This window comes from Hordeum vulgare, chromosome 7H (genome assembly GCF_904849725.1).
Source record: "Hordeum vulgare subsp. vulgare chromosome 7H, MorexV3_pseudomolecules_assembly, whole genome shotgun sequence".
Taxonomy (NCBI): domain Eukaryota; kingdom Viridiplantae; phylum Streptophyta; class Magnoliopsida; order Poales; family Poaceae; genus Hordeum; species Hordeum vulgare.
Window position 1 is genome coordinate 45,511,814 of NC_058524.1, and position 72,089 is coordinate 45,583,902.

Sequence of the window (72,089 nt, forward strand, 5' to 3'; positions counted from 1 at the left end):
CAAGTAATCCTTTATGCTCTCCAAAAACTCTACGTTGTTTCCAATCAACAATATGTCATCCACATATAATATTAGAAACGCCACAGAGCTCCCACTCACTTTCTTGTAAATACAAGATTCTCCAACCACTTGTATAAACCCAAATGCTGTGATCACCTCATCAAAGCGTTTGTTCCAACTCCGAGATGCTTGCACCAGTCCATAAATGGATCGCTGGAGCTTGCACACCTTGTTAGCATTCTTAGGATCGACAAAACCTTCGGGTTGCATAATATACAATTCTTCCTTTAGGAAACCGTTAAGCAACGCCGTTTTGACATCCATCTGCCAGATTTCATAATCGAAAAATGCAGCTATTGCTAACATGATTCTGACGGACTTAAGCATCGCCACGGGTGAGAATGTCTCATCGTAGTCAACTCCTTGAACTTGTGAAAAACCCTTTGCCACAAGTCGAGCTTTATAAACGGTCACATTGCCGTCAGCGTCCATCTTCCTCTTAAAGATCCATTTGTTCTGAATAGCCTTGCGGCCCTCAGGCAGTACCTCCAAAGTCCACACTTTGTTCTCATACATGGATCCTATCTCGGACTTCATGGCTTCTAGCCATTTCTTGGAATCTGGGCCCACCATTGCTTCTTCATAATTTGCAGGTTCATTGTTGTCCAACAACATGATTGACATGACGGGATTACCGTACCACTATGGAGCAGCACGTGGTCTCGTCGACCTGCGTGGTTCGACAGGAACTTGAACCGGAGTTTCATGATCGTCATCATTAACTTCCTCCTCAACCGGCGTCGCAATGACAGAGGTCTCCCCTTGCCCTGCGCCACCATCCAGAGGGATGAGAGGTTCGACAACCTCGTCAAGTTCTATCTTCCTCCCACTCAATTCTCTCGAGAGAAACTCCTTCTCAAGAAAAGCTCCGTTTTTAGCAACAAACACTTTCCCTCGGATTTGAGATAGAAGGTGTACCCAACTGTCTCTTTTGGGTAACCTATGAAGACGCACTTTTCCGCTTTGGGTTCCAGCTTTTCAGGCTGAAGCTTTTTGACATAAGCATCACATCCCCAAACTTTAAGAAACGATAACTTTGGCCTTTTGCCATACCACAGTTCGTATGGTGTCGTCTCAACGGATTTTGATGGTGCCCTATTTAAAGTGAATGCAACTGTTTCTAATGCATAACCCCACAACGATAACGGCAAATTAGTAAGAGACATCATAGATCGCACCATCTCTAATAAAGTACGATTACGACGTTCGGACACACCATTACGCTGTGGTGTTCCAGGCGGTGTCAACTGTGAAACAATTCCACATTTTCTTAAGTGAGCACCAAACTCGAAACTCAGATATTCACCCCCACGATCAGACCGTAGGAACTTGACCTATTGTTACGATGATTTTCAACTTCACTCTGAAATTGCTTGAACTTTTCAAATGTCTCAGACTTGTGCTTCATTAAGTAGACATAACCATATCTACTCAAATCGTCAGTGAAGATGAGAAAATAACGATATCCGCCGCGTGCCTCTATGCTCATCGGACCACACACATCGGTATGTATGATTTCCAACAAGTCACTTGCACGCTCCATTGTTCCGGAGAACGGAGTTTTAGTCATCTTTCCCATGAGGCATGGTTCGCACGTGTCAAGTGAATCAAAGTCAAGTGACTCCAAAAGTCCATCGGCATGGAGTTTCTTCATGCGCTTTACACCAATATGACCTAAGCGGCAGTGCCACAAAAATATGGCGCTATCATTGTTAACTCTAACCTTTTTGGTCTCAATGTTATGTATGTGTGTATCGCTATCAAGATTCAATATGAACAGTCCTCTCACATTGGGTGCATGACCATAAAAGATGTTACTCATAGAAATAGAACAACCATTATTCTCTGACTTAAAAGAGTAACCGTCTCGCAATAAACAAGATCCAGATATAATGTTCATGCTCAACGCAGGCACTAAATAACAATGATTCAAGTTCATAACTAATCCTGATGGTAACTGAAGTGAAACTGTGCCAACGGCGATTGCATCAACCTTGGAACCATTTCCTACGCGCATCGTCACTTCATCTTTTGCCAGCCTTCGTCTATTCCGTAGTTCCTGTTTCGAGTTGCAAATATGAGCAACAAAACCGGTATCGAATACCCAGGCACTACTACGAGAGCCGGTTAAGTACACATCAATAACATGTATATCAAATATACCTGATTTTTCTTTGTCCGCCTTCTTATCTGCCAGATACTTGGGGCAATTGCGCTTCGAGTGACCCATACCCTTGCAATAGTAACACTCTGTTTCAGGCTAAGGTCCAGCTTTGGGTTTCTTCGTCGGATTGGCAACAGGCTTGCCTCTCTTCTTTGAATTACCCTTCTTGCCTTTGCCGTTTCTCTTGAAACTAGTGGTCTTATTCACCATCAACACTTGATGCTCTTTACGGAGTTCAGACTCTGCGACTTTCAGCATCGCAAACAACTCGCCAGGAGACTTGTTCATCCCTTGCATGTTGTAGTTCAACACAAAGCCTTTATAGCTTGGCGGCAGTGATTGAAGGATTCTGTCAGTGATAGCCTCTTGCGGGAGTTCAATCCCCAGCTCAGCTAGACGGTTTGAGTACCCAGACATTTTGAGCACATGTTCACTGACAGACGAGTTCTCCTCCATCTTGCAAGCATAGAATTTATCGGAGGTCTCATACCTTTCGATCCGGGCATTCTTCTGAAAGATAAACTTCAACTCCTGGAACATCTCAAATGCTCCATGACGCTCAAAGCGACGTTGAAGTCCCGGTTCTAAGCCATACAAGACTGCACATTGAACTACTGAGTAGTCCTCCTTACGTGCTAACCAAGCGTTCTTAACATCCTGATCAGCCGTAGCAGGTGGTTCATCTCCTAGCGCAGCATTAAGGACATAATCCTTCTTCCCAGCTTGTAAGATTAGCTTAAGATTACGAGCCTAGTCTACAAAGTTGCTTCCATCATCTTTCAACTTAGCTTTCTCTAGGAACGTATTAAAATTCAGGGTGACTGTCGCGTGAGCCATGATCTACAACACAAATATATTCAAAGTGGACTTAGACTATGTTCAAGATAATTAGAGTTTAACTTAATCAAATTATTTGCTAAACTCCCACTCAAAAAGTACATCTCTCTAGTCATTTGAGTGGTTCATGATCCACTTACACTAGCTCAAGTCCGATCATCACGTGAGTTGAGTATAGTTTCAGTGGTAAGCATCCCTATGCTAATCATATCATCTATACGATTCATGATCGACCTTTCGGTCTCATGTGTTCCGAGGCCATGTCTGCACATGCTAGGCTCGTCAAGCTTAACCCGAGTGTTCCGCGTGCGCAACTATTTTGTACCCGTTGTATGTGAACATTGAGTCTATCACACCCGATCATCACGTGGTGTCTCGAAACGACGAACTGTAGCAACGGTGCACAGTCGGGGAGAACACAATTTCGTCTTGAAATTTTAGTGAGAGATCACCTCATAATGCTACCGTCGTTCTAAGCAAAATAAGGTGCATAAAAGGATTAACATCACATGCAATTCATAAGTGACATGATATGGCCATCATCACGTGCTCCTTGATCTCCATCACCAAAGCACCGGCACGATCTTCTTGTCACCGGCGCCGCACCATGATCTCCATCAACGTGTCGCCATCGGGGTTGTCGTGCTACTCATGCTATTACTACTAAAGCTACATCCTAGCAAAATAGTAAACGCATCTGCAAGCACAAACATCAGTACAAAGACAACCCTATGGCTCCTGCCGGTTGCCGTACCATCGACGTGCAAGTCGATATTATCTATTACAACATGATCATCTCATACATCCAATATATCACATCACATCGTTGGCCATATCACAGCACAAGCATACCCTGCAAAAACAAGTTAGACGTCCTCTAATTTTGTTGTTGCATGTTTTACGTGGTGACCATGGGTATCTAGTAGGATCGCATCTTACTTACGCAAACACCACAACGGAGATATATGAGTTGCTATTTAACCTCATCCAAGGACCTCCTCGGTCAAATACGATTCAACTAAAGTTGGAGAAACTGACACTTGCGAGTCATCTTTGAGCAACGGGGTTACTCGTAGCGATGAAACCAGTCTCTCGTAAGCGTACGAGTAATGTCGGTCCAAGCCGCTTCAATCCAACAATACCGCGGAATCAAGAAAAGACTAAGGAGGGCAGCAAAACGCACATCACCACCCACAAAAACTTTTGTGTTCTACTCAAGAAGACATCTACGCATGAACCTAGCTCATGATGCCACTGTTGGGGAACGTCGCATGGGAAACAAAAAATTTCCTACGCGCACGAAGACCTATCATGGTGATGTCCATCTACGAGAGGGGATGTGTGATCTACGTACCCTTGTAGACCGTACAGCAGAAGCGTTAGTGAACGCGGTTGATGTAGTGGAACGTCCTCACGTCCCTTGATCCGCCCCGCGAACCGTCCCGCGATCAGTCCCACGATCTAGTGCCGAACGGACGGCACCTCCGCGTTCAGCACACGTACAGCTCGACGATGATCTCGGCCTTCTTGATCCAGCAAGAGAGACGGAGAGGTAGAAGAGTTCTCCGGCAGCGTGACGGCGCTTCGGAGGTTAGTGATGATCTTGTCTCAGCAGGGCTCCGCCCGAGCTCCGCAGAAACGCGATCTAGAGGAAAAACCGTGGAGGTATATGGTCGGGCTGCCGTGGAAAAGTCGTCTCAAATCAGCCCTAAAACCTCCGTATATATAGGTGGGAGAGGGGGGCTTTGCCTTGGGGCTCAAGGAGCCCCAAGGGGGTCGGCCGAGCCAAGGGGGGAAGGTCTCCCCCCCCCAAACCGAGTCCAACTTGGTTTGGTGGGTGGAGTCCTTCTTTCCTTTCCCACATCCTCCTTTTTTTTCTCTTCTCTTTGATTTTCTTCCTATGGCACATAGGGCCTTCTTGGGCTGTCCTAGCAGCCCACTAAGGGCTGGTGTGCCACCCCCAAGGCCTATGGGCTTCCCTGGGGTGGGTTGCCCCCCCCCCCCGGTGAACTCCCGGAACCCATTCGTCATTCCCGGTACATTCCCGGTAACTCCGAAAACCTTCCGGTAATCAAATGAGGTCATCCTATATATCAATCTTCGTTTCCGGACCATTCCGGAAACCCTCGTGACGTCCGTGATCTCATCAGAGACTCCGAACAACATTCGGAAACCAACCATATAACTCAAATACGCATAAAACAACGTCGAACCTTAAGTGTGTAGACCCTGCGGGTTCGAGAACTATGTAGACATGACCCGAGAGACTCCTCGGTCAATATCCAATAGCGGGACCTGGATGCCCATATTGGATCCTACATATTCTATGAAGATCTTATCGTTTGAACCTCAGTGCCAAGGATTCATATAATCCCGTATGTCATTCCCTTTGTCCTTCGGTATGTTACTTGCCCGAGATTCGATCGTGAGTATCCGCATACCTATTTCAATCTCGTTTACCGGCAAGTTTCTTTACTCGTTCCGTAATACAAGATCCCGCAACTTACACTAAGTCACATTGCTTGCAAGGCTTGTGTGTGATGTTGTATTACCGAGTGGGCCCCGAGATACCTCTCCGTCACACGGAGTGACAAATCCCAGTCTTGATCCATACTAACTCAACGAACACCTTCGGAGATACCTGTAGAGCAACTTTATAGTCATCCAGTTATGTTGCGACGTTTGATGCACACAAAGTATTCCTCCGGTGTTAGTGAGTTATATGATCTCATGGTCATAGGAACAAATACTTGACACGCAGAAAACAGTAGCAATAAAATGACACGATCAACATGCTACGTCTATTAGTTTGGGTCTAGTCCATCACGTGATTCTCCTAATGACGTGATCCAGTTATCAAGCAACAACACCTTGTTCATAATCAGAAGACACTGACTATCTTTGATCAACTGGCTAGCCAACTAGAGGCTTGCTAGGGACAGTGTTTTGTCTTTGTATCCACACATGTAAATGAGTCTTCATTCAATACAATTATAGCATGGATAATAAACGATTATCTTGATACAGGAATTATAATAATAACTATATTTATTATTGCCTCTAGGGCATAATTCCAACAGAACCCCGGGGGAAGCCTATCATCCATGCTGGTGCTGAAGTATTTGATATGGTCAAAGATTTAAAAGTAATCTTTGGAAAGGGTCCTGGCAGCCAACTTGTTCCTAACAGCCCTGATAAGCGCGTACCCATGTGGAAGAAGAAATCTATATTTTGGGAGCTACCCTACTGGGAAGTCCATGAGGTCCGCTCGGCAATCGACGTGATGCACCTGACGAAGAATCTCTGCGTGAATATTCTAGGCTTCCTGGGCTTGTATGGGAAGTCAAAAGATGCACCAGAAGCACGGGAGGACCAGGAACGTCATAAAGGAAGAGATGGCATGCATCCAGGGCAGTTTCAAGGGCGTGCCAACTACGCTCTTACTAAGGAAGAGAAGGAAATCTTCTTTGAAGTCCTTTTCAGTATCAAGGTCCCGACTGGCTTCCCGTCGAATATAAAGGGAATCGTAAATATGAAAGACAAAAAATTCCAAAACCTAAAGTCTCATGACTGCCACGTGCTTATGACGCAATTGCTTCCGGTTGCATTGAGGGGAATTCTACCGGAAAATGTTCGCCTGGCAATTGTGAAGGTATGTGCATTCCTCAATGCAATTTCTCAGAAGGTAATTGATCGAGAAAGTCTATCAGGGTTACAGATTGATGTGGTCCAATGTCTGGTCAGCTTTGAGTTGTTGTTCCCGCCATCCTTCTTCAATATAATGACACACCTCCTAGTTCACCTAGTCGAAGAGAGTAGAATTCTCGGTCGTGTGTTTCTACACAATATGTTCCCCTTCGAGACGTTCGTGGGAGTCTTAAAGAAATATGTTCGTAACCGTGCTAGGCCAGAAGGAAGCATCTCCAAGGGCTATGGAACAGAGGAGGTCATTGAGTTTTGTGTGGACTTTCTTCCTGACCTTAAGCCGATTGGTGTTCCTGAATCTCGGTATGAGGGTAGGATGACAGGAAAAGGCACACTAGGAAGGAAAGCAAAAGTATGTATGGACGGGCATTCTTTCTCTCAAGCACACTACACAGTTCTACACAATTCCACCGTGGTGGCTCCGTATATCGTGAGACACAAGAATATTCTATGCTCCGAAAACCCGGGGAAGGCTGACTCTTGGATTAAAGGGGAACACGAGAAGACTTTCGGCAGTTGGTTGCACACACATCTCATGAATGACGACACCGTTGGAGATCAGTTGTACTGTTTGGCCAGGCCACCATCTTCGACTATATGTACTTTCCAAGGGTATGAGATAAATGGGAATACATTTTACACGGTTGCCCAAGATAAAAAGAGCACCAACCAAAATAGTGGTGTCCGCTTTGATGCAACAGACGAGAATGGGCACTGTTTGGAAACATATTACGGGTACATAGAGGAGATATGGGAACTTGACTATGGACCTACTTTTAAGATCCCTTTGTTTCGGTGTAAATGGGTGAAGCTGACAGGAGGCGGGGTAGTTGTAGACCAAAAGTACGACATGACAACAGTGGATCTCAACAATGTTGCGTATATGGACGAACCATTTGTCCTAGCCAATGATGTCGCTCAGGTTTTCTATTTGAAGGACATGTCTACAAAAACGAGAAAAAGAAATCAGCAAAAGAAGATATCGTCCGATGAGCCAAAACGCCACATAGTTCTTTCAGGGAAAAGAAACATCGTGGGAGTAGATGACAAGACAGACATGTCAGAAGATTATAATAAGTTTCATGAAATTCCGCCCTTCAAAGTGAAAACTGACCCAAGCATCCTACTGAATGATGAAGATTCTCCATGGCTACGACCGAGAAGAAAACAGAAATAATAGATAGGAATATTGGTGCAATAATGTAATAATGTATTAAACCTTTTATGTAATGCATGTATGGAATGTACTAAATTTCAAACACTTTTCATTTTCATAGTTTTGTCAAATTCTCAAATACGCAAAAAGACATTTAATAAACCTTTGTAAGAGATGAGTTCTCGTTCGAAACGCCGATACTTAGAGAGAGATTGTCCGTTTTGTACACGAAATGCATCCAGTTTTTGTCGTAGCCCTCTCAACTTTTTAACACATGCTATGTGGGTGAAATGATGATAGCATGCCAACTTTCAACATTTTCAGAGTTCATTTGTAGTGCTTTTCAATTTCAGGGTTAACTAGCTCAAAAAAAATAAGTAAATGCACGAAGAATACCAAATGAAGTCAAAAATTGTTGAAATTTTGTGATGTGCCTTTGAATGGTGCATTTTGAACACACAAAAAGTATGGAGTTCAAATAAGTTCAAAAAAATGAAATCCATTTGTAAGAGATGAGTTCTCGTTCGAAACCCTGATACTTCGAGCGAGATTGTCCGTTTTGTACACGAAGTGCATCCAGTTTTTGTCGTAGCCCTCTCAACTTTTTAACACATGCTATGTGGGTGAAATGATGATAGCATGCCAACTTTCAACATTTTCAGAGTTCATTTGTAGTGCTTTTCAATTTCAGGTTCAACTAGCTCAAAAAAAAATATATGCTTAAGTGTTAATAGTGTTTCTTAGATTATTGCTTAATTTTTCTATTGTATATGCTTAAGTGTTAATAGTTTAATTTTGCTATTGTATATGCTTAAGTGTTAATAGTTTATTTTTAGCAAGAAAATTAATAGAACTAGTTTATTTTTTAGTTTATTTTACGATGCCTATCCCGCATACTCGTCGTCGACTCGGCGGAGGACACCTGCTTGATCAGAGGGGCCCTGTCCGGGACTGGGCTCCGCCCGGCTGGTATTGGGAGGTGCTACCTTCCGGGGGGCGTTGGTGAGGAGCCAGCCCGTCGTTGACTCGATCCTTGTTTGGTGGCGGTCGCGTGGGCCAGTGAGGGTGTCGAGGCTTCCGGACACCGCGGAGGTGGTACGTCACCGTGTCGGCGAGGAGGATGAGCACGTTCGTCGCTACATGGTTGTGTTTGAGGGCAGGTTCGAGCATACCTGGCAGGTCCTTCGGGGATCTCACTGGAGCTATGATCCTGTGATGGTTCCTTCTCTTTGGGTATCCACCGCCCGCGCCGATACCCGTCGGGCTCTACGGTTCTAGATGTATCAGTGATGCTATATGTATGATAGTATTCGAGGAGTATTAGTGATAATATTCGATGATGTGCGGACAAAAGAGATGATGTATTTGCTTATAATTGCATGCATGCTAATTTGAATACTACTTTATTTTACGATTTGGTTTTGCTTATTGAATGCTCAAATTGGAAAAGTACTCCTACTTTGAATACTATGCAGAAATCTAGGAGTCCCGGGTGGAGCCACGACCCGGGACTAAAGTTGTTTTGGAACGGAGTTCCTGATAGAATAATTCTTTTTTGGTACAAAGGTTAAGAGAATCTGTTAGACATATTTTAGAGTTTAGGTTCTAGCCAAGACCCGGGACTAAAGGTCCTCCTATATAAAACGACACTTTGAAGTTTCCAACCCCTCTTATATAGTTTGTTAGTTTATTAGTTAATCAAATGTCCGTTGTTTGCAGAACTATGGATCCACATATCAGGAACCTCAAAGAGGAAGAACTTCTCGAAGATATAATCAAAGACAGCCCTGACGTTGAACCAGCTGAATCTCCGTCGTCATATCTAAACCCCTTCGGATATGGAATGGAGGTCGACCGACACGAATATGAAGCCGATGGGGCAGGAGATAGGTCCAATGACGGAGAAGGTGATAGCTCCACTGATGGAGAAGCCGGTGAAGAAATAATAAAGTCCGGCGAGGTATACATATGAAGTTCGACAATCACTTGTAATATGTGAAAAATATTGGAGATAGCTCTATATTGTATACATATACATTCATTTGACGAATGTTTCTCCCTCTTAGGCCTCCACATCGAGCAAAGCTACGAAACAAGGCCTGACTAGAAAGTTGGATGCACGGACGCATTACACCTTTGAGGTGATATTGCCTACGGGCGAACCCAAGCTTCCTAAGAATGTTGCTGACACATTTAAGAAGCAATGTGGAGTTCTCGTTAGGGATCACGTCCCGATCAGCGTTCGGGAGTGGAACAAGCGCAAAGGGGCAGCCGATGGTGACTATGTCGCCGAAAGGTACAAAGATAATCTTTGGAATGATCTCATGTCACATTTCAACCTGCCAGAATGTGAGAATGAAGACGTCGCAGACAAACTGAGGGCCAAAGTCAAGCAGTGGACTCTAAAGAAGATGGCCGAACTGTTCCGTAGCTGGAAGAAGAAGCTATGGAAAAACTATCTGAAGACAAAGAAAGTGCCAGTATTCGAGGGGTATCTAGCCAAGCAGGCGAATCACTGGAAGGCATTTCAAGAGTACAAGGAGTCAGAAGATGCCCAGGCATTATCAGAAAAGAACAAGATAAATGCCGACAAGAAGAAATATCACCACAAGCTAGGGCCAGGGGGCTATGAGACTGCCATCCCAAAGAAGGACAAGAAAGAGCAAGATCTGCTAGCTAAAGGCATCGTACCTGAACCACTCTGTGGTGAGTGGGAATTGAGAGCAAGAAATTGGTTCCTTGCACATGGTGGTTCGTACGACGAAGAAACAGGGGACCTCATCTGCAGTGACGGTCTTAGGATAGCCAGGGAGAATTGGAAAAGGATAGTGAAAGAAATTAAGGAGGGAAAAAGGAAGTTCACTGCAGATAGAGAGAAAGATTTGCTCACACTGGTCCTCGGCAATGACGAACATGGAGGACGAACGCGAGGCTTCGGTCCTTCTTACCCGTGGTGGCTTGGGTTTGCCAGAGACCAAGACACTTACAGAAGCCGAGAGAGAGCAAAGAAGCGGCAGCAGGATGAGGAGAATGACAAGTTCAACCAGTTGCTTGCCAGGATTAACGAGCAATAGAAGCAGATTGATGAGCTTAGAGGAGTAGCGCGCCAGGAAGATCCTGCATTTGATATTACCGGCGCCCCATCTAAGCGGAAAAGCAGCGTGGCTGAATCTGAGGCCCCGCCCGATGATGCACGAAGAATGATAGAGGGCGGTCCCGGCTACCCCGTGGATGGAATCAAGGAGTCAACATCATGTGAACTCCGTCAGAAATTCAAGAACATATCCATGAAGGTGGCCGTCGGACAAGCTTTACCTTCTGGCCCTGATGCACGCTGGCATGGCCGTGAGATTCCAGCTGGCTTTGCTAAAGTCGGGGTGGATGAAATCATGGCGGGGTTTCATGATATGGAGCTCGACATAGCTGGACCCGAAGATGAGAGGACACTCGGAGAAGTACTGGGTGGAGTTATCCTATGGGACAAGAACTACATCAAGCTTCCAGGCTCGGCCCTAAGGACAACACCGCCTCCGAGTCGTCGCAGGTCACCTACACCTCCATTACCTCCAAGCCCTCCACATGACGTCGGCCAGCACAACACGAGTCCATCTCGATCACCGCCGCCGGACTTGGGTCGTCTGTCTCCGCCGCCGCCCGCTCCGGATACTAAGCGGAAGCGTGCCAGCAAGAACGCTCCGCCGACGATTTCTAAGCGACGGAGCCCCCCAAAGCGCAAACGGTCGCCCCTCCCAAAGGTACCTCATGTTAATCTTCCTATCAGACCTTATGATCGTACCCCCGAGGAAAACGCCAGGATAGCAAAGGAACATCATGATGCGCAGATGAAAAAGAAGGTACCCTAGCCCCGCCTGGAATACACCGAGAACCAAATAGCATTTGCAAAATACTTCACGACCCTTCCATCACAGTATGACTTACAGCATAAGCCTGATGACTATACACGCACATTGCAGAAGGAAGTGAAAAAGAGCAGATCACGTGCAAGTGCAAGTGGGAGCAAATCAAGTTCAACTACAAGCAAGAAAAAATCAGACGTTCCTCAGCTTGGACAATAGGCCAAACAGTCGATCCCACCCCTCAGGGTGTTAACCGAGAATGTCCCCCCTCCGATGCAGGGGAAAGATTTGGAATTAGCAAAGAAGTGGGCGGCTGAATGGGGTATCCCGGTTGAAGATATTCTGGCTTCCCAAGACGACAGGTTACCCAAGGTTGTGGTAGCCCCTAAGCCACAGTTTATCATGGGAGCGCCTTTGGTCAGCAAAGATAAGTTTGATGATCTCCCAACAAATATGCGTTACTTGCATACATGGTACTTAAGTGAATCAAAGAATGGGAGAATGATGATCGTGGTGAGTGTCCCACGGGAGTACTACGGCCGCCCCGAAGAAATCCATATCGACTTTGATGAACTCTTCCAGATGTACAATGGCGACGCCCTCGACAAATCACTTATGAGTTGCTATTGTCTGTAAGTTTTTCAATTCGTTGTCTACATATAACTTGTTTAGTTATTTCAATTCATTGTCTATATATAACTTGTACTCTATTATGCAGAATGAAGATTCTGGATTGTAAAAGTAGGAACATCCTAAATATTGGGTTTATTGACACAGATAAAATACATATAGCGACGCTAACTGATAAACCCAAGGAGACGGAGGAAAACCTTCTAAGGTTTCTAACAGATCAAAATTTCTGTGACCACATACTATTTCCATACAACTTCAGGTGAGGGTCTTTACTCTGTTGTGTCCATTCACTTATAAGTGTAATTGATAAGTTACTGACACACACACACACACACACACACACACACACATATATATATATATATATATATATATATATATATGTGTGTGTGTATGTATATATATATATACATGTGCAGCTTCCATTGGATTCTGTTGGACATTCAAATTGATAAGGGAAGAGTTGATGCCTTGGACCCATTATCGAGACCCTTGGAACAGTTCCAAAGCCTGCAGGACATGCTCCAAGGGTAATTTCAATCATTCGTGTGCTCTATCGGTCTCTTTCGATGATTTTCTGATATTCAATTAATGAAAAACTTAGCAAATCATTATCCTTGTCGGGCAGGGCTTGGAAGCGGTTCAAGTGCGTGACTCCCGGTATCGAGCCTGAGAAGCTGACCTTTAGAGCGGCTCAGGTAAGTAGTAGTATGATATACTTTCATTTTCAATACATTTATGATGCTAGATTATTATTTTGATTATATATATTCTATTCTCGTAAAGTGCGACCAGCAGCCACGGGGGACGCATCTATGCGGATACTATGTTTGCGAGACCATTCGCACGTTTACCTCTGAGCACAAGGATCACAGATTCGACGTAAGTAATGAACATTCACACCTCTATTTTTACCCGTCATTCTTTGTTATCATGATTGATATTCATATTCATCTCCTCTTCTTTTATAGTACACGGCCATGAGGACGAAGGTCCTACCAGAGCAACGCGCGATTGCTGTTGTAGAGGAGCTTGCGACCTTTCTGAGGACGGAAGCTATAGATGACAAAGGACGATTTAGTGTAGCTAGGGGTCATTACTGATGTTCGTCCATGTAATCGAATAGACGGGCTCTAGTCCCGATAATTCAGATCTCCATATAATTGTATATATATGCTCGCTTGTAAGATAAGTTAATCTTATATATATATATGCATAATTATTTATATTTAAATTATATGAAAACTAATTCCCGAACACCAAACGAGGCATCACGTTAATCTCCCGAACACCTAAACCCTAAAACCCTAAAACCCAAAAATAAACAAAATCTGAAACTCTTCAGTCCCGGTCCGTGTAACGAACCGGGGCTAAAGGGCCTGCCCCTGAGGGCGCTACGAGGCGCCCACGTGGAGCACCTTTAGTCCCGGCTTGGAACAGGGCCGGGACTAAAGGTTAGGCCTTTAGTCCCGCCCCTTTAGTCCCCGTTGGTGAACCGGGACTAAAGCCCCTTACGGGCCGGGGCTAAAGGCCCCGTCCCCACTAGTGCATGTACATCATGTGCAACCCATCGGTGTCGGTGTGGACGAAATGGGTGTTACAACGCGATCTTGCAACTCACCTTCATGAAAAAAAATTCATTTTTTCCACGCTTCCTAATAAACGTAACAAGGCGGCACGTCGAATTTTAGAATTTTCTGACAATCCGTGTTTTTTTTTGAATTTCCATTCAAAAACAGACAAAAACATAGCCGGACTTGACGCAACGTGCGTTTGGTCTCCGATTTCGTCGAAATTTTGCGTGTCATCATTGCATGTGCATTCTCAGGTGCAGGAAAAAGTTGGGTAAATTTCATGAATGCATCCATGTACATCATTTACAACCCATCGGTGTCGGTATGGACGGAAGGGGTGTTACAACGCGATCTTGCAACTCCCCTTCATGAAAAATTTTCATTTTTTTCCACGCTTTCTAATAAACTTCACAAGGCGGCACGTCAAATTTTAGAATTTTCTGACAATCCGTGCTTTTTTTTAATTTTTCATTCGAAAACAGGCAAAAACATATGCCGGACGTGACACAACGTGCGTTTGGTTCCGATTTCGTCGAACTTTTGCATGGCATCATTGCATATGCATTCTCAGGTGCAGGCAAAAGTTGGGTAAATTTCATGAATGCATCCATGTACATCATGTGCAATCCATCGGTGTCGGTATGGACGGAAGGGGTGTTACAACACGATCTTGCAACTCACCTTTATGAAAAAAATTCATTTTTTTCCACGCTTTCTAATGAACGTAACAAGGCGGCACGTCAAATTTTAGAATTTTCTGACAATCCATGCGATTTTTTTTGAATTTCCATTCGAAAATAGATGACGGACGTGACGCAAGTGCATTTGCATTCTCAGGTGTCGGCAAAAGTGGGATAATTTCATGAACGCAATATAAATTTTTTGTGTTTTTATAGAATGTTCATATCTTTTAAAAAATATATAAATTATTTTTTTTAGTTTTTTTCCATTTTCGTAAAAAAAAATTAACTTATGTAAAAATTTTAAATATTTCGAATAAATAATAATAATAACACTTAATTTAGATTCATAATAAACTTAGATAAAATTTCATAGTTCATTTCTGATTACATTCGAACATAATTAAAAAACTAAAAATAAAATTTAATTAAACATTACTAAAATGTAAATCTAATCTAATCGGAATCGTCCAGGTAGACGATGCTCGACGTGTACTGCGCCGTCGCCGTCCGCGCCGTCGTCGTCATCGGAGCTGTTGGCGAGGCCATCCCAGTCGTCGTCGTCGTCCTAGCCGACGGGTGCCGGGTTTCCCGCCAACGCCGACGCCGCCTGGATTGCCGCCGCGATCTCCGCCTCTTCCTTTGCCGCCGCAACCGACTCTAACGCGGCCGTCGTCGCCTGAGACGCCCGCAGGGCGACGAGTAGCCCCGGCAAGTCATCGGGGTCGCCGTCCTCGCGGAGAACGAACTGCTCCGGCAGCAGTTCGTACTCCGGCGGGGCCACCGCCAGGGCCACCGGCGGTGGGTGGGGGATTGTCGCCCATCGGCGGCGCTGGATGTCGCCGGCGTTGCCCGCCGCCACCGCCGCCTGCCGGTGCCGATTGATGACGTCGTAGTAACTTTTCCCGTCCAAAAAGCGTGGCGGCCGCGGATGTTGTGTCGGCCGCCGGGATGGGTCCGGAGCTGCTCCGGCATCGCGGGGTCGTCTAGCGTCGGGTAGCCGCCCTTGCTAACCCTCCACGGCTTTGCGAGGCGGCACCCCGGCGGGACGAGGAGGCCGTAGATGTGGAGCTCCTCCGTCAGCGGTTTGTCGAGGCTGAGGGGCCAGTTGCTCTCCGGCGCGCCACCAGCGCCGGAACTGCTGCCGCCGGCGAAGTGAGCCATCGTCGGGACGACGGAGGGCAGGGGAGAGGAGAAGAGAACGTCGAAAGGAGCGGCGGGACGACGGAGGGCATGGGAGAGGAGAAGAGAACGTCGAAAGGAGCGGCGGGACGACGGAGGGCAGGGGAGAGGAGAAGAGAGCGACGGGTGTGTCGACGTGCCGCGGGACGCTGACTATATATAGCACAACGATGGAAGGGGAGGCGACGGGGTAGTTGGCCGGCGTTACTCCCCTGGAGTGAATGCGCGGCCTCGGGGGTGCGGCGGACCGACGGTCCATTGGGCGTGTCGCCTCGGGAGCCGTCGAACCAGTGGGCCAGTGGCGACGGCATCAGAAACCGATGCGACGGGGCTCTGACGACTCGGTCGCCATTAATGGCGTCGCCTCGGGAGTCGTCGAACCAACGGGCCATCAGCGGCATGCGGCGGGTTTCGAGGCGACGGGGCGCTGACACGGTGATTAATGGCGGCGGCTTCGGGAACCGACGCGACGAACTGGTGACGCAGCGCGCGATTAATGGCGCGGCCTCGGAAACCGGCGGATTGACTGATCCGAATCCGGCCGCGGTTGAAGACGCCACGTCACGCCGGGTGGACGCGGATACGACACATATTCCAGAGTTCCTGTACGTCGCTAGTCCGTTCGCTAGCGCACGTCGGGCTGACGCGCGTACGTCGGAACGGAGAAAAGATCATCCTGCCCTTTGTTACGAAGGTGTATCGTTTAATCTGCCCTTTGTTACGAAGGTGTATCGTTTAATCTCAGTCGTCGTTGTGTTTGGGGTTGTACCGAAGAAGAAGTGAACATGTACTACTTCTTCTCCGTTCGTGTTTTCTCTGGCTATCATTTACAGTTCTCAAGATTTAAATCATCTTTTCAATTAACATGTCCATGTCAAACTCAAAAGTCTCAGGCCCGGTGGCTATTCCAGACGGCCACCGCCCTACCGCAACAACTGCACCATTCAGTGATGCCTGGGTGTCCAAAACCAAGAAAACAACGGCAAGCATTTCTACAGATAAGAACACCACTGCCTAACCCTTCTGCTGCAATGTGTGCAAGCTTCACGCCTCCTGATCTGCACCTGTAATAAGTGCAGTACTGATCCCCTGCATAATCTTAACACATCTACATTAATGTTTTCCTACATACTACTCTAATCATTGAGCTACTCCAAGTAATCAGTAGCGTCACAACACGCATCAGTGATGACTCTTCATAAATATCATGGCACATGCATGGATTGAAATGTTGATCCAAATGTTCGATGTTGATCCAAATGTTAAGAAACATGACTCCATAGCATGCTGGAAGGTTTGCTTGGTCTAATTTAACAGTAGTATTACAAGAATATAAACCACTCCAGTGATCACTAGTTCAGGTATGGCATAGCTAGCTCGTTCTTCTAGCAGAGATATTCATAGACATCGCTGAGGGTTTAAGGTTTAGGGAACATGCATCGACACGCATGGTGGTAATCGTTGCGATAATGACAAAAGCTTGCAGCCAGAAAGATTATTCCAGAAGCATGCTGTGCTGTTGGAGCCACTCCTGAATGGCAGAACGGAGATTGTGATTGGGGATGAGCTCCAGGTGTTTAAGTGGCTTGTTGCTCAACATCGATCTCTTATTCTCTTTAAGCCATCTCCGGTTTTCATGATTTCCTTCGTAGGTGAATCCATCTGCATCAAAGTGAGGATCCTTCATGATTTCCTGAAATGATGACAACAGATGATTGGTCACAAGATAAAAGAGCTACAAGTAGAGTTCCTAGAAATACACGAAACAAAAGACACACTCAAGTCATTCACTGTTGTCATCTATTTATGTGCTCCTGAGTAGGGAAAAAGCATAGAGATCCTTTCTACTGACATGAGTTATAGGACAGATGAAATGTGACGGTATGATGCTTTCAGCCCGCACCGAACTCGAAGATGAAGGTGAAGGTAACATTGCGACATCCCTCATGGTCTCAACTGCTGTCCAGAGCTGGCCTGAAAGAATAGGACGATGCCTGTTGTTTGGCTCAGTGCAACTGAGAGCAATTTCTGCTAACTGCAGGACGTGCAAAAAAGGCCACTCTCCGGCTGAGGCATCAACTACAGAATTCAGGTCATCTTGCTTCTTAGCATCATCCACAATCTTCCTTAGACCAACAGGAGGCTTTCCAGTTAAAAGGCGCAGGACTACAATTCCAAAAGAATAGACATCACAGTGAGGTATCATCTTCCCAGTGACAAGATATTCTGGGTCCATATATGTACGGTCCTCAGCAGGTTGCTCAGTGTTTTTGCCCTTGGACTGGATTAGTAGATGAGAAATGCCAAAGTCACTAAGCTTAGAGACTAAGTTAGCATCAAGGAGAATGTTGGCTGGCTGAAGATCACCATGAAAAACTGGCTCATGTTTGTTCTCATGCAGAAAGATCAAAGCTGAACATATCTCAGTGATAATACGAATGCGAATCTTCCATGTTAGTGTTCGCCTCTTATCCTCACATGAAAGAAAATCTTCAAGACTACCATTTGGCAAGAACTCATAGACAAGCGTCGATGACTCTGTGCATGCTCCTAGCAGATTTACCAGGTTGGGGTGTCTCACTCTATTATAGATACCAACCTGCAATATAAATCCAAAACAAATTATTTATAACTAGTCTAATTTATTCAAGTTTCAGTTTTGACAGAAAATAAGCAAGGCATCACCAACTTTTTCAAGCATGACATAGGCAAAATAAACTTCAGAGGGAGTTCAGTAAAACTACCTCTTGTTCAAACTGAGAGCGTCCTTGAGCATCATGTCTCAGCACCTTTATTGCAACTTCCATGTTCCGGAGGACACCTCGGTACACAGAGGCAAACCCACATTCTCTGAACTTCATTGAAGTACTGAAATTTTCTGTTGCGTGCTTTAGTTCAGCTAATGAGAACTGGCAGCACATCGCCGTACCTCTCTGGCGTAAATTTTTTACCTCTTTGAGTGCAGTATCTCGTTCCTTTAGCAAGACATCATGCTTGGACTGAAGCTGGTTATATCGCTCCTTGGATTCAGTGAGCTGATGTTGCAAATTCAAACTATGCTCATTGACCTTCTGAAGTTCCTCACTATGAAACTTTTTTGACTCCAAAAGCTGATGTTCAACATGCTCAATATGCTTATTAGCTTTCTGTAGCTCATTAGCAACTTCATCTTGTCCTGCTATAACTTGTTGCATATCTTGTATCATTTTGGAAAGATGTTCCTCTATTTCTTTCTTATGTTGAACATGGTTTGCCTCTGATGTCCTGGCCTGCAGAAATCACACACTTACATTCATATTTAACTGTGATAGATGGCTTGAGTAATATGGTTTCATTTAACATAAACAGCATCCAGTCCAGATAAGATGTAGTAAGAATCTCTTAATCTAGAGAGTATGCACATATCCAATAGGGCTAATGTGCGACCTTCAATCTAAATAAGCTAGTTTTTTCAAAAATAATGCTTATCACGCTTTAGAACATCATGATATAGACTTACTGTTTGTTCAGATTCAATCCGCCTCAAGCGCTCATCAGAAGCTTCTTTCCTGACTACTGCAACTTCTTCCATGCACTTTTTAAGTTCATTAGACAAATGAATGTCCGAATGCCAATCTCTCTGTTCGGATTATTGAGAGCAAATAATTAGTCACTACGCGTAATAAAACTCAACCAGATAGTTTTGAAGTGGTAAAGTTTAACTAGTAATTAGAAGGTTTTCATTGAGCTGTGCTTCTTGTACACCATACATACTGTTTAAGATTTCTAAGTGGTACTTTTAAAGTTTATCTACTAATTAGAAGGGTTTCATTGCCAGTCAAGATACAATTTCAGAGTCACAGTGAACCATGCATGCAAGAAATGTACTCCCTCCGTTCCTAAATATAAGACCTTTTAGAGATTGTACTATAAACTACATACGGATGTATATAGACATATTTTAGAGTATAGATTCACTCATTTTGCTCCGTATGTAGTCTTTTAGTGAAATACCTAAAAGGTCTCATATTTTTGAACAGAGGGCGTATGTGGAAAAATTAAACAGAAACAAATGATGATGAAAGACTTGTCGCAAGGAAATAAACTAGACTAACCAAAATGTCTTCTAAATCCTCAGGCCCAACACCACCGCCTTTAGACTTCTCAATGCATATCACACATCTAGTCCAACAAAAACAAATGTCAGTACATGTTATAGTGTCAAGAAGGCAAACAGAGGACTGGAATGCTACCTCTTAAAGCCATCAATAACAATAGTACTGTTGGGATCACACTTCAAACCCTCTATGTATGTTGCCATAGCACTTTCATAATTCTGCATCAGGGCTTGAACCTTCGCTTTACACACATAACCCATCAAATAGCTAGGATCCAGCTCGATACATTTTTCTGCATCTTCCAAACCTTCGGGCAGAGCTCCCAGAAAAATGTGACATTGAGCTCTGTTTCTGAAAACCTGGATGGCCAATCATAAAAGTAGCATTATCATCATAGTAAAATATTACAGTGATCAGGTGCTAAGATAAAACGGTGACCCCCGTAGCATGCCATACAGCTAACGATATAAACATATAAGACAGGTCATAGATGACATATGCTATGTTACAGAATTTTTTGTAATCAAAGAAACAAATCGGTGTTGGGCCTGATTGGATAAACAAATTTAAGCAATGTATTATGTACAGTATGACAGCTCATAAAAGTGCTGTGACAGAATAATAACAGATATAAAACAGCTCATAGAAGTTGCCTTCAGATGTTATATAAGGCATAACCGCTGTAAACCAAAATCCTTACTGCGGGTTCATTTGGATTCTTTTTCAGGGCGTCGGTATAGTGACCTGTTGCTTCCTGATATTTTTTGTTGTAGAAGAGTTCATTGCCTGCAACATGCATAGCAGTGTACATTCAGATTCCAGAGGCAGTAGTTCTACATCACAATAACATGTCATAGTACTAAATGGAGGTGAATGTTTCATGCTTGAAGAAAGAACATAGATTGCTAGCAGGCTGTCCACCTGTGGTATTATCGATCCACAACACAATTCTTCAAACCAAACATGGTTAGTAAGTTAGTATTCCAGTCTAGCCATTGCACTGACACATTTTTGCAAAGTTATAAGCCCTAGTCCACTCATGGCATTTCTTATACATACACAAGAAGTATATATCTGCAACACAAAATGCCCACATAATATATTCTTAACTTACTACTTGCTCCCATCTAAGTTCTTTTTCTTTTGAATTTGATTCCAAATTTAGGCCTTTCTACACTCTGACTGCAAATTTTCTGATGTTGTTCCAGTTCAGCCCCTAATTCGTTTCGTCGACAATTGGGACCGTAACTCTACTATTTATTGACTTGTTGTAGTTGGGAGGAAACAGAAAAGGTGTTTGAAATAGGTGAATGGTGATATTGGCATTTTACAAACAACCCTAACACCTTGCGCCAGACTCTAAATGGACCTACATTTTGGATGGGAGGAAGTATCTATTTCTTGCAAGTTAATTAAAATACTAAAATTCCCAAGAACGTCCACGCTCAGTGCACAGTTCATGACTCTCCTTTTAGAGAAATTTCCTAACACCTCCTTTGGCTCCATAGAACCGAATAGATAGATTGGGTCAGTTGCATTCAAACCCTGGTAATTTGGTAGGATTTGTACTCGGTTCTATATGATTTCATTCTCAAGAAAATTCAAACACACATACAGATGAAGAGAGAGAGAGAGAGAGAGAGAGAGAGAGAGAGAGAGAGAAGTGGTGTACGAGGGGGAACAACGAGCGAACCTTGCTCCCATGAACGGGGGTAGTCAGCCTCTTCCGCGTCGAGCCGCTCCTCCTCCTCCCTCTTCCTCTTGGCACTCTACGTCTCGCGCCGCTTGGAACTGGCCTTGGCGCGCGCCCGCATGGCCACCTTCTTCTCGCGCCGGAGCTCCCTGTCGCCATCTGCGGCCTGGTCGGTGCCGCCGGGACCCATCAGCGGGCGAGGGGGCTGCACACTGAACATGATCACGAGACAGGCGGCGGCGAGGATGGCCCAAGGATCCGCTTCGGTACCCGGGGGAAGAGTTTGGTTGCCGCCGACCCTCTTCCTCCGTTATATATATATATATATATATATATGTGTGTGTGTGTGGTAGGCTGGTAGGACTGCTAGTGTGCGTGCGCGACTGGGCCTGCAGGGCGGTGCCACTGCTCACTGGTGCACCGGCGGCTTTTGAATTTGGAATGGCTCTGGTGACTGGGGCTCGGGAGTCGGGACATGTGCATTGCGCTGGCTATTCTTGACTTCGCGTCGCCACCTCTGTGCACCGCACGAGTAGTCCAGCAGTCCAGTAATTATAGCATTGTGCGTTCCCCAGGCGCGCGCGCGCCCTTCCAACTGCAACGAGTGATTCGAGCCAGGCAGGCACGCCAGCACACATTACCACTCAAATCTGGTACTCCCTCCATCACAGTTTATAAGGCATGCACGTGTATCTAGGTCATCTATTTGATTTATATAAAATATATTGTTTAACACAAAAATTATATCATTAAAAAATAGAACATCTAAAGTTTTTAATGATATATTTTTTGTAATATATGTTTTTTATTAAGTTGATCAAATTGACGACCTAGATACACGTGCAAGTCTTATAAACTGAAACGGAGGGAGTAGAGTAAAACGAGATTGAATGAAAGTGAATGGACGATTAGTCCTGATTTCTATTGATTCTCAAGTTTATATACATCTGGAAGAGGTGCGAAGAAGAGGTGTCTGTTCGGAGGCATCCCTCCAGAACAGGTGTCTGTTGGCAATGGAGAGAGAGAGGAGACACGACTATTCGGGTTGGACACATCCCTTGAATTAATATACTAATTAATTTCTAACACTCCCCCTTGTACAACACCGCTCCTTGAATGTTTCATCGTTGAAAGCTTCTTGCATATAGATCTTCCATCTTGAGAAATCTTCCAGATAATCTTGAAAGTCTCCCCAAAAAACCCTGTGGGGAAAATATGAGGAGAATAGAGTAGATATGTTGCTAAAACTCCTTTAAACCCAGTGGGAAAAATAAGGAGAAAATGATGCAACATATGATGATTATTATCTCTTGATAACTCATATGAGAAAAACCTTTGAAGAAGGAGAAAACTCATTGATAAGTTTAGAGAACAATTAATATGTCTTGAGTACTTCCTTTAAAAACCCTGGTAGGGAAAACAGAAAGTATGACATATGATCATTGAGAAGATCTTGCCTCACTAAAAACCATTATGAGGAACTTGAGATAAAACTCATAAGGGAAAAGAGTACAATCGTACATGCCATTGAAAACTCCTTTAAAACCCAGTGGGAAAAATACAAGGAGAAAATGATATGGCATATAAAGACACTTGTGTTTATATTATCTCGTTAAAAACCTTTTATGAGAAACCATTATGGAAAAAATCATCAAGGGAAAAAGAGTACAATATATGCAATCTGATGATTGTTAATAGGTTATAGTCTGGGAGATTACTCCCCCTGAACTTTGCAAATATGGAGGATGTCTCATACCAATGCCATTGACATGAATATGAGATTGGGAATAATCTGTTGGATTGTCACAATATTTTGTTTGCAAATTATTTCCTCAACTTTCTATAATCCATGAGGAAAGTAATTTCTGAGCAATGTGATTTATGATATTGCTCTTCATATAACCTGTAGTTATTGAGTAACACAAGTGGAAGTATCTTGATAAATCAAGTTATGTGATTCTGATGAATCTTAACCACACGATTTTGAGTGTGGTTAATCATTCTGCCAAGCTAGACAGAGTTTTGCAATGCTTTAGGATAAAGCAATTATGTGAGAATGATAAGTGGAAATAGCCATTAAAATTCATTTATATGACTTCCATGTGAAGGCTATTCCAGCAAATTCAGTCATTGATATGGCGTCGTTGGGATCAAATAAAGAGCCAGTATCATTACATCATATCATGGTCATATCTTCTATTTCCTGATGGAAATATCCAAGATTACTATAATCTTCAGATATAAGATAATAGTACTTATATCAACCATATACCTTTTGTTTGAGGTTGCACTCCGAATAAAGATAGCAAATATAGTGTCAGGCCTGACGTAGTTTGCAAGTATATGAGTGCTTTGGCATTAGTGAGATATAGAACTTCAGGTCCTAGTATCACTTCATTATCACCCCTAGGTATAAATGGATTTGTACCTTATCAAAGGTAGTATGACCATACATGTCCTTTGTTGATATGATATATCCAAATTGAACTTCTCGTATATGTTTGGATATATGTAGACTGATATGTATTCATGAGAGAATGCTCAAGTTGTAAACTTAAGCTAAATTTGGTTGAATCCAAATTTTCCATCTTGAGATGATTTTATGTATGTTTAGGTCTTGTAGAAACATTGATGATGAAATCATCATATACACTGAGGTGATGTAAGGAAATAAAATTTTGGTATTCCTTTATTAACACATAAACAATCATCATCCTTTGAGTAATCCTGTGAAGAAGGAACTCGTCTAGTCGGTAGTACCATATGATTCACGACTATTTCTAGTCATAGAGTGACTTCTGAAATTTTACACAAATATGTTGCGATTTATTTTGGATTTGGAATTGTAAGCCCTTCAGGGACTTTAATATATATTTCCGAAATGAGTGACTCATATGAGTATGTAGCCACTTCATCGATCAACTCCAAGGATAATATTATTTGTACTGCCAATGGTATTTATTATCGGAACATAGTTCCACTCATACCAAGAAGGTATGTTACATCATAATTTGATGTCGGGTCTCTGTGTGAACCCTTTTGCTACAAGCCTCGCTTTCTCACCACCTCATTGACTTTGTCTATGAATGAGAAGTTTTCAGTATTCCATATGAAACATACTTATGAGGAGTAGGTATTACTGTGGTAAATACCACTCGTTTATAGAGCGAGTGCTATTCTTCATTACTTGCTTCCTTTTATGTGAACCAACATGAGTGCAAGAGGCACTCTACCATGGATTTTGGTTCAGGGCCCAAAAGGTTTTAGCAATTTTCAGAAGAAATATATGTCAACAAATGTAGACTTATGTTATATGATTCTGGAGGAATCAATGAAATTTGTGGAAATGTATTTATTCCTTTTAACTCCTTGTGATTTCCTACAACAATGGAGTCAAGGTGTTTCGATGTCCCGACATGAAAACATTTGTGCACATTTATGTCGGGCTTTGGATGATGAGCATTCAGTGAGGTGTTCTTTCAACTTGATGTTGAATTACATTTACTGGTTAAGGATTTGATTTCCTCTATTTCCGCAGAAGCATATGTTGGGGAACGTCCCATGGGAAACAAAAAATTTCCTACGCGCACGAAGACCTATCATGGTGATGTCCATCTACGAGAGGGGATGTGTGATCTACGTACCCTTGTAGACCGTACAGCAGAAGCGTTAGTGAACGCGGTTGATGTAGTGGAACGTCCTCACGTCCCTCGATCCGCCCCGCGAACCGTCCCGCGATCAGTCCCATGATCTAGTGCCGAACGGACGGCACCTCCGCGTTCAGCACACGTACAGCTCGACGATGATCTCGGCCTTCTTGATCCAGCAAGAGAGACGGAGAGGTAGAAGAGTTCTCCGGCAGCGTGACGGCGCTCCGGAGGTTGGTGATGATCTTGTCTCAGCAGGGCTCCGCCCGAGCTCCGCAGAAACGCGATCTAGAGGAAAAACCGTGGAGGTATGTGGTCGGGCTGCCGTGGAAAAGTCGTCTCAAATCAGCCCTAAAACCTCCGTATATATAGGGGGAAGAGGGGGAGCCTTGCCTTGGGGCTCAAGGAGCCCCAAGGGGGTCGGCCGAGCCAAGGGGGGAAGGTCTCCCCCCCCCCAAACCGAGTCCAACTTGGTTTGGTGGGTGGAGTCCTTCTTCCCTTTCCCACCTCCTCCTTTTTTTTCTTTTCTCATTGATTTTCTTCCTATGGCGCATAGGGCATTCTTGGGCGGTCCCACCAGCCCACTAAGGGCTGGTGTGCCACCCCCAAGGCCTATGGGCTTTCTCGGGGTGGGTTGCCCCCCCCCCCACGGTGAACTCCCGGAACCCATTCGTCATTCCCGGTAACTCCGAAAACCTTCCGGTAATCAAATGAGGTCATCCTATATATCAATCTTCGTTTCCGGACCATTCCGGAAACCCTCGTGACGTCTGTGATCTCATCCGGGACTCCGAACAACATTCGGTAACCAACCATATAACTCAAATACGCATAAAACAACGTCGAACCTTAAGTGTGCAGACCCTGCGGGTTCGAGAACTATGTAGACATGACCCGAGAGACTCCTCGGTCAATATCCAATAGAGGGACCTGGATGCCCATATTGGATCCTACATATTCTACGAAGATCTTATCATTTGAACCTCAGTGCCAAGGATTCATATAATCCCGTATGTCATTCCCTTTGTCCTTCGGTATGTTACTTGCCCGAGATTCGATCGTCAGTATCCGCATACCTATTTCAATCTCGTTTACCGGCAAGTCTCTTTACTCGTTCCGTAATACAAGATCCCGCAACTTACACTAAGTCACATTGCTTGCAAGGCTTGTGTGTGATGTTGTATTACCGAGTGGGCCCCGAGATACCTCTCCGTCACACGGAGTGACAAATCCCAGTCTTGATCCATACTAACTCAACGAACACCTTCGGAGATACCTGTAGAGCATCTTTATAGTCACCCAGTTACGTTGCAACGTTTGATACACACAAAGTATTCCTCCGGTGTTAGTGATTTATATGATCTAATGGTCATAGGAACAAATACTTGACACGCAGAAAAACAGTAGCAACAAAATGACACGATCAACATGGTACGTCTATTAGTTTGGGTCTAGTCCATCACGTGATTCTCCTAATGACGTGATCCAGTTATCAAGCAACAACACTTTGTTCATAATCAGAAGACACTAACTATCTTTGATCAACTGGCTAGCCAACTAGAGGCTTGCTAGGGACAGTGTTTTGTCTATGTATCCACACATGTAAATGAGTCTTCATTCAATACAATTATAGCATGGATAATAAACGATTATCTTGATACAGGAATTATAATAATAACCATATTTATTATTGCCTCTAGGGCATAATTCCAACAGTCTCCCACTTGCACTAGAGTCAATAATCTAGCCCTCACATCATCATGCGAATTACATTGTAACAAATCTAACACCCATACAGTTCTGGTGTTGATCATGCTTTGCCTGTGGAAGAGGTTTAGTCAGTGGGTCTGCTACATTCAGATCCATGTGCACTTTGCATATATTTACGTCCTCCCCTTCGACGTAGTCGCGGATGAGGTTGAAGCGTCGTTTGATGTGTCTGGACTTCTTGTGAAACCGTGGTTCCTTTGCTAAGGCAATGGCACCCGTGTTGTCACAGAACAAGGTTATTGGATTTAGTGCGCTTGGCACCACTCCAATATCCGTCATGAATTGCTTCATCCAGACACCCTCCTTAGCCGCCTCCGAGGCAGCCATGTACTCCGCTTGACATGTAGAATCTGCTACGACGCTTTGCTTGGAACTGCACCAGCTTACCGCACCCCCATTAAGAATAAATAGGTATCCGGTTTGCGACTTAGAGTCGTCCGGATCTGTGTCAAAGCTTGCATCGACGTAACCTTTTACGGCGAGCTCTTCGTCACCTCCATACACGAGAAACATCTCCTTAGTCCTTTTCAGGTACTTCAGGATATTCTTGACCGCCGTCCAGTGATCCACTCCTGGATTACTCTGGAACCTACCTGCCATACTTATGGCCAGGCTAACTTCCAGTCTAGTGCACAGCATTGCATACATGATAGAACCTATGGCCGAAGCATAGGGGACGGTGTGCATATGCTCTCTATCCTCATCAGTTGCTGGGCACTGAGTCTTACTCAATCTCGTACCTTGTAAAACTGGCAAGAACCCTTTATTGGACTGTTCCATTTTGAACCTCTTCAAAACTTTATCAAGGTATGTGCTTTGTGAAAGTCCTATCACACGTTTTGATCTATCCCTGTAGATCTTAATGCCTAGAATGTAAGCAGCTTCTCCTAGGTCCTTCATAGAGAAACTTTTATTCAAGTAATCCTTTATGCTCTCGAAAAACTCTACGTTGTTTCCAATCAGCAATATGTCATCCACATATAATATTAGAAACGCCATAGAGCTCCCACTCACTTTCTTGTAAATACAAGATTCTCCAAGCACTTGTATAAACCCAAATGCTTTGATCACCTCATCAAAGCGTTTGTTCCAACTCCGAGATGCTTGCACCAGTCCATAAAAGGATCGCTAGAGCTTGCACACCTTGTTAGCATTCTTAGGATCGACAAAACCTTCGGGTTGCATCATATACAATCCTTCATTAAGGAAACCGTTAAGGAACGCCGTTTTGACATCCATCTGCCAGATTTCATAATCGAAAAATGCAGCTATTGCTAACATGATTCTGACGGACTTAAGCATCGCTACGGGTGAGAATGTCTCATCGTAGTCAACTCCTTGAACTTGTGAAAAACCCTTTGCCACAAGTCGAGCTTTATAAACGGTCACATTGCCGTCAGCGTCCGTCTTCCTCTTAAAGATCCATTTGTTCTGAATAGCCTTGCGGCCCTCAGGCAGTACTTCCAAAGTCCACACTTTGTTCTCATACATGGATCCTATCTCGGACTTCATGGCTTCTAGCCATTTGTTGGAATCTGGGCCCACCATTGCTTCTTCATAATTTGCAGGTTCATTGTTGTCCAACAACATGATTGATAAGACGGGATTACCGTACCACTCTGGAGCAGCACGTGGTCTCGTCGACCTGCGTGGTTTGACAGAAACTTGAACCGGAGTTTCATGATCATTATCATTAACTTCCTCCTCAACCGGCGTCGCAACGACAGAGGTTTCCCCTTGCCCTGCGCCACCATCCAGAGGGATGAGAGGTTCGACAACCTCGTCAAGTTCTATCTTCCTCCCACTCAATTCTCTCGAGAGAAATTCCTTCTCGAGAAAAGCTCGGTTTTTAGCAACAAACACTTTGCCCTCGGATTTGAGATAGAAGGTGTACCCAACTGTCTCTTTTGGGTAACCTATGAAGACGCACTTTTCCGCTTTGGGTTCCAGCTTTTCAGGCTGAAGCTTTTTGACATAAGCATCACATCCCCAAACTTTAAGAAATGACAACTTTGGCCTTTTGCCATACCACAGTTCGTATGGTGTCGTCTCAACGGATTTTGATGGTGCCCGATTTAAAGTGAATGCAGCTATTTCTAATGCATAACCCCAAAACGATAACGGCAAATCGGTAAGAGACATTATAGATCGCACCATCTCTAATAAAGTACGATTACGACGTTCGGACACACCATTACGCTGTGGTGTTCCAGGCGGTGTCAACTGTGAAACAATTCCACATTGTCTTAAGTGAGCACCAAACTCGAAACTCAGATATTCACCCCCACGATCAGACCGTAGGAACTTGATCTTCTTGTTACGATGATTTTCAACTTCACTCTGAAATTGCTTGAACTTTTCAAATGTTTCAGACTTGTGCTTCATTAAGTAGACATAACCATATCTACTCAAATCGTTAGTGAAGGTGAGAAAATAACGATATCCGCCGCGTGCCTCTACGCTCATCGGTCCACACACATCGGTATGTATGATTTCCAACAAGTCACTTGCACGCTCCATTGTTCCGGAGAACAGAGTTTTAGTCATCTTGCCCATGAGGCATGGTTCTCACGTGTCAAGTGAATCAAAGTCAAGTGACTCCAAAAGTCCATCGGCATGGAGTTTCTTCATGTGCTTTACACCAATATGACCTAAGCGGCAGTGCCACAAAAATATGGCGCTATCATTGTTAACTCTAACTATTTTGGTCTCAATGTTATGTATGTGTGTATCGCTATCAAGATTCAATATGAAAAATCCTCTCACATTGGGTGCATGACCATAAAAGATGTTACTCATAGAAATAGAACAACCATTATTCTCTGACTTAAAAGAGTAACCGTCTCGCAATAAACAAGATCCAGATATAATGTTCATGCTCAACGCAGGCACTAAATAACAATGATTCAAGTTCATAACTAATCCTGATGGTAACTGAAGTGAAACTGTGCCGACGGCGATTGCATCAACCTTGGAACCATTTCCTACGCGCATCGTCACTTCATCTTTCGTCAGCCTTCGTCTATTCCGCAGTTCCTGTTTCGAGTTGCAAATATGAGCAACAGAACCGGTATCGAATACCCACGCACTACTACGAGAGCCGGTTAAGTACACATCAATAACATGTATATCAAATATACCTGATTTTTCTTTGGCCGCCTTCTTATCTGCCAGATACTTGGGGCAATTGCGCTTCCAGTGACCCATACCCTTGCAATAGTAACACTCTGTTTCAGGCTTAGGTCCAGCTTTGGGTTTCTTCGTCGGATTGGCAACAGGCTTGCCGCTCTTCTTTGAATTACCCTTCTTGCCTTTGCCATTTCTCTTGAAACTAGTGGTCTTATTCACCATCAACACTTGATGCTCTTTACGGAGTTCAGACTCTGCGACTTTCAGCATCGCAAACAACTCGCCGGGAGACTTGTTCATCCCTTGCATGTTGTAGTTCAACACAAAGCCTTTATAGCTTGGCGGCAGTGATTGAAGGATTCTGTCAGTGATAGCCTCTTGCGGGAGTTCAATCCCCAGCTCAGCTAGATGGTTTGAGTACCCAGACATTTTGAGCACATGTTCACTAACAGACGAGTTCTCCTCCATCCTGCAAGCATAAAATTTATCGGAGGTCTCATACCTCTCGATCCGGGCGTTCTTCTGAAAGATAAACTTCAACTCCTGGAACATCTCATATGCTCCATGACGCTCAAAGCGACGTTGAAGTCCCGGTTCTAAGCCATACAAGACTGCACATTGAACTACTGAGTAGTCCTCCTTACGTGCTAACCAAGCGTTCTTAACATCCTGATCAGCCGTAGCGGGTGGTTCATCTCCTAGCGCAGCATTAAGGACATAATCATTCTTCCCAGCTTGTAAGATTAGCTTAAGATTACGAGCCCAGTCTACAAAGTTGCTTCCATCATCTTTCAACTTAGCTTTCTCTAGGAACGTATTAAAATTCAGGGTGATTGTCGCGTGAGCCATGATCTACAACACAAATATATTCAAAGTGGACTTAGACTATGTTCAAGATAATTAGAGTTTAACTTAATCAATTTATTCGCGAAACTCCCACTCAAAAAGTACATCTCTCTAGTCATTTGAGTGGTTCATGATCCACTTACACTAGCTCAAGTCCGATCATCACGTGAGTTGAGCATAGTTTCAGTGGTAAGCATCCCTATGCTAATCATATCATCTATATGATTCATGATCAACCTTTCGGTCTCATGTGTTCCGAGGCCATGTCTGCACAAACGTTAGTATAAGGACAACCCTATGGCTCCTGCCGGTTGCCGTACCATCGACGTGCAAGTCGATATTATCTATTACAACATGATCATCTCATACATCCAATATATCACATCACATCGTTGGCCATATCACATAACAAGCATACCCTGCAAAAACAAGTTAGACGTCCTCTAATTTTGTTGTCGCATGTTTTACGTGGTGACCATGGGTATCTAGTAGGATCGCATCTTACTTACGCAAACACCACAACGGAGATATATGAGTTGCTATTTAACCTCATCCAAGGACCTCCTCGGTCAAATCCGATTCAACTAAAGTTGGAGAAACTGAAACTTGACAGTCATCTTTGAGCAACGGGGTTACTCGTAGCGATGAAACCAGTCTCTCGTAAGCGTACGAGTAATGTCGGTCCAAGCCGCTTCAATCCAACAATACCGCGGAATCAAGAAAAGACTAAGGAGGGCAGCAAAACGCACATCACCGCCCACAAAAACTTTTGTGTTCTACTCGAGAAGACATCTACGCATGAACCTAGCTCATGATGCCACTGTTGGGGAACGTCGCATGGGAAACAAAAATTTTCCTACGCGCACGAAGACCTATCATGGTGATGTCCATCTACGAGAGGGGATGTGTGATCTACGTACCCTTGTAGACCGTACAGCAGAAGCGTTAGTGAACGCGGTTGATGTAGTGGAACGTCCTCACGTCCCTCGATCCGCCCCGCGAACCGTCCCGCGATCAGTCCCACGATCTAGTGCCGAACGGACGGCACCTCCGCGTTCAGCACACGTGCAGCTCGACGATGATCTCGGCCTTCTTGATCCAGCAAGAGAGACAGAGAGGTAGAAGAGTTCTCCGGCAGCGTGATGGCGCTCCGGAGGTTGGTGATGATCTTGTCTCAGCAGGGCTCCGCCCGAGCTCCGCAGAAACGCGATCTAGAGGAAAAACCGTGGAGGTATGTGGTCGGGCTGCCGTGGAAAAGTCGTCTCAAATCAGCCCTAAAACCTTCGTATATATAGGGGGAAGAGGGGGAGCCTTGCCTTGGGGCTCAAGGAGCCCCAAGGGGGTCGGCCGAGCCAAGGGGGGAAGGTCTCCCCCCCCCCAAACCGAGTCCAACTTGGTTTGGTGGGTGGAGTCCTTCTTCCCTTTCCCACCTCCTCCTTTTTTTCTCTTTGATTTTCTTCCTATGGCGCATAGGGCCTTCTTGGGCTGTCCCACCAGACCACTAAGGGCTGGTGTGCCACCCCCAAGGCCTATGGGCTTCCCATTTGTCATTCCCGGTACATTCCCGGTAACTTTGAAAACCTTCCGGTAATCACATGAGGTCATTCTATATATCAATCTTCGTTTCCGGACCATTCCGGAAACCCTCATAACATCCGTGATCTCATCCGGGACTCCGAACAACATTCGGTAACCAACCATATAACTCAAATACGCATAAAACAACGTCGAACCTTAAGTGTGCAGACCCTGCGGGTTCGAGAACTATGTAGACATGACACGAGAGACTCCTCGGTCAATATCCAATAGAGGGACCTGGATGCCCATATTGGATCCTACATATTCTACGAAGATCTTATCATTTGAACCTCAGTGCCAAGGATTCATATAATCCCATATGTCATTCCCTTTGTCCTTCGGTATGTTACTTGCCCGAGATTCGATCGTCAGTATCCGCAAACCTATTTCAATCTCGTTTACCGGCAAGTCTCTTTACTCGTTCCGTAATACAAGATCTCGCAACTTACACTAAGTCACATTGCTTGCAAGGCTTGTGTGTGATGTTGTATTACCGAGTGGGCCCCGAGATACCTCTCCGTCACACGGAGTGACAAATCCCAGTCTTGATCCATACTAACTCAAAGAACACCTTCGGAGATACCTGTAGAGCATCTTTATAGTCACCCAGTTACGTTGCGACGTTTGATACACACAAAGTATTCCTCCGGTGTTAGTGAGTTATATGATCTAATGGTCATAGGAACAAATACTTGACACGCAGAAAAACAGTAGCAACAAAATGACACGATCAACATGGTACGTCTATTAGTTTGGGTCTAGTCCATCACGTGATTCTCCTAATGACGTGATCCAGTTATCAAGCAACAACACTTTGTTCATAATCAGAAGACACTGACTATCTTTGATCAACTGGCTAGCCAACTAGAGGCTTGCTAGGGACAGTGTTTTGTCTATGTATCCACACATGTAAATGAGTCTTCATTCAATACAATTATAGCATGGATAATAAACGATTATCTTGATACAGGAATTATAATAATAACCATATTTATTATTGCCTCTAGGGCATAATTCCAACAGCATATGCGAGATTATATCTCGTGTGGTCAGATTTCTCCCCCTCTTGCTCTCATTTCGGGAGAAGTGTGGTTTATCAGGTACCTCCACTCTTTCTGACACTTTACTGCAGGAATATAAAATTGGGTGACACCTTTGTCATCAGTAAATGTTTGTGGCAGATTTGCAATGTGTTGCAAATATGTGATTCTAAACTTCTTGTTCAGATTCTTTGAGTACGTGGATATAAGGACTGAATGTGAATAACATTCCTAATTTATTTCTTAGCATTCTTTGTGGTACTTATCTCCCCCTAATGCCAGAAATGTCCTTATTGCTGATGCAATCAGCATACGGGCTATGAATAATTTTGATTGACGGATAAATTGTCATTCCTCACTTAGATCCCTAATTTTCTGTGAGAGCCCATTGATGTATGCTGGAGTGGTGATATCGGTATGTAACCGAATTATCGCAGATAGGAAATACTTTGTTGATTTCCACGTAATTACTAAAAGGGGAAAGTAGCATGCTATGCAGTTGGTATGATTTTATATCATACTTACGGTGTGTAATGCCGTATTTGTCTAGCATGAGGCTAGTAAATCATGATTCTATAAGTTTGGTCATATTATTAATTTCACTATCTTTGATAAGATATTGAACTAAACCATTTTGGGTATGTACATAAAGTATTATATATAATCAGATATTTCTTGTGAAATGAGTTCAACAAAGTTGTCCATTCGAATGGATTTATCCCTTGTTTAGGATAATTTGCTCTTACTTTGAAAATTTGAGCAATTAATTTAGTTATATCATTCATGGTTTGTGTGACAAGAGACACACTGGAAATCGTTTTATAAATGTTTCCATGAGTACCATGAAGTATCTGTATATTACCACATAATGGTTGAGTAATCCACATATCTTCTGAATGTGTTCAAGGAAGAATAAGTGGCTCATTTAGAATTGTAAGGTGAGAGTGCCTTAAATTAATTTCCCCTATCACACATGTGGTGCATATAAATCTAATGATTTGGGAAATTTTACAACTTGTTAAGTTGTGACCAATAGAATTGTCCATAATTTTCTAATCAACCCCAAACCAGGATTGTAAGGCTTATAACCAAATATTTTGTAAGATTTAGAAAATTATTTTGTACGCAACAAAACTAAGTATGAATTGATTCATACATTCAAAATGTATCAAATATAATGTCCAAGAAATAGGATATTGGACACTGTACCACATGCAGTAGTACAAGTATAGGCTAATAATATGTTGGATAATTAGGAGATTACCTGATGTCTCCCACATTATTGAGTGCAAATGATTTAATCCTCCATTTACTGCACTAAACTTTAGTTCTCATTCTGATGAAGATTCTAAAAACAAGCATCTACCAAAATATTTTGGTTGTTATTTGTAAATTTTCAAATTTATCCCATTGAATTTATCAACCTTTTGAATAAATTTGTGATGTGGTTTCACCATATGTTTGAGGGTTTGGTAATCATAGGTACGATGTTTAAATAACCACACATTTGACAAACTTGAGAGTTATTGTTGATCGTTGGAAAACGATATATTCCCTATTAAGAAATAATTCCATCTTTGGTTGTATTTTAGCCTCCACTTTACTTTGAATACATCATGGTTCTATTTTGTAACCAATGACTTGATTATTATTCACAATACTAGCAAGAATTTCAAATAATGAAATAGCACCCGTTGGGTGAATCTGATGATTTTATGAAATTCCATGTTTCTTCATCATGAAAATGGTAGGACTATCATAAGAAGATGTAAAGTGTATTGAGGGCTTTTCAACTGGATCTTCAGAAGAAAATATTTGATCATGAGATCTCAACTTAAATTTGATTGAGTGACAAAAATGTGAGATGCGATAGACTTGAGGTCTTGAGAAACGAATGGGTGATTATTCACGATGTGCTCATGGTAGCATGTTTCTCTTAAAGGAAATATTCAAGATGAATGAATATTCGTCCATTATGTACTTAGTTTGAGAACTAAGTGAAGTTGGCGATAGACGAAATACATATAAACATATTTAGCTATTAAGAGAATATCCATGACATATATTTCGAAGGTGGAGTTATAGTGGACACAAGTGCCGCATGTGGATATAATGACTGATATGATGAACCATCTTACAATAAATACTCTCACCAAATCATGCATTTACTGTATTTGGAAATGTCAGTCATGCATTACTTAAAAATGCTAATGCATTTATTTAATTTACTTCTAGGAGTAAAATAAAGTATATGGATGAAATGATCTTGTTGAGCACAATCCGTCAAGGTGATGCTTGGTGAACATGGGGTGTAAACCTTCAATATAGTGCATGCAATAAAATCGTTGTTAATGTTTTGGGTTTCATTCGTGAGAAAAGTGTGACTTTAGAGTCACGGCCAAAACATAGACTTTGCAATTTTAACATTGCTTTGTCACTATGAAAATAACAACCACAATGTGATGTGGATCTTGCAATAGTGTTTGAGACACTCGCTATAAAGTATAGCATCCATCTTGATGGATGGTTGACACTATAATTAGAAATAGTGACGTAGGCTCCATTGCCATGCATTTTACGAATGTAGTAGAAGATAATCACGTATATGCATATATTTTCATAGTTTTCTATGACATATTCAAGAAAAATGTGCAAGAACAATATTTACTATGAGAGTAAAATATTTTAATGAACAACAACAATAAATGCTTTAGAGGAGCAAGTTCTTGTTTGGCTGATGCCTTATATGTGTAGACCTCAATTGATATAGAATAACACTTTGAAGATAATCACCAATATGGTGTAGATCTCGTAATAATAGAAAACATAGTCTGACTATTGTCAGTAGATGTTCATCATTCTATTACCTTATGTTATCTATTTTTAAGAAAATCACTATGAAGGTAGTCATCTGTCAGAATGACATGATGTAGACCTTGCAGTAATAATGGATAGTCTGTAAAATATGCAGTAGATGCCATCAACTACCTTGTGATTCACAAATATAATTTATGGTAGTCATATTGAGCATGACCTTCCATAACCCTTGTTTCTAATTTGCGTCCAGACTTAATGCATAGTTGTTCTAAATTGCTATTATATGAAGAATGCTAAGGCAAAACGTATAGAAGATGACACGATGCCACCGCTGATGTATAATGGTCTGACCACTCAAACACTAATACTATGATGATAATACACGCAAAATGCATGTTTCAGAACATTATACATATTTTACACTGAGCCTAGGGTGCTTGCACGCAAGTAGTGCTAAGGCTAATGGCCTTACTTGGGAATCAGAGAAAGCACAAGTAAACTAAGCCTGATGGAATATTTTACAAGTTCTATATATACAGAACACAATTTCAACCATAAGTTTAGTGAATCCTAGTTACGCATGTCATGTAAGTAGTACTCTGAAACTACAGGCACGTATTTGATATACATACAAGTACAAGAGTTAAATTAAAACAATGCCAAAAAGATAAGGATTTCCCTCATCATCTGTCTCATGTGCGGTTCCCATTCGGGAGTTCTCCCGTAACCGTCGCTGCTAGCGATTTGCTTTGCCGGCAAGTGAAAAAGGCGCCGCATGCGCCGATGGATTGGGATGCTCTGCCGCCATGTCGTCACGTGCGTGAGGGCGCTGCCGGCCGCCGGCTCACACGCCTGAGGACGCGCTGATGCGATGGTAGCGGGCTGGCTGAAGCGCCGTTGCGCTGGGTGGTCGCAGACCTTGGCGCCGGAGGGCGCCGCCGCTACGCCGCGGCCCGCGGTGGAGGTGACGCGACCGGGCGCCTCGAAGCACTGCTATCGGCGGGAATGGCGAGGTTGCGCCTGTGAGCACAAGGGCCTCGTCACGCAGCAGCCGATGGCCGGATTTGGTCTACCGCCAAAGAGAAAATGCGCCAGGGGATTGGGCTGCGCTGCAGCCTTCTCGTTGTCAGCGTCGCGCCGGAGATGGGGAGCCATCGCCAAATGCGCTCGCCGGGGGCGTCGCTGCAGAGTGAGGCCGCGCGTCCCGACCATTGGACGCCTGTGCTGCCAGGGTGCCGCATCAGAAGATGCGATGTGTCAGGCGAAGGCCGCCGAGCTCGGGGAAGAAGCGACGGAGCCGAGGGCCATCGCGCGCTCCGGGACGGAAGCGGTCGGTTGGAGACGCCTCTGCGTCGAGGCCGAGGGCCATGGTTAGGCCGTGGGCCTTGTCTCGCTAGTGCGTCGGTGCTTTTCGTGCGTGCGCCGGAGGGCGCAGTCGCGGGCGGATGCCGATGGGAGCCGCGGACTCGACCGACGCCGTGCTTCGCGACAAGGCCGAAGTCGACGGCTGCGCCGAGGATGTTGTCTCCGGCGCGCTGCAGAGGGCCACGCCGCGTGGAGCCGCACAAGAGGGACGTGGAGCCGGCCAGGCGCGGGCACGGCCACGGCCTCGCGCAGGGCGTGGTGCGGCCTGGGCGACGGCCGGGCATGGGACGCGGCAAAGGGAGGCGGCCGGGCGAACGGGCGCTCGACGCGGCGCAGGCGGCTGTGTCCTGCGGCGCGAAGGCCGCATCCAGTCGCCGATATTTTGTTCTTCTCGATTTCGAAATCGCTCGGATGCAGAGCGTGCTGATAACGTGGTATAGTAAAACGAGATTGAATGAAAGTGAATGGACGATTAGTCCTGATTTATATTGATTCTCAAGTTTATATACATCTGAAAAAGGTGCGAAGAAGATGTGCCTGTTCGGAGGCATCCCTTCAGAACATGTGCCTGTTGGCAATGGAGAGAGAGAGGAGACACGACTATTCGGGTTGGACACATCCCTTGAATTAATATACTAATTAATTTCTAACAAAATCGCCGACTGTCATCCTCTAGCCGCCCAATATATTTAGGGAAACGTTTATAGCCGTCTTCGGACGGACGCGTGTCGTGCGTTCGATCGTGTTCAATCATGCGCCTCGCGTTATCTGGGACCACCACGAACCGCTTTTTTTTCTTTTTTCTTTCTTTCGCGAGCATCTTTTTCACCCGTTCTCTTCTTTCTCTCGTTCTTTTCTTCTCTCTCCTGCGCAGGGATATGCTGCAAGACGACGCGTCATGGTAGAACCGACGACGTGCCATGGGGGACGAGACGAGCCCTAGGGCCTGCGATGGGAAGTTGCAACCAGATTCTCGTGGCTACTGCAACCGGGGGGGCGGCCCGTGATGCTGTACCGGGGTCTGATGATGCTGGAACCAGCAGCCATGAATGCTACAACCAGCAGCCATGGATACTACAATCAAAAAGAGACGGACACCGATGCTTCAACCGGACATGGAAAAATGCTTCAACCGGCCTAGGAAAAGTTACAACCGGTGGCGGAAAAAGCTTCAACAGGCATGGTGGAAAATCTTGAGACCCCCATGGAAAAGCTTCAGCCATGAAAAAAAAGCTTCAACAGGCATATGAAAAGCTTCAACCGGCGGTAAGAAAAGCTTCAACCAACATAGGAAAAGCTTCAACCGGCGATGAGAAAAGCTTCAATCGGTGGTGAGAAAATCTCCAACCGGCATAGAAAAAGCTTCAACCGGCGGTAAGAAAAGTTTCAAGCGGCATAGGAAAAGCTGCAACCGGCGATGAGAAAAGCTTCAATCGGCGGTGAGAAAATCTCCAACCGGCATAGAAAAAGCTTCAACCGGTGGTAAGAAAAGTTTCAAGCGGCATCGAAAAAGTTGCAACCAGCATCGAGAAAAGCTGCAGCCTGCATCGGGAAAAGCTTCAAACAAAGAATGGCTAGCTGACTATGGCGAGCGGTGGCGACGGAGCTGCATGGCGGTGCTGCGATGGACGCATGGCGAGCGGTGGTGACGGAGCTGCGTGGCGGTGCTGCGATGGACGCATGGTGACCGGAGGCGAGGGCGGCGACCGACGGGGACGAGGACCGGCGACCGATGAGAACAATACGGGGCACCAGCGGGCAACCGCCAAGCCGACGAGCTGCTCCGGCGAGCGCCAATGAGATGCTCCGATGAGCCCGGGGTGTAGGGGCGGGGGTTGATGGCGCTCGCTGCAGTGTCCTCTCGCTCGGATGTGCAGCACTGCAAGACGATAGAGAAGAAGAACGAAGCGCGAAGGCATATCCGATGGTTGTCCGTCGTTTGCAGCTTAGGAATCGTACGGCCCTAGGTTGACCGGCCGAATCGTTCGCGCCAGCGCACCGGCGCAGAGCGGTGCCCATATATTTAGGGCCTGTTTGGAACTGCTCAACTTCAGAAAAATCGGCTCCGCTCTAAAAAACATGAGTCAAACGGGATAGCTCCACGATATACAACTCCACGAGTAGAATCTGGGTCCAACTTTTTGTTTTTTATGAAACTCTCTAGGAGGTGCTTCATAAAATTATAGAAGCTGGAGTTGGAGCAAAATTACTCATCACTGCCACCAGTAAGTGAATACCCGTTCGTTTCTCCCCTCTCATCCAATCAAATAGATCCTTTTCACCAAATTTTCATTCGTGAAGCTGGAGCTGGATAAAAGCCAAACATTTCCTAAAAGAGCTACAACTCCTATATAAAACTGCTTCAAAGTAGATTTGGTGAAGCGGAGCTACTTTTGATGGAGCGGAGCGGTCCCAAACAAGGCCATGATGCAGCTCCGGATTTCGAATTTCTACTCTAGGAAGTAGCAATCACTCCCGGACGCTCCGGCTGAGACGCACCCACGATGGACAGAGAGCCCCAAACCATTCATGCATCGCTACCGAAATTTTCGTTCATTCAGAATTTCAGATCCTAACAATCTTGTATAATTAAATGCGGTTTTTCTCCGACCACTAGACTCCGGCTTATATCATGACACACTAGTGGCTGCAATTTATATATTTTTTACGAATACGCAAAGCTTGTGTATCATTGCATCTATTACTTTTATAAAAAAAACGATAGGGAAGATCCAACTTAAAATCTAGACCATTTAATCACACAATTAAGGGCCTAAAAGAATTGTTAATGAAATTGCCTTCGTTAATCGTTAATGAAACGCTACTAAACGCAATCCCCACGTTCCCACACCACACCAGCCCCACACAAACTTGGCCCCGCCTCCCACGTTCCCGACGAAGCGACTCGCCCCCGCCTCTCACGTCCCCGAGGCAGCGACTCGCCCGTGCCTCCCACGGTCATTGCATTGAGATAGAAGAAGTAGAGTGAGTATAGCGAGGGATACAACACATGACACAAACACAGACAAACGTGAACATGATGCCCGAAGATAGACAAGCTTAGGCTAGTTGTAATGGATAGTATCATATACTAATATCATGCATATGATACTAGTGTATGATACCACATCCGTAATGCATAGTATCATGTGTTAGTATTATAGGATAGTTCATTTATTGTCATGCAAGACACATACCACATTATTTAATATGATACAGTATCATAATATGATACTCAACTCTCTCTTTCTTCATTTAGTTCTACGGCACATCATCGAAATTGCTTAGTTGACATGCATGATACTAGCTATGATACTTTCATTACGGGCATCCTTAGGGCATGTTTGGGACTACTTCAATTCATCAAAATCAGCTTCACTCCATCAAATTCACTTTAGAGCAGTTTCATGGAAAAGCTATAGCACTGTCAAGAGAATGTTTGGCTTCCACCTAGCTCCAGCTTCAAGAATAGAAAATTTGGTGGAAAGAATCTATTTGATTGGTTGAGGGGAAAGAAATGAAGGGGTATCCACTTACTGGTGGCAGTAGTGGGTAATTTTCCCCCAACTCCAGCTTCTAGAGTTTTTTGGAGCACCCTCTAAGGAGCTTCATAAAAAATTTGAAGTTGTATCCCAGATTCTAGTTTTTTTGCAGAGCAGCATATCGTGGAGCTACCCCGTTTGGTTTGTCTTTTCTGGAGTAGAGCTGAATTTTAAGGAGCAGAGCAGTCCCTGAAGGGATGCTTAGTCTGAAAAGGAGAACACCACAGCTAAAACCTACCAACGAGAGCCGACATCGCCAACCAGCAATAAGTTCCAACAGGGACAATGCAAGCAAGCAAGATAGCGCCTTCGGGAAGGAAGACGACGTTGGGGCGTCTTCTACATATGGTCTGAAGCCACCGGACCTAGGGTTTCCCTGAGCTCCAAAGGGGGCGCAACTGAAAGCCATGGCAGCGCCTACAAGGAAGAAAACGACACCCGTGGGCGCCGCCTCTACTAGCATTGGCAAGCTGAGCAAGGATTTCTACTGTCATCTAACAAATACATGCAACAAAAACAAATCAACAGAAATTGGGAGCACGGGCAACTAGCTAACGCAGGCTGAGTGTCTCATGTTTTCTTAGATACAAACAAGCTGGACATATTGAGCAGAGCAAGGTCTTTCGGGAATTATAAAGGCTCATGTGCAACTAATTTTTGAGAGGTTAATTGCTTTGTTTTTCACACAGTTGTTCATGTTTCACACTGGATCAGAGCTAGAGTTTTAGAAACAGGAGATCTCACCGAAGACTATTGACGGGATCTGCTCGATGGAGCTTCGGGAAACACCACCGAGGGATTTGTAAACCAACTAGAAGATCCAACTCACGGTGGAAGCCCCCGGCGGTGCTTGGAGCTGAGAAAGATGGTCGGGCATGTTCTCCAAGCAGGGGTCCTCGACCAGCTAGGTTGGCGTCCGTTCCGACCATCTGACGTGCGATGTGGTGTGCTATGGAGGTCTTCCACGTGGTCGGCGCCGCGGTGGTTGCAGGCGGGACAACATGCTTGTTTCTAAAACTGAAGGACAAGATGGGCGCAGGTGTGTCGGGGCGGCTCCGTGGTGGTTGCGGGCAGTAGTTGCAGGCGGCGCCGCGGTGGGCGCAGGTCTATCGAGACCGGGACAACGTGCCTGTTTTAGTGTTCTGGTTTTCGGTTTTGCATTTTTCTCGCTCAGGCCAAGATGGTCGAATTTCGGTAATTTTCAAAAATTACTGCTGAAATTTGACCAAAGTTTGTCAAATTTGACTGAAAATCATTCTTTTCAGCCGATAGATATTTCTCAGCCCAGGCTGAGATGGTCGAAATTTCTATTTTACAGCCAAAATTCAAAACACTGCCTTGTTTCTAAAACTAACAATTGTTTCAGGTTCTATTTGATCGGAAGAGGTAAGATTGCAGTGGACGCGTGGCGTCGTCCAATGTGTTAACTTTCTCATTTTAGGCTTTTGGAAATCACACTGTCTTTTTTCCCTATCGGCCATGGCCAGGCCTACCTTTTTATAATGCCTTTTAGAGAACGCCTTTGGTACTCAAAGTCAATATTTTCGCCAATGGAAACTGTTTCATCATTTTGGAAGGGCGAGGCGAGTAGGAGTACACAAGTTCCACCGGTGCTAAAGGAATCTGTTTGATTTGTTTCCGGGCAGTCGCTTATGGAAAATTAGACTAGTTAGACACACCTATCTATATGTAGAAGGACAGATTATGCCTTTGGAAAGAAACTTTATGCGCGAAGATACATATTTCGTGCTTTATTCATCGTTGTACTTATCAATTATCTCTACTATTAAAGGGGATCTGCTGGTTCGACCTTCAGCGATCCCCCTCCTACCGTTAGCCTTTTCATTATTCTATCAATTTTTTTAATCCCTTCATAAACCAGGCGATAAACCAGCCGATTAGTTTAAGAAAAAAGCCTTACAAAACGGTTCAGAACAAACCCATTAAAAACCTACTAACGCACGCACGCACGACCTGGCGATCCATCCCCCCATCAACGGGGTCAATGAGGGAGGTCGAGCGACGGCTCGATGCATAACGGCGGCTCGAGCTTGCAGGGAGCTAGATCTGCCCCGCGGCAGGGGCTAGGGAGGTGGGCCTGGAGGCGGGGGTCGCCGGTGACGAAGAGGAAGGCCGGAGCGCGGCTTCCCGGGCGGATCCATGGTACCTGTGGCTCCTGGGCAGATCCGGACGCCGGGAAGAGAAGAAACCCAACCCGACCTCTGATTCCCCAATCGCCATCCCTCCACCGCCGCCACCCATGGCGTCCGCGGCCGCCACCTCGACCCCGCTCCAGCTCCTCTCCTCCTCGCCCCTCTCAAAGCCGCTCCTACTCAGGCCCCACCTGCTCGCCCTCTCGTGCCCCATCTCCTTCCGACGCCTCACCGCCAGGTCCGCCGCCTCCCTGACCCCCTCCACCTCCTCCGCCTCCGCCTCCGCCCCCGCCACCGCCCCCGTCGACCCGGCGTAGCTCCCCCCGGCGCTCAGGGACATCATCGCGCTCTTCCAGTCCGTGGCCGACGAGCACACCCGCTACAAGCAGCTCCTCGCCTACGCCGCCCGCCTGCCGCCCATGGAACCGGCGCTCAAGACCGACGCCAACCGCGTTCGCGGGTGCGTCTCCCAGGTCTGGGTCCACATCGCGCCGGAGGCCGAGGCACCCGGCTGCCTCAGCTTCCAGGCCGACTCCGACGCGCAGCTCACCAAGGGCCTCGCCACGCTGCTCGTGCTCGGCCTCTCCGGCACGCCCGCCAGGGACGTCGCCATGGTGCCCGTGGAGTTCATCGAGATGCTTGGGATCAGACAGAGCCTCTCGCCGTCCAGGAACAGCGGCCTGCTCAACATGATCAACCTCATGAAGCTCAAGGCGCTGGAAATTGCTGCCGGCCAGGAGGTGACTACCAGCCCAGAAATCCGCCAGGAGCGTACTGAAACGCCTACCGTGGAGAAGGGAGAGCCTCAGTTTGAAGCTTCTGGTGGCAGGTACATAGTTATAAAAGTTGCGCCTAAGTTAGCGCCTAAGTGCCCCTAGGTTCAACCGCAACATTACACTCTATAGGGACAACAACGAGAAGCATAGTATACATGTCACAGATGGCTGCTATGACCCGCTCTCGTCCTCCTCCATAGTGAGGTGCTGCACCATGCGTCTTCCTCCTCGAGACACAACCAGACGGATTCCCGCCTTGGCCTCCCATTATAATTGTTGTTTTATGTGCGTGCAGCTTACCGAGAAAAGAAAGATGTTGCATTCTTGGGTCTGAAGTTTCTTTTTTATGGGTTACTCTGCAATGATGTGCACTATTCTCGAGTACACTCTGGTATTTTGATAAAAGGATCTGAAGCCAGCGTGCTGCATTTTGCAGGTGATTTTTTTCCAGGGTAGCATGCCATGCTTCTTGCCATTCTGGTGGCAGTAAGAGGTCGGTACTTGTGATGTGCATTTAAATGATGTCAAGAAGACACGATTTGATGCATCTAACTCAATATATCAGAAAATGGATCTTGAATAATCGCATCATATGCAGATTGCAATGACGTGGTTGTTTTGGGATCCAGATAATACTTTATTTTACTTACCAAATTACATTACTTCCAAAATATTTACCTATTAAAACAGGTAATCTTATCTGTACCTATGGAGCTTGAACTAAATAGTATAGTCAACATATCTAATTCATAGCCCTCATGCTCTCATTCCATGTTAGATATGCTTTTCTCCTGAAGTTTCCATCAACTTCGCTCTGTCTATTGGTATCAAGTTAGGGAGAAAGATGACGTTCTATCTTCTTCCAATGAGCAAGGTTGATGAAGAGAATGGATGTACATGGTTTTTTTTTAGGGACACAGGTAGGAAGTTGTTTCAATGTCTTCTTTCATGAAGAGGGTGCTTAAGGAGACACAACACGTGGACACACATATTGTTGACGCGCGGCCTCTAAGAATTTAGCTTTTTCTTCCATGATTTTTCAAGTTCAAAAAAACACATTGGTTGTTGAAGAGGGAAGAAACGAAAGAAATAGTCAGTGTCACTACATGCCATCATATTTCACATGAAATTCCAAATCAGCACCATCATTTAACCAATGTGTTTGTATATCTTTTGTTAACCCGTTGCAACGCACGGGCATTCAACTAGTCGAGTATAAGATAAGAAGGACGCGACACCTTGGGTTGAGAGCAGACCAGCAAACCTCGACGCGACACCCACGCACAAGCCTTGAACACACGCATCCGGCCATGTGCACGCCACAGCCATCCGGCCGCACCCGGTTGAACGTCGGCGGGCGGGTGTTCGAGACAACCACTAGTGGGGACAGGGCTTATAGTCCCGGCCCGTAAGGGGCTTTAGTCCCGGTTCACCAACCGGGACAAAGAGGCGGGACTAAAGGCCTAACCTTTAGTCCCGGCCCTATTCCAAGCCGGGACCAAAGGTGCTCCATGTGGGCGCCTCGGAGCGCCCTCAAGGGCAGGCCCTTTAGTCCCGGGTCTTAACACGGACCGGGACTAAAGGATCCGTCTGTTTATTTTGTTTGTTTGACCCAAAAAGGTACCTTTTTTATTTATTTTTCAAATTTTATTTTTGAATATTCTTTGATTTGTTTTTATGTTTTATTTCAATTTTTAAATCTTTGATTTATTTGACAATTTAATCTCTAATCACCCATCCTCACTGCTCTAGCGTAGATTACTCATTTCAAATCGTCTAACTTCTCGGCCGGTCACCCATCCTTTCACTACTTCAGCCCGAGCATGCTTAACTTCCTGGTTCTATCGCCCCTAGTTGCCAAGTCTGCACTTGTTGTTCTCCTGACAATAGTAAGCTATCAATCCTAAACAACCTAGGGTTTGATGTCATGTCACATGATTTAATTTTTTTAATTCAAACAATTATTAAAATAAACAAAATAAGTAATAATAATAGTGAATTTCAATGAAAACAACCTAAATATTTTAAATAAAATTATGTTTTCTTATTTTTGTGGAGAAAACTTCTTTTTGCCATAACTTTTTTTACATTTGGAATTTTGAGCATATGAGAAAACTTCACCGGGCAAGCCCCGGTAAAATCGATTCCCAATTTTCTCTAGTTTTTTTTTTATATATGAAACTTTTTTTTTGACGTCGTATGCAAAAGTTATGGCCGTTTTACATTTTTCCCTTTTTTGAAAAAACGGTCAAAATTCATATCTCAAAAATTGTATACCAACTAGGCACTAAAACCTAACTACATCTCAAAGGATTTTATTTTTTGAAGATTTTAGCATTTTTGTTTATTTTCTACAAAACTAAAAAAGACGGTCCAGGGAGGGTAGAGTTTGAAAATTTCAGAATCCCCCTTTAGCCAAGAGTCCAATCATACCCGTCGACTACATTTGCTAGCACCGTCCCCGCCAGAATCACAACTAAGGTTAACCAAGCCAGAGTTAACCCTTTCTAACTTTATTTGCTATGTTGAGCTAAATGACCCTGAAATTGAAAAGAACTATAATGAACTATGAAAATGTTGAAACTTGGCATGGTATGATCATTTCATCCACATAGCTTGTGCTAAAAAGTTGATAGGGTTACGATAAAAATTGGATGCACTTCGTGTACAAACTGGACCATCTCCTTCGAAGTATCACGGTTTCGGACGAAAACCCATCTGCTAGAAAGATATTTTATTTTTTTACTTATTTCAACTTCAGACATTTTATGCATTTTGTGCATTCAATATAAACCATTCAATATAAACCCTTTATAACTTCATTTGCTATTTTTCATGCATTTAATGATTTTTTGACCTAAGTGACCTTGAAATTGAAAAGCCCCGCAAATGAACTCTGAAAAGGTTGAAACTTGGCATCGTATCATCATTTCTCCCACATAGCATGTGCTAAAAAGTTGAGAGGGTTACGTCAAAAACTGGATGCACTTCATGTACAAAATGAACAATCTCTTTCGAAGTATCAGGGTTTCGAACGAAAACTCATCTATTGCAAAGGGATTTCATTTTTTGAACTCCATAATTTTTGTGTGTTTAAAATACACCATTTAAAGCCACATCATAAATTTTCAATATTTTCTCACTTCATTTGGTATTTTTCATGCATTTACTTACTTTTTTGAGCTAATTGACCCTGAAATTGAAAAGCACTACAAATGAACTCTGAAAAGGTTGAAAGTTGGCATGGTATCATAGTTTCACCCACATGGCATGTGCTAAAAAGTTGAGAGAGTTATGATAAAAACTGGATGCACTTCATGTACAAACTGGATCATCCTTCGAAGTATCAAGATTTCAGACGAAAACCCATCTGCTACAAAGGCATTTTATTAAAATGATTTTAATTCCAGACTTTTTATGCATTCAATATGCACCATACTATAACATGTTAAAATCTACAGAAAGTACTAACTAAAAATAAAAAAAACAATTAAATGACTAAAACAACTATATAAGCAAAACAATATTGTTTTAATTAAAATCCAAATTTAAATTATTCTAAAAATAACCAAATAAATCTTACTGTGATAACAATCTAACAGATGACTAGGAGAAAAAAGAATTAAATTAAAAACTATTTGTAAACTCAAGTTATTCATAATGTGGGTTTGAAGCAAATTTGAACAAATTCAAATTTAAAAACTAATTGCACAAACAAAAACTAGACAAAATTTTGAATCTAATGCAAAAAGAATCACTCAAAAAAAATTAAATATCCTAAAAGATATAAGCAATTTAAAACAGAAACTACAAACAGAAATAAAATTTAAAAACAGGAAAAAATAAAAATACAAAACCCCTTTAGTCCCGGTTCGTGTCTCGAACCGGGACTAAAGGTCTACCCTTTAGTCCCGCTTCAAGACACGAACCAGGACTAAAGCCTCCAAACCCTTTAGTCCCGGTTCGAGACACGAACCGGGACTAAAGGTCCCTTTTGAACCGGGACTAATGACCGACCGGCGTCCTTGCCGTTCGAAGCGGGACTAATGCTAACATTAGTCCCGGTTCGTAATGGAACCGGGACTAATGTGTAAATTGAGCTAGGACGGAAGCCCCTTTTTCTACTAGTGAACGACAGACACGGTGATAGCCGGGGGCGAGGGGTCCATGCTCTGTGCCATGATGGATCCCTGCTCGAACGCCGGTGGCGCAAGCACTTCCGGGGGCGTGCCCGAGCACTTCATCGACCGCGACCCGGCCTGCTTCCCTTCGCTCCTCGACATGCTCCGCACGGGTGAGCTCCACGTCCCGGTGGGCATCCCGAAGAGGGTTCTCTTCCACGAGGCATTGTACTATGGCGTCCTCGACCGTGTCCGCGCCACCCGCATATGCAAGCTCGACATCAATCGGATCAATCTGACCGCATCCGTGCCATTGGGCCGGTTGCCGACGGTCCGCCCGGCCGTTCGCGCGGCGCCCGACGGAGGGTTCTGCTGTTGGAAATATGCCCTAGAGGCAATAATAAATTAGTTATTATTATATTTCTTTGTTCATGATAATCGTTTATTATCCATGCTATAATTGTATTGATTGGAAACACAGCGCATGTGTGGATACATAGACAAAACACTGTCCCTAGTAAGCCTCTAGTTGACTAGCTCGTTGATCAAAGATGGTCAAGGTTTCCTGGCCATAGGCAAGTGTTGTTACTTGATAACGGGGTCACATCATTAGGAGAATCATGTGATGGACTAGACCCAAACTAGTAGACGTAGCATGTTGATCGTGTCATTTTGTTGCTACTGTTTTCTGCGTGTCAAGTATTTGTTCCTATGACCATGAGATCATATAACTCACTGACACCGGAGGAATGCTTTGTGTGTATCAAATGTCGCAACGTAACTGGGTGACTATAAAGATGCTCTACAGGTATCTTCGAAGGTGTTCGTTGAGTTAGTATGGATCAAGACTGGGATTTGTCACTCCGTATGACAGAGAGGTATCTCGGGGCCCACTCAGTAATACAACATCACACAGAAGCCTTGCAAGCAATGTGACTTAGTGTAAGTTGCGGGATCTTGTATTACGGAATGAGTAAAGAGACTTGCCGGTAAACGAGATTGAAATAGGTATGCGGATACTGACGATCGAATCTCGGGCAAGTAACATACCGAAGGACAAAGGGAATGACATACGGGATTATATGAATCCTTGGCACTGAGGTTCAAACGATAAGATCTTCGTAGAATATGTAGGATCCAATATGGGCATCCAGGTCCCGCTATTGGATATTGACCGACGAGTCACTCGGGTCATGTCTACATAGTTCTCGAACCCGCAGGGTCTGCACACTTAAGGTTCGACGTTGTTTTATGCGTATTTGAGTTATATGGTTGGTTACCGAATGTTGTTCGGAGTCCCGGATGAGATCACGGACGTCACGAGGGTTTCCGGAATGGTCCGGAAACGAAGATCATATAGGATGACTTCATTTGGTTACCGGAAGGTTTTCGGGCATTACCGGTAATGTATCGGGAATGACGAATGGGTTCCGGATCTTCACCGGGAGGGGGGACCACCCACCCGGGAGGGCCCAAGGACCTTGGGGGTGGCGGACCAAGTAGGTGGGGTCAGCCCAAGGCTGTCTTGCGCAAGAGAAAGAAAAAACCAAAAGAAGAGAAAGAAAAAAAAAAGGAAAGGTGGGAAAGGAGAGAAGGACTCCACCTTCCAATCCTAGTTGGACTAGGATTGGAGGAGGACTCCTCCTCCCTTGGTGGCGCAGCCCTTGGGGCTCCTTGAGCCTCAAGGCAAGCCTCCCCTCCCTCCTCCTATATATATGGAGCAATTAGGGCTGATTTGAGACAACTTTTTCAAGGCAGCCCAACCACATACCTCCACAGTTTTACCTCTAGATCGCGTCTCTGCGGAGCTCGGGCGGAGCCCTGCCGAGATTAGATCATCACCAACCTCCGGAGCGCCGTCACGCTGCCGGAGAACTCATCTACCTCTCCGTCTCTCTTGCTGGATCAAGAAGGCCGAGATCATCGTCGAGCTGTACGTGTGCTGAACGCGGAGGTGCCGTCCGTTCGGCACTAGATCGTGGTACGGATCGCGGGACGGTTCGCGGGGCGGATCGAGGGACGTGAGGACGTTCCACTACATCAACCGCGTTCACTAACGCTTCTGCTGTGCGATCTACAAGGGTACGTAGATCGGAAATCCCCTCTCGTAGATGGACATCACCATGATAGGTCTTCGTGCACGTAGGAAATTTTTTGTTTCCCATGCGACGTTCCCCAACAGTGGCATCATGAGCTAGGTTCATGCGTAGATGTTTTCTCGAGTAGAACACAAAAGTTTTTGTGGGCGGTGATGTGCGTTTTGCTGCCCTCCTTAGTCTTTTCTTGATTCCACGGTATTGTTGGATTGAAGCGGCTTGGACCGACATTACTCGTACGCTTACGAGAGACTGGTTTCATCGCTACGAGTAACCCCCTTTGCTCAAAGATGACTGGCAAGTGTCGGTTTCTCCAACTTTAGTTGAATCGGATTTGACCGAGGAGGTCCTTGTATAAGGTTAAATAGCAATTCATATATCTCCATTGTGGTGTTTGCGTAAGTAAGATGCAATCCTACTAGATACCCATGGTCGCCACGTAAAACATGCAACAACAAAATTAGAGGACGTCTAACTTGTTTTTGCAGGGTATGCTTGTGATGTGATATGGCCAACGATGTGATGTGATATATTGGATGTATGAGATGATCATGTTGTAATAGATAATACCGACTTGCACGTCGATGGTACGGCAACCGGCAGGAGCCATAGGGTTGTCTTTAAACTAACATTTGTGCTTCAGATGCGTTTACTATATTGCTAGGACGTAGCTTTAGTAGTAATAGCATGAGTAGCACGACAACCCCGATGGCGACACGTTGATGGAGATCATGATGATGGAGATCATGGTGTGACGCCGGTGACAAGAAGATCGTGCCGGTGCTTTGGTGATGGAGATCAAGAAGCACATGATGATGGCCATATCATGTCACTTATGAATTGCATGTGATGTTAATCCTTTATGCACCTTATCTTGCTTAGAACGACGGTAGCATTATAAGGTGATCTCTCACTAAAATTTCAAGACGAAATTGTGTTCTCCCCGACTGTGCACTGTTGCGACAGTTCTTCGTTTCGAGACACTACGTGATGATCGGGTGTGATAGACTCAACGTTCACATACAACGAGTGCAAAATAGTTCCACACGCGGAACACTCGGGTTAAGCTTGACGAGCCTAGCATGTGCAGACATGGCCTCGGAACACATGAGACCGAAAGGTCGAGCATGAATCGTATAGTTGATATGATTAGCATAGAGATGCTTACCACTGAAACTATTCTCGACTCACGTGATGATCGGACTTGAGATAGTGGATTTGGATCATGTACCACTCAAATGACTAGAGAGATGTACTTTTTGAGTGGGAGTTCTTAAGTAATATGATTAATTGAACTAATTGTCATGAACATAGTCTAATGGTCTTTGCGAATTACGATGTAGCTTGCGCTATAGCTCTACTGTTTTTATATGTTCCTAGAGAAAATTTAGTTGAAAGTTGATAGTAGCAAACTTTGCAGAGGATTGTCCTCGTTGCTGCGCAGAAGGCTTTTGTCCTTAATGCACCACTCGGTGTGCTGCACCTCGAGCGTCGTCTGTGGATGTTGTGAACATCCGATATACACGTTTCTGATGACTACACGATAGTTCAGTGCAAAATACTTAATGGCTTAGAAGCAAGGCGCCGAAGACATTTTGAAACGTCATGGAACATAAGTGATGTTCTAAAGAGATGAAATTGTGATTTCATGCTTGTGCCCTTGTTAAGAGGTACGAGACCTCCGACAAGATTCTTTGTCCACAAAGTAAAGGAGAAAATCTCAATCGTTGAGCATGTGCTCAGATTGTCTGAGTACGACAATCGCTTGAATCAAGTGGGAGTTAATCTTCCAGATGAGATAGTGATGGTTCTCCAAAGTCACTGCCACCAAGCTGTGAGAGCTTCGTGATGAACTATAACATATCAAGGATAGATACAATGATCCTTGAGCGATTCGCGATGTTTGACACAGCGAAAATAGAAATCAAGAAGGAGCATCAATAGTTGATGGTTAGTAAAACCACTAAGTTTCAAGAAAGGCAAGGGCTAGAAGGGATACTTCGTGAAACGGCAAAACAGTTGCTGCAATAATGAAGAGACCCAAGATTAAACCCAAACCCGAGACTAAGTGCTTCTGTAATGAGGGGAACAGTCACTGAGGCGGAGCAACTCTAGATACTTGGTAGATAAGAAGGCTGGCAAAAGTCGAAAGAAGTATATTTGATATACATGATGTTGATGTGTACTTTACTAGTACTCCTAGTAGCACGAGGGTATTAGATACCGGTTCGGTTGCTAAGTGATTAGTGACATGAAATGAAAGCTACGGCATAAACGGAGACTAGCTAAAGGCGAGGTGACGATATGTGTTGGAAGTGTTTCCAAGGTTGATATGATCAAACGTCGCACACTCCATCTACCATCGGGATTGGTGTTAAACCTAAATAATTGTTATTTGGTACTTGCGTTAAGCATGAACATGATTGGATCGTGTTTATTGCAATACGATTATTCATTTAAAGAGAATAATGGTTACTCTATTTGCTTGAATAAATCACCTTCAATGGTTTATTGAATCTCGATCGTAGTGTTACACATGTTCATAATATTGGTGCCAAAAGATACGAGGTAATGATGATAGTACCACTTACTTGTGGCACTGCCGCTTGAGTCATGTTGGTATAAATTGCATGAAGAGGCTCCATGCTGATGGATCTTTATACTCACTTGATTTTGAATCACTAGTGACATGCAAATCATACCACATGACCAAGGCCTTGTTTTCATTGAGATGAAACAAGATAGTAACTTGTTGGAAGTGATACATTTTGATGTATGCAGTCCAATGGGTGCTGAGGAACGCAGTGGATATCATTATGTTCTTACTTCAATGATGATTTGAGTGGATACAAGAGTATTTACTTAATGAATCACAAGTATGAAATATTGAAAAGTTCAATTCTGTTTCGGAGTGAAGTTCGTCGTAACAAGAGGATAAACTGTCTACGATATGATCATAGAAATGAATATCTGAGTTACGAGTTTTGGTACGCAGTTAAGACAATATGGAAATTGTTTCGCAGTTCATGCCACCTGCAACATCATAGTGTGATGATGTGTCTGAACGTCATAGCCACGCACTATTTGGTATGGTGCATGCTATGATGTCTCTTATCGAATTACCACTATCGTTTATGGGTTATGCATTAGAGACAACCACATTCACTTTAAATAGGGCACCACGTATTTCCGTTGAGATGACACAGTATAGACTGAGGTTTAGAGAAATCTAAACTATCGTTTCTTGAAAGTTTGGGGCTTCGACACTTATGTGAAAAAGTTTCAGTCTGATAAGCTCGAACCCAAAGCGGATAAATGCATCTTCATAGGATATCCAAAACAGTTGGGTACATCTCCTATCTCAGATCCGAAAGCAAAGTGTTTGTTTCTAGAAACGGATCCTTTCTCGAGGAAAGGTTTCTCTCGAAAGAATTGAGTGGGAGGGTGGTAGAACTTGATAAGGTTATTGAACCATCACTTCAACCAGTGTGTAGCAGGGAGCAGGAAGTTGTTCTTGTGGCGCCTACAGCAATTGAAGTGAAAGCTGATGATGGTGATCATCGAGCATCGAATCAAGTTACTACAAATCTCGTAGGTTGACAAGGTCGCGTACTACTGCAGAGTGGTACGGGAACCCTGTCTTGGAGGTCATGTCGTTGAGCAACAATGAACCTACGAGTTATGGAGAAAGCAATGGTGGGCCCGGATTCCGACAAATGGCTGGAGGCCATGAAATCCGAGAGAGGATCCATGTATGAAAACAAAGTGTAGACTTTGGAAGAACTACTTGATGGTCATAGGACTATTGAGTAAAGATGGATCTTTAAAAGGAAGACAGACAATGATGGTGATAAGTCACTATTAAGAAAAGCTCGACTTGTCGCAAAGATGTTTCCGACAAGATCAAACAGTTGACTATGATGAGACTTTCTCACTCGTAGCGATGCTAAAAAGTCTGTTAGAATTATGTTAGTAGTTGCTACATTATTTATGAAATATTGCACATAGGATGTCAAAACATTGTTTCCTCGATGGTTTTCTTGAGCAAACATTGTATGTGATACAACCAGGAGGTTTTGTCGATCCTAAAGATACTAGCAAGTATGCAAGCTCCATCGATCCTTCAATGGACTGGTGCAAGCAACTCGGAGTTGGAATATACACTTTGATGAGATGATCAAAGATTTTGGGTTTGTACAAGGTTTATGAGAAACTTGTATTTCCAAAGAAGTGAGTGGGAGCACTATAGAATTTCTGATAAGTATACGTGGTTGACATATTGTGGATCAGAAGTAATGTAGAATTTATGTAAAGCATACAAGGTTGTTTGAAAGGAGTTTTCAAAGGAGTACCTGGATTGCGCTACTTGAACGTTGAGCATCAAAGATCTATGGAGATAGATCGAAAGCGCTTAATAGAAGTTTCAACAAGATGCATGCCTTGACAAGTTTTTGAAGGAGTTCAAAATAGATCAGCAAAGAAGGAGGTCTTGGTTGCGTTGTGAGGTGTGAATTTGAGTAAGACTCAAAACCCGACCCCGGCAGAATAAAGAGAATAGAAGAAGGTCGTCTTCTATGCCTTGGCCGTAGAATCTGAAGTATGCCATGCTGGGTACCGCACCTGATGTGTGCCTTGACTCAAAGTCTGTTGAGAGGTACAGAGAGTGATCCATGATTGAATCACTAGCAGCGGTCAAAATTTATCCTTAGTAACTGATGGACTAAGGATTTTTTTCTCGATTATGGAGGTGGTTAAAGAGTTCGTTGTAAAGGGTTACGTCGATGCAAGCTTTGACACTAATCCGAATAACTATGAGTAGTGAAACGGATTCGTATAGTAGAGTAGATATTTGGAGTATTTCCGAATAGCACATAGTAGCAGCATCTATAAGATGACATAAAGATTTGTAAAGAACACACAGATCTGAAAGTTTCAGAACCGTTGACTAAAACCTCTCTCACGAGCAAGACGTGATCAGACCCCATAATTATATGGGTGTTGGATTCATTGGAATCACATGGTGATGTGAACTAGATTATTGACTCTAGTGCAAGTGGGAGACTGTTGGAAATATGCCCTAGAGGCAATAATAAATTAGTTATTATTATATTTCTTTGTTCATGATAATCGTTTATTATCCATGCTATAATTGTATTGATTGGAAACACAGTGGATGTGTGGATACATAGACAAAACACTGTTCCTAGTAAGCCTCTAGTTGACTAGCTCGTTGATCAAAGATGGTCAAGGTTTCCTAGCCATAGGCAAGTGTTGTTACTTGATAACGGGATCACATCATTAGGAGAATCATGTGATGGACTAGACCCAAACTAGTAGACGTAGCATGTTGATCGTGTCATTTTGTTGCTACTGTTTTCTGCGTGTCAAGTATTTGTTTCTATGACCATGAGATCATATAACTCACTGACACAGGAGGAATGCTTTGTGTGTATCAAACGTCGCAACGTAACTGGGTGACTATAAAGATGCTCTACAGGTATCTTCGAAGGTGTTCGTTGAGTTAGTATGGATCAAGACTGGGATTTGTCACTCTGTATGACGGAGAGGTATCTCGGGGCCCACTCGGTAATACAACATCACACAGAAGCCTTGCAAGCAATGTGACTTAGTGTAAGTTGCGGGATCTTGTATTACGGAACGAGTAAAGAGACTTGCCGGTAAACGAGATTGAAATAGGTATGCGGATACTGACGATCGAATCTCGGGCAAGTAACATACCGAAGGACAAAGGGAATCACATACGGGATTATATGAATCCTTGGCACTGAGGTTCAAACGATAAGATCTTCGTAGAATATGTAGGATCCAATATGGGCATCCAGGTCCCGCTATTGGATATTGACCGAGGAGTCACTCGGGTCATGTCTACATAGTTCTCGAACCCGCAGGGTCTGCACACTTAAGGTTCGACGTTGTTTTATGCGTATTTGAGTTATATGGTTGGTTACCGAATGTTGTTCGGAGTCCCGGATGAGATCACGAACGTCACGAGGGTTTCCGGAATGGTCCGGAAACGAAGATTGATATATAGGATGACTTCATTTGGTTACCGGAAGGTTTTCGGGCATTACCGGTAATGTACCGGGAATGACGAATGGGTTCCAGATCTTCACCGGGAGGGGGGACCACCCACACGGGAGGGCCCAAGGACCTTGGGGGTGGCGCACCAAGTAGGTGGGGTCAGCCCAAGGCTGTCTTGCGCAAGAGAAAGAAAAAACCAAAAGAAGAGAAAGAAAAAAAGGAAAGGTGGGAAAGGAGAGAAGGACTCCACCTTCCAATCCTAGTTGGACTAGGATTGGAGGAGGACTCCTCCTCCCTTGGTGGCGCAGCCCTTGGGGCTCCTTGAGCCTCAAGTCAAGCCTCCCCTCCCTCCTCCTATATATATGGAGCAATTAGGACTGATTTGAGACAACTTTTTCAAGGCAGCCCGACCACATACCTCCACAGTTTTACCTCTAGATCGCGTCTCTGCGGAGCTCGGGCGGAGCCCTTGCCGAGATTAGATCATCACCAACCTCCGGAGCGCCGTCACGCTGCCGGAGAACTCATCTACCTCTCCGTCTCTCTTGCTGGTTCAAGAAGGCCGAGATCATTGTCGAGTTGTACGTGTGCTGAACGCGGAGGTGCCGTCCGTTCGGCACTAGATCATGGGACGGATCGCGGGACGGTTCGTGGGACGGTTCGCGGGGCGGATCGATGGACGTGAGGACGTTCCACTACATCAACCGCGTTCACTAACGCTTCTGCTGTGCGATCTACAAGTGTACGTAGATCGGAAATCCCCTTTCGTAGATGGACATCATCATGATAGGTCTTCGTGCGCGTAGGAAATTTTTTGTTTCCCATACGACGTTCCCCAACAGCTGCGTCACTGTTGGCTTTTGGACCCTCAAAGTCCTCTCGGAGCTTCACGTACACTAGCAAGCAAGCTAGCAGGCAGGTGGATGGATCCTATAGCTAGCTTGTGGTTGACTGAATGAGTTGATCGTCTCGACGGAACGTAGCGAATCAAACAAAAGAAAACTGGTATTTGGTGGTGCGTATTGCTTTCACCGTTTTCATACTTTAGCTTGGTATATAAAGACATACAACGTCGTCGCGCCCAACGCGTTGCCGAGTCGGCAACCTACACGACGCGACCCAGGCTCGTTTGCAACTTGTACAAGACACTGGTTTGGACTCAAACTCAGATATGCACGTAACGTTGTCTAGGACACTTTAATCTAGCTACCTAATCTTACTATAGACTACAACTAGGTTAATTACTACAGTCACGCAACCCGCCACCGTACGACTGTACAACTGGATGCTCGAGGAGCGTTGGCCGTGTGATACACGTGTAGCGCCGGTGCGCGACGCTGCGTACCTCAGCGCCTCCACACTCCTCGTTCGGGGCTTCGGCATGGCGGCCTTCTCGGTGCTTACCGGCGACCTAAGTCACCACTTCCGCTTAGCACGCCCGGGGCAGGAGATGAATCGGTATTTTATGGTTGGGGCACTGGCCTTCGACCAGCAACAGCAAACACAAATTTTCGGGAGCTGCAGAGACGTACAAGGAAGCAGCTACAACGGCATCGGCATCTGGGACTGCGTCACCGGCGAGCAGTCATATTTCTTACACGACCAGCCTGGAAGAGCCCTGGCCGACGGCAATAAGCTTCAGTGCGTGGCAAGCACCAACGCGCTCATGGCGGTAAAGGCGTTTTCACTTGATTCCCCAGCATCGTCTTCCATCACTCTCGTAGATTTCCGGGATAAGAGCGTTGTCTGGTCGTGGCCCAGTAGTGGCGTCGGCGTCGGGTCAACTGGCAAGCACGTTGTGGATGCCGTCATGATGGAAGACGGGAGGTCCATCTGCTTGATCAACCAGTACCATGGTATCGGGATCCTCGACATGCGCCATCGGAACGACGTCGACGCCGTCGAGTGGATACATCAAAGCGAGATGACGACAAGTGCATGCTATGCCAAGCTTGCCGTGCACGATGGACTGCTCTTGGCATCCAAGCATGACACCATCTCGGTCTTTGGCGGCTGTAATAATCATGACCTGAGGTTGGCGTTGCGAGGAAGCCAAGGTGGTGGCCCATTAGCGACTTCTCTATTGGGGGAGACCGTCTCTTCGCGGTGCATACGGAAGACAACGCGTTGGATGTCTGGGAGACACAGCCTCCTCCCATCATCTGATCTTTATCACTGGAATGAGAGTGTTGCCATTATATATTTTCTTCTCATACTTCTAATTTTTCTGCTCATCAAGCAATGCTATGTACTCTCCGCTCTCGGTTTATAAATCATCTTATGAAAATTACATAATCCTAAAACACTTAGACACGATACTAACTTTGTTTCTTATTTGTCTTACATGAATAAAGTAATCAACCAATAAAGATATGGGGTGTGTATTATTATTAATGACTTGAGACTAACTAGCATGACATGCAGTGGTCAATTCAATGCATGCAATGATACTAATTGACAAATTAACATTAATTTCTTTTGTTTTACTCTTCATCTCGGTTTATAAGTCATCTTAAGAAAAATCAATTATTTAATTTTCATTAGGTAACTTATAAACCGATTATTTGGTTTTTGTAAGATGAATTATAAATCACTTGGGCATAGACCCAATATTGTTGAGGAGACTCATTTGACCATTCCAACCAATGTGGGGCCCCATCGTTATGGCTATGTTTTCTTGCCACTTCAATATTGTTGAAGAGGGGGGCATCATCCATATTGTTGAGGAGACTCATTTGACCGTTTCGGCCAATGTGGGGCCCCATCATTGCAGCTATATTTTCCATTTTGCCACTTCAGTGGGATCCCACTAATATTGACGAGACTTGGTTAACCCTTCATCCGTTATGGCCCAACTTGCAATGCTCGATAGTGTCAGATTTGGGCAGGATGGTCAATGGTGGCACATAGTAGATACTTTTGGCGGGTACAACGATAAAGCATAGCAGCTCCCGGGCACCAGTGAGACCTTTTTTTTTTATTAAAATACTATTTTTACACACTGAAAAAATCTGAAAAAACTATATACACAGTTAAGTATTTTTACACACTGAAAAGCGTTGTAGAAGAGGTCCCCAAGTGGGCCGGGGAGAGTGTATGTCCTCGACGAAAGTGTTACCATGGAAAAGAGACTCAACCTAGATGAAAGCGGGACCTCCTATTTGCCGCTCACTATCGCAAAGAGGCACAACTTCGCACAGGAGGCGTGTCACCCAGGGCCGGCCCATTCGCTGCCATTGGCAGAATGAAAAATCGCAAAAATTAAGGGCGAAATACCTAGGAATTGAACCCTCGACCTGCAATAGATGAATATGATGCACTAGCCACTATGACATGCGACCTACTCTACAACAATTGCAGCGCAAGTATTAAAGAACAATCAATAGCCATGAAATTAAAATATTTTCACAAAATTCGTTTTTTTAATTTGCAAACTAATTTCAAAAATAAGGAACATTTTCTGAAGTTGTGGACAAATTTTACAAACTGTAGCATTTTCAGAATATGTGAACAAATTTGGAAAACAGGAGCATATATGGAAATTAAAAATATATTTTAGGATTTCTGGACAGAAATGAAACAAGTGAACATTTTTTGAATTTGTAAACAAAATTGGAGGCATGAACATTTTTTAAATATGTTAATAAATTTCGAAATTGAAATTATGTTCTGAATGGTTGAACAAATTTACAAAAACAGGAACAATTTTTGAAAATCCAGAACATTTTATATTTTTGAACAAAATTACGAAACAGGAGCATTTTTTCTTAAATTCCCATATAGATTTTCAGTTATGAACAAAATTTAAACATGTGAATATTTTTATGAATTTCCAAACAAATTTTGAACTATGGAAACCTTTTTGAAAGCAAATATTTCCTGATTTGTGAACAAAATTTAAAATATAAACATTTTTGGAACGAAATGATCAAATTTTCAAATTAAGAGCAGAATTGGAAAATAGGAACATTTTCTGTAAAGATGAACAAAATATGTAAATTGTGAACATTTTCTGAAAAAAATCTTTTTTAAATTGTGAAGAAATTTGGAAACATGAATAAATTTCAAATTTGTGAACAAAATTATGAAATTATCAAGATTTTTCGAATTGTGAACAAATTTTGAAATCAACTTTGTTTAAATTGTGAACAAATTTTCAAACATGAGCAAATTATAAATTTGCGAACAAAACTAAAAAAGGTGAACATTTTTTGAATTCTGAACAAATTTTGAAACCACGAACATTTTTCAAAATATGGACAAATTTTGAAACATAGTCCATATTTCAAATCCGTGAATAAAATTATGAAATTGTGAACATTTTTTGAATTGTGAACATTTTTGAAACCTTAAAAATTTTATAAATTGTGAACAAATTATAATCTTCTAAAAAATTTAGTTTTTTTAAGCGGTGAACATTAGATAAAATATAAACATGACAAAAATAAAAGACATAAAACGAAAAGGGAAAAAGGAAAGAAAAAATACAAAACAGAAGAGAAAAGAAAAAAGAAAAAAGAAAAAAACGAAAAAGAAAAAACTGGTTCAGGAAACTTTCTAAAAGTTTTTCAAAACTAGAAAAAACCGGCTGGAACCTTTAAAAAGTTCCCAAAGCTAGCAAAGCCGCATGAAGATGTTCCCAAAACCGAAGATGTTTCGTTTAAATGGGCCAGCCCAGTTTAAACCATCACTCGATCTCCCTTGTGCGAAACTCGACTACTTGACGCAACAAATTTCCAGTAGGAAAATTCCACCGAAAGCCACATTGTTTAGGATGTATGGATACGTGCGTTGTTGTTTGGTGTGCTTCTATTGCTGTTGACTCGCTTGTGTTATTGCATTCTCGCATCATGTTTTTCGTTGGTTGGTTTTTGGTATGGCTTCTTTCGCCGTGTTATTTTTTTAAACACAGTGCAAACGCAAGCACTCAGATACACGTGCATACACTCATCTGTATGAACGCACACACACAGATTATATCCCTATGAGCACCTATGAGAGACTGAGCCGGCATATCATGTTGAAATTTACGAGGTTATCATAGGCACGTCGTCATCGACGGGAACGTCTCCTCCCACTGATGCGCATCGCCGGAAACGTCTCTTTCATTGAATGCGCATCGCCAAAAATTCTAAAATAAATCCATGAATAAATGCGAGCACGAGGATTTGAACCCTGGTGGTCAGGGGATACCACAGTCCCTCTGACCATGCAACCACAGGTTGGTTCGCTTTACACCGTGTTATTGATTTCTGTGTACATGATCTGCTTTCTTGCATCGTTTCTAATACCTGTTTTGGACACCATGATTCCACCCCTCTCCCCCGTACCTCCCGTGTCGCCTCCCTGAGCGAGACGACCGGGACGGCCCTTTCTTCCCTCCGCCGCTGAGCCTCCCCACCCCTTCCCCCCACCGCTACCTTCGACAGACACGGCTGGTCGCTTGCCCGCGCGGTGACGTGTGGCCGGTGGTGGCGGACCTCCTTCTTTTCCCATCGCGACTCTTGGCTCGGGCGATGTGTTCCGGTGGCGGTGGTCCTCGACGGGCGGTGTCTCAAGGCAGATCGGGCGACGGCGGCGCAACTTCTTGGCGGGGTTTGGCCGGCTGCGCCATGCTGGCCCATGGGCCTAGATCTGGGTCGGGGTGAGCTTGTTCGGTCTCCAATGGCCGTCTTCAGCTGGTCTGGCGAGCTATTGGTGATGGGGGTGGCGACTACTGTGTTGAGTGTGCTGCAGCACAGCGGCGGGGGCTTAACGGGTCTGATCTGGGCCCGGTTGGGCAGCTGGCCCGACATGCTCCTGCTCATGCGGCCGGTCTGCTACCGCCCGAGCCGGTGGTTTTGTCACAGTCTGGTCGGCCTCGCTACGTTTGTTGTGGTGAGACGACGGTGGTGTCCTCGTGACTGTTGTGGCGCATGTTGGTGGGTGATTGGCTTGGTGGAGCCAATGGTTGGTCCTGGGCAGTGTGTGTGAGGGGTCGGAAGAAATCTCTGTCGGATCTGGCCGACACCGATGTTGTGATGCCTGTGGGCGCCGCCACCCCTCCTAAAGGGCGTCGGGTGTACCTCTCCCTCACTCCTCTCCTTGTACCGGGAGAAACCATAGGACTCGTCCGGGCAGGAGCGTCGGCATCGCCGCAGTTCTTTAATGTGTTGATGTGTACACGACAATGTGATGGCATTGGAGTGTGGTGGAATTCTTCGGTGGGCGTAACAGTTATGCTATACTACAACTTTCGCTGCTCTCGTGTTGCTCGCATTTTTCTCTTAGTTTCTCTTGTCTTTCTTTTGGGCATGATTACGCTGTCTGCCCCCGCACCTATCATTGGTTGTGTCGGTTGATTACTTTGTAATACAAAGTAGGGGAAACCTTTTTTTGTGTTTTGGACACCATGGCAATACGGTATGCCTTGCCAACCATTTTCTTATGCGTGAGATTGACGAAGACGCGGTGTCGGAAATATGCCCTAGAGGCAATAATAAAATGGTTATTATTATATTTCCTAGTTCATGATAATTGTCTATTATTCATGCTATAATTGTATTAACCAGAAACCGTAATACATGTGTGAATATATAGATCACAGTGTGTCCCTCGTGAGCCTCTAGTTGGCTAGCTCGTTGATCAATAGATGATCATGGTTTCTTGATCATGGACATTGGATATCATTGATAACGAGATCACATCATTGGGGAATGATGTGATGGACAAGACCCAATCCTAAGCATAGCACTAGATCGTGTTGTTCGTCTGCTAAAGCTTTTCTAATGTCAAGTATCATTTCCTTGGACCATGAGATTGTGCAACTTCCGGATACCGTAGGAATGCTTTGGGTGTATCAAACGTCACAACGTAACCGGGTGATTATAAAGGTGCACTACGGGTATCTCCGAAAGTGTCTGTTGGGTTGTACGAATCGAGACTGGGATTTTTCACTCCGTGTGACGGAGAGGTATCTCTGGGCCCACTCGGTAATCCATCATCATATTGAGCTCAGTGTGACTAAGGAGTTAGCCACGGGATGATGTGTTACAGAACGAGTAAAGAGACTTGCCGGTAACGATATTGAACAAGGTATGGGGATACCGACGATCGAATCTTGGGCAAGTATCATATCGGTAGACAAAGGGAATTGCATACGGGATTGATTGAATCCTTGGCGTCGTGGTTCATCCGATGAGATCATCGTGGAACATGTGGGAACCAACATGGGATATCCAGACCCCGCTGTTGGTTATTGGCCAGAGTGATGTCTCGGTCATGTCTGCATGTCTCCCGAATCCGTAGGGGCTACACACTTAAGGTTCAATGACGCTAGAGTTGTAAAGGGAATAGTATGTGGTTACCGAAGGTTGTTCGGAGTCCCGAATGAGATTCCAGACGTCACGAGGAGCTCCGGAATGGTACGGAGGTAAAGATTGACATATAGGAGGTCTTGTTTTCCTCACCGAAAAAGTTTCGGGCTCATCGATAGTGTACGAGGAGTGCCGGGAGGGTGCCGGAGGACCCCTGGGAGGTGTGTGACGTCCAAATGAGCTCATGGGCTGTTAGAGGAGGTGGACCAGCCCTTATTGGGTTGGCCAAGGCTTTCCCTAAAGGCCCATGCGCATAGGAATAAAGAGATAAGGCAAAAAGGCTTAAAAGGAAAGGGAAAAGAGTCCTTCCAAGGAAGTCCACCTCCCTTGTGGGAGGAGGACTCCTCCCTAGCTTCGGCTGAACCCCTCCTCCTTGTAGGAGGGGCCAAGGCAGCCCTCCCTCTTCCTCCTCCTATATATACTTGGGGTTTTGGCATTTTGGGAACACACAATTAATTTCTGCCAAGGCGCAACCCTCTCTCCCTCTTCTTCCTCCTCCGCGACGCTTGGCGAAGCCCTGCCGAAGAACCACATAGCTCCACCGCCACCACGCCGTCGTGCTGTTGCAGCTCTCCCTCAACTTCTCCTCTCTCCTTGCTGGATCAAGAAGGAGGAGACGTCACCGGGCTGTACGTGTGTTGAACGCGAAGGTGCCGTGGTTCGACACATAGATCGGAATCCACCGTGATCTGAATCACTGAGAGTACAACTCCATCAACCGCGTTCATAGTAACGCTTCCGCTTAGCGATCTTCAAAGGTATGAAGATTCTCTACAACCTCTCTCGTTGTTGGTTTCTTCATAGATAGATCCTTATATGGCGTAGGAATTTTTTTGAAATTACTACGATCCCCAACAAACGGCTCTTCTCGTTGGAATTGAGATGGAGCTGCCCTCAGATGACATTTCCATGTCGAGTAGAAGCTTTTTCTGGAGCGTTGTTTCGCATGGCGACTTTGATGCGTGTATGACCGACCTGCCTTGCAAGCCAGCTTGTTTTAGTAGCATTTGTTAGTTTAGCGTGCGTTCATAGAAATGAGTGTATGTTTGTGTATGTGAGCGGTTTTCATTATATTGTGTTAAAAAAGGCACCTCGCGGGGGTTATTGCTTCAGGCTTGACAACACGACAAGTGATGCAATGTCACGTGCGAGGGGCTGCTCCCTGCACTCCACGATTGACAAGTGGTGCAACGAGAGGCTGTTACTTTGGGTTTTCCAGTTTTCAGTTTTGGCTTTCCTATTTCCGGGCTTTTTCTTTTTCATATTAGTCCTTACACTTTTTAGATTTTTGAACTACCTTTTCATGCTCCTCCACTTGTGTTTCCTCTAATTGTTTCCCCCGCGCGCTACCATCGCCCGTCGTTCGATCACCTCTCCCTCACTCGCCCATCGCCTCTATATGGTTCCTCCGTCAATTTCATTTTTTCACATTTTGTTTCTCACTATATTTTTGAGGGAGGGAGTTTTATGGGGTAGAAATGGGTGGGACGCTTGTAGCTTTCAACTCAATCAAACATCAACTTAATGTTTATTGAATCACCACCAAGTCTTCGGATACATACGTCTATTCTCCCCTCCTCCCCTTTCACTCTCTATAGGAAAAGAGTGAAGAGAAGTTTGACTACCTTGCCGGCGGTGGCTCCAGCTCCTCTCCTCCGCGGGCCTCGGGCTCGTCGGAGGGGTTTGACTTGCCGGATCGGCCATGCAGTTTTGTAAAACTCTAGTCTAGGTATAAGCTATGTAGGTTGGTGTTGGATTTCCATTTCCTTGTCCCTAATGGCAATGGCAGCGACGTTCAATAAGTGTGCTCCTCATGTGCTCACGGCACATCGGTTTCCGGTGCTGGTGGTGTCAGATCTGTGAGCTAGGTGTCTGAGCGGGGTCGCGGCGGCGACGACAACAAACTTCAGTGCTGTTTTTGTCCTCCAACTCCGCCGACGTGGTCGCGTTTGCTCCGATGCCACCACGGAATTCGAGGGAACTGTACAAGAGTGTAGCCGGTGGGCGTCGTTGGCGTGCTCTAGGTGTTGGGGGTTTCGATGCTGGGTTCGAGGGTGCCGGTGGCGGTGCTGCTCTTCTATGTCGACGTGGTCGATTGAATCGAGCGGTGCGGCGACCTGGTCAAGCTCGGGGTCTTCCCCGACCGACGTTCCCAAAGGAAGTGTTCTCGCCGTCCGTGGCGGGATCCATAAGAGGTCCACAAAGTAGTTTATCTGCAAGGAAGCTTGCTGGGTCAAGGTTCTGTGGTGTTCCGTCTCCTTCTTCGATGGCGTCTTCGACGGCGGCGGCTCATGGAGAGTGAGCCAAGCATTGGCGTTTCTGTGCAGGGGTCTCCAAGGTCTTGTTTGTAATTTGTCTTTTTATGGGGTCCTTTCTGCAAAGTGTCGAGACAGCTGGTGCTTCTAGAGCATTCTAGTTGGGTCCACGTGTGATGTGTGACCATGTATCATGGTTGTTTTATTGAATGACACATGGTACCTTCTCAAAAAAAAGTTTTTGAATCAGTTCTTAGGTTGATCTATGTAGAGTGAAAATAACGAACTCATTGTTCTTGTTAGATTTCATAAGTTCATTGGTGAGATCGCTCCTTTTTTTAGATCTATCTTGCTTGATTGTGTCTATTCCCTTAATTATAGTTACTGGCTAAAAACTCTAGATCCGCATTTTCTAGTCCAGTAAACTATCTCTATTTCTCTGTCGGAGTTGATTCTAGCAGGTTCTTGGTAAGCTATCCTGGCGTGGTGAATAGGTCGGAGAGGAAATAGGTGACAAATTTAACCAGGTTCATGCCCTTGAGACTGATTCATGATTTCACTAGAGATTAGGACCTTTATTACAACTTTCATGTTTCGGAGAACACCAGAGGCAAAGCTGCATTCTCTGAACTTCAATGAAGTATGCACTTTTCTGTTGCTCACTTCAGTTCAGATAATAAAAACTGGCAGGGCATCACCCTACTTCTTCTCCGGCGTAACTTTTCTACCTCTTTGAGTGCAGTATCCCGTTCCTTAGCAAGTCGTCATGCTTGGACTGAAGCTGATTATACCGCTCTTTGGATTTCGAGAACTGATGTTCAAGATTCAAACTATGCTCATTGCTCTATAAAGTTCCTCACTATGACCCCTTTTGGACTCCGAGAGCTGATGTTGAACATGCTCATTGTGCTTATTAGCTTTCTGTAGCTCATTAGCAACTTCATCTTGTCGTGCGTTAACTTGTTGCAACTCTTGTTGTATTTTGGAAAGATGTTCCTTGGTTTCTTCCTTCCGTTGGACCTTGTCTGCCTCTGATATCCTGGCCTGCAAAAATCACATCCTTCCATTCATATTTATTGGTGATAGATGGCTTGATTAATATGGTTTCATTTAACATCAATAGTACCCACTCTAGATAAGTTGTAAGGAGGTTTAATCGAGAGAGTGCACACATATCCAATAGGCTAATGTGGGACCCTCCGGTCTAGATAAGATAGTTTTTCTTTTAAAAAATAATTGCTTTATCACGATAATTCTTTAGTGCATCATGATATGAACTTACCACTCGTTTAGATTAGATCCACCTCGAGCGATCATGAGAAACTTCCTTCTTGAATACTGCAACTTCTTCCATGTACCTTTTAAGTTCATTACACAAATCAATATCCAAATGTGAATCTCTTGTTAGGATCATTGAGAGCAAATAATTAATCACTGACGATAATAACTCAACTAGATTGTTTGGAAGGGGTAAAGTTTAACTACTAATTAGAACGTTTTCATTGCCAGTCAAGGTACAGTTTCTTTGTTCCCTGCTGCACAAGGATTACTAGAGTCACAGTAAACCACACATGCAAGAAATGTGTGGAAAAAGCACAGAAACAAATAATGATGGAAGACTTGTCACAAAGAAATAAACTAGACTAACCAAAATGTCTACTAAATCCTCAGGCCCAACGTCACCGCCTTTAGACCTCTCGATGCATGTCACACATCTAGCCCGACGAAAACAAATGTCAGTTCATTATAACGTCAAGAAGGCAAACAGAAGACTAGAATGCCACCTCTTAAAGCCATCAATTACAATGTTCCTCATTTTCTTTCTGTCGTTGCACCTGGTTTGCCTCTGGTGTCTTGACCTGCAGAAATCACACACTCTAATTCATATTTATCCGTGATAGATTGCTTGATTAATATGATTTCATTTAAGATAAGCAGCATCCAGTCCAGATAAGCTGTAGTAAGAATGGTTTAATCTGCAGAGTGCACGCATATCCAATAGGGCTAATGTGCGACCCTTCAATCTAGATAAGCTAGCTTTTTTCCAAAAACAATGCTTATCACTCTTTAGGACATCATGATATGAACTTACTGTTTTTTTCAGATTCAATCCGTCTCAAGCGACTCATCAGAAATTTCTTTCCTGACTACTGCAACTTCTTCCATGCATAACCCATCAGATAAGTAGGATCCAGCTCAATACATTTTCCCGCATCATCCAGACCTACAGGCACAGCTCTGAGAAAGATGTGACATTGAGCTCTGTTTCTAAAAACCAGGATGGCCAGTCATAAAAGTAGCAGTATCATCATATAGTAAAATATTGCAGTAATCTGGGTGCCAAGATATAACGGTGCCCCTGGAGCATGCCTTGTAGCTAGCAATGTAAAACAAATAAGACAGATCATAGATGATATATGTTATTATGTATTTAGGTGACAGAAATTTTTAGTAATCAGAGATCCATCTAACTTAAATGGAGAAACAAATTTAACCAATGTATTAGATAAAGTATGACAGCTCACAAAAGTTCTGTGACAGATTAATAACAGATAAAACAGCTCATAGAAATTTCCCTTAGATGTTATATAAGGTATAATCACTGTAAACCGAAAATCCTTACTGCGGGTTCATTCAGATTCTTTCTCAGAGCTTCGGTATATCCGCTGCTGCTTCCTGATATTTTTTGTTGGAGTAGAGTTCATCGCCTGCAACATGCATAGTGGTGTACATTCAGATTCCAGAAGCAGCAGTTCTTCATTATCTAGCTGGCATGGCATAGCCGCATAACACTATATGGAGGTCAATGTATCATGCTAGAATAATAACATTGATAGCTAGCAGCCTGTCCACCTGTGGTATTATCAATCCACAGTGTGGTTCTTCAAACCAATCATGGCAAGTATTCCTGTCTATCATTTCAGAAAAGAAAGTATTCCTGTCTATCCATTGCATGACACATATTTTCAAAGTTACAAGGGATAGTCCTCTTATCGTATTTCGTATACATGGACAAGAAGTATGCTCAAAACTGTAAGAGTGGGTGATATCCATATGGGACTCAGCCAGCTGTACCCAAGCGGATATACAATTTCTTCGCTATTGTCATTTTCCAAGTTGAGAACACCTATATCCCGGGTATTAGTCTTCTACATATAATTACATTACTCATCATCTGTGAAATAGACACAATTCGACTTCGGTTGCGGATATTCTTTGGCACCAAGGCATCACGTGTTTACGACTGGTTACCCCCAAGAAACAACACGTTATCATGCGAGCCATTTTTTTCGACGAACTCTTCTGCTGCTATGTCAACTTGGTGTAACAAGATTTTCTCAGTTTTAGGTATGTCCTCCTCATAACCCGCATCTACGAGCTCCACTTTCCTGCAAACATGCAGTAGACCGCCCCACAGAGTCTGAAGAAGGTACATTTCTCCCTTATATCACTACTGTAATTGCTAATCTCATCTTGAATTATATTCCTTGTGATGGTGGGACTAGTGAGACCAAAAGCATCCATTATTCTGGTTCTGGTGGATGCATACATGCTAAATCAATCATCCTAGTTTCCATAGGTGCACATGAAGTTTCACATTTCATAATCAAAGAGCTCCGAAAGGCCACAGAGTGAAATATACATCTAGTGCTAGATGATCCATCATATGTTCAGATAACCCAATGTTCAGATAATCATTCTAGTAGAATCTGAGAACTAGCCATTGTTCAGATAACATATGCAAACAATTGTAAAGCAGTGTGCTACGTGCAGATACTGGAAAACGACACGAACCATCTACATTACAGGATTTTAACTGGTGCAAAAGGGTTATCATCAGAAAACTTTACTCCAAGCTGAAAGGTCCAGCGTGTACCTCCCTCAGGAGTCAGGACCAGTACTCTCGTAGACAACCACCTTAAATTCACTAGGGCATTTCCATTTACTCGTATTCTTCACGCTGTATAGCATCTCATCCACGGACGTTGAAGCGAACCTTGGATTGGCCATAAAAACGGGTGCATAATTTAAAACACATGCACTCCTGAAGAAGTAGCGAAGGAAGGAAAGCTCGTATTGCTCCCCCTCCGTGGAACTCACCGAACGGCATCGCCCAGATGCGCAACGATACATTTACTTTGGGAACAGCCTGATCTTCGGGGAACTTGAGGCTGAGCCTGATCACATTCTGCAGGCTGCACATTGTTCAACTCAGTGAACACTTCAGCAAGTGATGGATCATTTAGTGGCAGCAAGCAACGGTACTAAAATGTAACGCCAGGAAGTACCGTGATATGCAGCGACTCAACATGAGGAAAGCATCTCAGGAAGGTTGGCATCATGCATGCTGATATCTTTGTGATATGCAAAACACACATACGAACTTAGAATTTCGACGGTTGTGTGAGCATCATGCTTTGCTTGGGCTCGCCTCCATTGCCTGCCTAGAGCACACTCAGTCCAGCAGAAAAAAGATGACAGACTTGGTGACACATGATTGCCAATTGAGGAACGGAAAGATGGGATCAGAGACAGTACGTACCCTCGAGTAGATTGGGCACAGATGCTGGTGGTGGTTGGGCACAGACATTTCATCGAGCAGATGGCGGGCATGCTGCCATTGGAGCTGGAGGGGCGGGGAGGAGAGGAGGTCGTCGACGTCCCTGTCATAGCAGCGAGGAGACGCAGATGAGCCAGCGTCCTCTGAGGATTGATACGCGCCGGAGACCTGGTGGTTGAGGGCCCCGGCTGCGCTGCGATGAGCCAGTGAGCAGTGAGCAGGCAGGCGTGCTGGACCTCCCACTAGCGCGCGGCATCCTTGACGGCCAGGGAGGTGCACCGGGGGATCTGATTGATGGATGGAGATGGGACTGCAGCTGGTCGCCGGCGGCGGATGAGGTGCTCCACTGCAGCTTGTCGCCGGCGGCGGAAGTTGGGTGGTTCTGGTTTAGGACTGACTGGAGCAACCTAATAGTAAGAGTTAAGGCTCGGTCGGTTCAGTCGGAACTGAAACGTGTCGGTCGGCTGCCTTAGTAGCAGCAGACGTCTGGGAGCGGCCACGTTCGCCGGCCGGCGGCCGGAGCTAGGAGAGGCGACCCGATAATAGAAAAAGAAAAAGATAAGCAGTTGGTTTGGGCTCAAACCAGTCCGGCCCAAGACGAGGCCCCTCGACCTCCTCGCGTACTTGAAAGGGAAAAAAGGAGGGAAGAGAGGGAGAGGGGGCCGTTAAATTCCCCGCCCGCTCGTCGACGGTGGAAGCATTCCTCCTCCGTCCCAACGCCGCGGCACCCTCCTCCATCCATCTTCTTCCTTGATCTCATCTTCCTCCTCCTCCAGTCCCGGCTTCTTCTTCCTCTTCATTTTCTTGTTCTTCTTTCCTCCTCTTTTGACGGAGAGCAGAGGAACTGCACATCGCTCAAGTGCTGCCTTTGGCAATTGTTACACGACACCGGCGACCATCTTTGTATCGGTTCGCAAATTCGGTGAAGCAAAATGTGCTCTTTGCATTGGTTTACTCTAATATCTCGGAATCAAGAGTCTGCATTATGGACTGTTCCGCCCAACAAAGGAGCTCCATATATGGATTATGTGGTGGTGGAAACACTGCCGCTTGCACATATATGATATATATACAGTGTTGATTCCCCTGCTACCAAAAGAGATCATCAGGTCATCATATTGTCATGATCATTTGCATTACTATGGCATGGTAGTGGTAGATGATCATGCTTTTGTGTTCCGCATAAATGCAGTTTTCATCACCGGAACCGCCCTTCACCGCTGTCAAAAAAGAAAACTCTGAGCTCTAAAATCAGAGTTGAGAGCTCCCAGTCCATGGCAACAACAGCATGACATAACAGAGGAAATGTGTGTCCAGGCCCTCGTATCCAAATCGCAGTTATGTACTCCCTCTATACC

General features: G+C 44.5%; 1 protein-coding gene, 1 long non-coding RNA gene and 1 pseudogene across 5 annotated transcripts; 1 reads left to right on the top strand and 2 right to left on the bottom strand.

Moving 5' to 3' along the window:
* Nucleotides 1-17,034: 17,034 nt before the first annotated feature.
* On the bottom strand, nt 17,035-21,828 carry LOC123408218 (U-box domain-containing protein 70-like). The gene is made up of 9 exons (XM_045101381.1): nt 21,738-21,828; nt 20,646-20,731; nt 20,532-20,553; nt 20,253-20,304; nt 19,943-20,009; nt 19,348-19,467; nt 18,593-19,117; nt 17,701-18,447; nt 17,035-17,541 (listed from the first exon to the last, which is right to left on the bottom strand). Exons 1-9 carry the CDS (start codon nt 21,826-21,828, stop codon nt 17,344-17,346), a joined length of 1,908 nt encoding a protein of 635 aa, XP_044957316.1. The 3' UTR covers nt 17,035-17,343.
* A 21,735-nt stretch (nt 21,829-43,563) lies between these two features.
* Nucleotides 43,564-44,635, top strand: LOC123408220 (annotated as a pseudogene).
* A 22,046-nt stretch (nt 44,636-66,681) lies between these two features.
* Nucleotides 66,682-71,309, bottom strand: LOC123409400. 4 transcript variants are annotated; one of them, XR_006612848.1, is made up of 9 exons: nt 70,714-71,309; nt 70,460-70,615; nt 70,048-70,366; nt 68,794-68,878; nt 68,263-68,408; nt 67,955-68,029; nt 67,819-67,885; nt 67,453-67,528; nt 66,682-67,214 (listed from the first exon to the last, which is right to left on the bottom strand). It is a non-coding gene; the product is annotated as an uncharacterized LOC123409400 (long non-coding RNA). The 4 variants fall into 4 exon arrangements; XR_006612849.1 differs by having other exon boundaries at nt 70,272-70,366; nt 70,460-70,611; nt 70,714-71,307; XR_006612850.1 differs by having other exon boundaries at nt 68,263-68,394; nt 70,272-70,366; nt 70,714-71,307.
* Between the last annotated feature and the right edge of the window lie 780 nt (nt 71,310-72,089).

What these genes read in the sequence shown, in the direction of transcription:
- LOC123408218 (XM_045101381.1), bottom strand. Translation starts at nt 21,828, where the DNA reads ATGGGTCCCGGCGGCACCGACCAGGCCGCAGATGGCGACAGGGAGCTC. An exon ending in GCGGGCGCGCGCCAAGGCCA is followed by an intron (nt 20,732 to 21,737) that starts GTTCCAAGCGGC and finishes TGCATGTTGCAG; the next exon opens with GCAATGAACTCTTCTACAAC. An exon ending in GCTCTCAGTTTGAACAAGAG is followed by an intron (nt 18,448 to 18,592) that starts GTAGTTTTACTG and finishes TTTATATTGCAG; the next exon opens with GTTGGTATCTATAATAGAGT.